Source organism: Centroberyx affinis, unplaced genomic scaffold (genome assembly GCF_046629955.1).
Source record: "Centroberyx affinis isolate AG114_WGS23_722 - 3 ecotype Tasmania unplaced genomic scaffold, CSIRO-AGI_Caff_v1 ptg000765l_1, whole genome shotgun sequence".
Lineage (NCBI taxonomy): Eukaryota > Metazoa > Chordata > Actinopteri > Beryciformes > Berycidae > Centroberyx > Centroberyx affinis.
Genome location: NW_027279375.1, coordinates 1 through 69,978, shown reverse-complemented (window position 1 = coordinate 69,978; position 69,978 = coordinate 1). Strand labels below are relative to the sequence as shown.

Below are 69,978 nucleotides of genomic sequence, written 5' to 3'. Positions count from 1 at the left end.
ACAGCAATCAACAATATTCTGCACTTCTACTGTTCTCTTTTTCATTATTCAATATTGTACCCATATAGAATGAAAACCTCAGCTTTTCATCAATAACGATATAGTGTATACTATAGTGTATACTCTTTCTGCTTGCCTCCTCTCAGGAGGTCAGAGGTCAGGGTTAGCTGAAGAACAGCAGTGTTAACCAAAGAACTGGTATGAATTCAGTGTCTTGCTCAAGGACACTCTAACAACATATGAAAGAATACCAGATACATTTATATCTCTATGTAAGTAAGTGACTTTTGGTAGAAACCAAGCTACATACATACACACAGTAGTACTTCTAGGCACTAGTATCTTTATATTTTGCAGTCCAATGCAATAATAATAGATAAGCTGCCACAGACTTAAAGATCTCTTTCATTGCACATGATTTCATTAATATTTCTTATCTAACAATTCATGTAAAACAGCATGTGTGTTTTCCTGCTGTTCTTGAGAGTGTCTGGCATATCCTTTATTTGTTCTTTACAACATTTATTGTGAATTACAGTCTTTGCCCAGTTGCCCAATGAAAATATCCATGTGTTTGTAGTTCAGACACACACACACACATACACACACACACACACACACACACACACACACACACACACACACACACGTCCTAAGAGACCATCCAGCCTCCCTGCAGACTCAGTCTATTTGCCTGGCAGACTTGTGACACAGTACCTTATCCAGGCCGAATTACACCACTGTGCAACATTATGCATTCAGTAACCTACTTAGACAACAGAGGAAGTCTCCAAACTGCACCAGGTGTCCAAGGGAATAACTTCCTTTAACTGAGGCTATTTCCTGTTGATGGATACGTTTTCAAAACCTTTTTTCTCTGCTGGAACATGTTCTGAAATGTTCTCCTCGGCCTGCTCACAGTGAAACCAAAATAGAGAACTCTTGCCTCTTGCATGATGCCACCCCCTCTCCTTCTCCTTCTCCCTCTAATCCTTTCCCAGACTCCAAGGCAAGAGTCCGAGCCATCATCCTGATTGGGCCTTGCTGCTACATCACCACACTGGCCACTCACCTGTCAGGGCTAATGAGGAGAGGAGCCATTCTGCGTGCGCCCGCAGCATACTGATGTACACACTCAGAGCGGCTCAGTGCAGCTCGCGGGGAAGAACAGACAGTCCGCCTTGTAGCATTTCGCCAGAGTCAAAGCTGATGATCAATAATGCCTGCATCCGACAGCATTAAGCCCCAGCGGGATATTGATTGGGACATTGCTGACTTGGGCCTCAGGAGTGCTGAGTAGCACTTTACGGCCACAAGGTGTCTCACCACTCCTCCTGTGGTGGCACCCGCCTGAATGGACACGGTGGTTGATGCTCAGCTCGCCTCTCAGCTCTACACACTGAATGCACAGATAGTTTAAGAGCTGGGAAGATATGCAGAGACGCTGATTCAATTTGGTGCCAAACACTGGGAGACACTGCTGCTTGCATCTGATCACAAAAGGTGTGCAACTCATTTGGCTGCTTGTCCCTCGAGCCACCAAAACAGCTCCTTGATTTTAACAGTCGAAAACACCATGTGAGTTGCCATGCCCCATGTGTATTAGCTGTTACAATGCAGAGGTCATGCTGCCCTCAGCCCCTCCCGTTACTGAAGCTGAAGAATACAGGTCAGGTGATATCTTTTTATCGAAAGCTGGCACAATCTCAACACAAGCTCATATTTTTCATGAGCTGCCTGTGCTGGGAAGTTACAACAATGAGCCACAAGCAGGGCCGAAAGTTCCTGCAAAGCACGCTGTAGAATAGGCAGCATAAACAGACATTTCCTCTGGACTCCTACTGTTCCAGCACCACAAGACTCTCTGTTAAACATGGGGCAATAAACAGTCAGAAATAAGCAAATGTTTGAAATATAATGTGCTCCAAAGATGTGGCACAAATATCCCCTAATGAAAAATCACTATAATATTCCTATAATATTCTTACATGGACTTAAACAGTGCCTGATGTACTCAATAATCAATTTATAGTGACCTTTATGGTATTTACATATATTATATCACTATAATATTCCTTAGTAGGGACTTCTAGTGTGTCTCTGGTAACAGTGAATCTATGGGTACCTTGTTATTCTTAATTGTATTTTTTTTTAACCTCTCATGGTATCACAATAATATCCCTATCATCATTCTAGGACTTACAGGAATGTGATGGTGATGCAGTGTTTCCTAAAACTTATTCTAAAATGTATTATAGGGTGTTGTTTTTTCGCAAGGGTTGGTTTTTTTTAAATATTTTATTTCTGCTTCATTTGGCTCTGACATGACCATTTTTTGCAAATCACGGTATAGGCCTATCTTATAGCCCTACCCAAATAGCCTAAAACCATCCTATCACACACACACCAATCCTCGGGCTGCATCAGCTCTCTCCGTGTTTTCCAGCCCGCCTCTGTCTCGTCCCACTCACACTCTCTGTCAGAGCGCGGCGTTGACAACCACTGGCCACTGATCAGCCCACTGTGTCGGGGTTTGTGTCTCCATGCAAGACTGCTGAACAAGAAGCTCTGACTCTCACATTTTCGTTTTATTTGCTAGGCAAGGCGCTAAAAGCAAACAGAAAGCACAAGAAGTGAACCTCTGAGTATTTTTTTTCCAGACTCATCACTGTTCAACCAACGCTCCCTGCACAATGTCTGGAGAGGACGCACCTGCCCAGCAGCAAAACGCCGTGGATCAGAAGCAGGAGACCAAACCCAGCGAGGAGCCCAAAACCGAGCCGCCCAAGTCGGAGTCCCCGCCCGCCGCCGCCGCCGAGGCAGCGGCTACCCCCGCGGCGGCTGCCACCGAGAAGGTCCCCGAGGAGGAGGCGTTCACCTACCGCTCTCTGGTCCTCACCGGCTACGGCGGCTATGATAAAGTCAAGCTGCAGGTGAAGAAGGGCAAGCCGGCGCTCAAAGCCGGGGAGGTGATGGTGCGGGTCAAAGCGTGCGGGCTGAACTTCGCCGACCTGCTAGCCCGGCAGGGGCTGTACGACCGGCTGCCGTCCCCGCCGGTCACCCCGGGGATGGAGTGCTCCGGGGTGGTGGAGGCTGTGGGGGAAGAGGTGACAGAGAGAAAAGTAAGCACATCCTCCCCTCCTCAGCTTTCTCCCTTATCATGTCTGTTCCCCTTTGCCACAAAAACCCACATTTTATGTGTTTTATTGTTCAAGTGTTTAATTGTTTCATATGAGCTTTGCTTCATTTTTTGGGGCTGAATTGCTACAGCTGGATATGGGCGTGTCAGTCTTTGCTCGCTGTATAGGCAATGAATAGCCTTAGTCGTGGTAGTGTTATACACTGGTTAATCTGTATTGAGTTTTGTGATTTAATGGACGTGTTACGCCGATGGGCTATCAAGTCTCACAATTAACCCCAGAATAACTAAAAACGAGCCATGCCTGTTCTTGTGGATTCAGACATTCATTCACTGGTGCGTAAAACAGAGACAGAGCACTTCTGTCCCGGAGTGGAAAACAACAAAGCCGGGTAGAATATACCCATTTTGTTTTTTATGTCTCTAGAGGAAGATTAAAGTGATTAAATAGCATTAGCTGATTCTAGTGAAGCCAGCGGCAGGCAGCGCCCCTCTAGTCTCCCCGACTTTTCAAAATGCGCTGCCTTTGCGCACGTCAACTCCAAGTTAGGAGTCCAGCTACCTGCTGAGTGGGGCGTTGCAGATGGATTCATGGTTAATGCGCAACATTCAAGTGTTAAATAAGACTATAGTGTAGCCTCGATAAACACATGCAAATCCGTGGGATGCTTCCCAGCTTTGCTGCACCTACGCTACTGCGCTTTGATGTGCGCCAAGGCGCGGAGTGCTGCGTCAAGCCAGCCGGAGAGAGCCGTGGTAGGACCGGAAATGAGGCTATTCTGCCTTCAAAATAAAAGCAAAATAAAATTTGCCACTTCGATTTACTGAAACAAACACACATAAAAGAATATGCACGATATGAGAACATACCAAAAATATGAAGTATGTGCAGTATGAAATAAGTGCAAATTGGAAAAGAGGAAATGCCAACATATAGCATATACAACAAAGGCCTACAATATGTGAAATTGCAGCATATGCAATGGATTTGCAAATTGTGCTCATATTCAAATTAACTTCAGTTGTGACACAGCTAACATGCAGTTGTGTTCACAAATAGTAGGCTAGACATTCTGCCAAGCTGCCTGCAACATGTTTATGTGATAGGCTATTGAGTTTTCCTTTGTGTGTTTTTCGGCAGCCCCATACATATATTGCATTCATATAGCCTAGGCCTATGGCTGTGAATGCAAAAGTAACAATTTCTATTTCATTTTCGATACATCTCTCCTGAGGTGTAGTCTTTACATTTACTTCGGGGGTTTTACTTTGAAGAGTATGACCGGCAACATCCGTTTGTATTCTGGCTAGCTTGACGCTGGTGGCGGGGAGCGGAGTCACCGACGCCTTTTGTTACCGGGAGCGACGCTGGCGCACAGACGCACCGAGCGGAAAGGGCGAGGCGCGACACAACAGACAGCATGGTGTGAGAAATGTGATCAGTCGCTCTCTTTGTCAACAGATATCGCTTCTGTTGTGTTCAGAAAATATTTGCTATCATCAATATGCCGCGATTAAAGCTCAAACCCGCACGTCCCCGCTGAAACAATTAAGACAAGTCAATTAGAAAATGAACAAAAACGAAAGCGCTCATTGTTTAAGAAAGCCTACAAGTCTTTAGATGGATTGATAAATTCTGTTATGATTTATTTTAGGAAGGATTAGCTCTCTCTTTCTTAGATAGCATGATGAGTCATGTGTGTCTACCGGTTGCATGGCATCACCACGGTAACGCCTTTATAAGGCAATTAGGCTTCTGACCTATACACATCACACATCAGACAAGGATGAATCACACAGCCGTTGTTGTAACATACCTATACCACATAATATAGCTATTTTCTCAACCCCGCCAGTGAAAATCTCCGGGTAATACCATGCTGATCCTTCAACTTGTGTGATGAGAGTGCAGAATCAATGCATCTGACTGGGAGTGGCCCATAGGCCGGTAGAGTGTAAATCCATTGGATGTGACAGAAAGGGGCATCTAGGCTGAGTAATAGGAATATTATTGGCCCCAGACAGTCCAATAGCCCCGAGACATCATAAAAGGGTACGACCCCGGTGTTATTAAATACTTTATGGCTACTTTTCACTGTGTCAGTAATGTCGATTGGATTTAAAGGTCATGCACACACGCACGCACACACACACACACACACACACACACACACACACACACACACACACACACATGCACCTTGTCATCACAAGGCCCTACACTTCCCTCATCTCCTCCCGGCCCCTAGCTTACAGAATTAAGAGGCAATCTTCCTAATGGATCGAGATCTTGGAGATCTCTCTGTTTTGGCAGCGAACTCAGAGGGAATGTGATGGCACAGTGTTTTTGGGAGGCTCACTACTCACTGCAGCTCTCTCTATCTCTATCTCTCTCTCTCTCTGACACACACACACACACACACACACACACACACACACACATACATACATACACACATCTAGGCCTACACAAACAGCACAAACACATCTGGGTGTGTCTGGAAGTTAAATTCGCATGGAGTGTACACAAAAGCTATGAACACATTAATCCCATTTAAATAATGCATCTGTAATTGAGTAAAGTGTGGTCGACAATTGTTTCATATTTCACATTTTACTATATTGAACCTCAGCTATTCAGATGTTATATTTATACAGCGTAATACTACAGTGACCTCACCCGAAATGACCTAAGGAGGAGTGCGGGGAAACGGTGTAAGCGAGAGAAGAGGGAAAAGAAATATCACAAATTACACCAAAGCTCCCTTGACACTAAACATCAGCAGTTTTTTCTCCAGACCTTTTTTCCCTTTTTTTTTTTTCTTCCTCTCTCTTGGTGAGTTTTGGTAGGATCTGACCCATATGTTCTCAATTACCTCCCTCCGGCCCACATTGTCAGTCTGGTATTTCCTCCATCCCTCCTTCCCTCGCTCTATCCTTCCCTCCTGCTATCCTACAATCGCTTGATCCTTCCCTCTGTCTATCTTGCTATCACTATGCCTCTGTCATTCTATCATTCCCTCCCTCTATCCTCCCCTGCCTCTATCCTGTCTCCTTTCTTCCCTTTATACCTGTGTACGCTTCCTGACATCTACCTCCCTCCCTTTCTCTTTCCTTCCCTCCCTTTATCCTTTATCCTTTTTATCATCCCCCTATCCTTCCTTTTCAGCATGGTCACAACATTAGTAGCATGCATTTATACACGGCCTGTTGACAGTTGGCCATAAACTACTGAGTAAGAGAAGAAAATCAGATCCTGAGAGATTTTCCAAAAACGTCTCTTGTTCTCCTTGAGCCTGTCCAGAGTGTTTTCACTCGATGAATCCTGGAAAATTTTTGAGATTGAAAGCATAGAGTTGCATCAGGGCCACAGTGAGAATAGAATAATGCCATTTTGTCAGCACGACATTGTGAGAGATTTGACAGCTACAACAACATCGCATTATTAGCGTTGCAGTCAAGTGCAAACAGCAGCATCTATAGCAAAGGCTCTGGCAGGCTTTATGTGAGCAGGGTGTGGCCTTTTATCCTCACATCACTCTGACAGTGTTGTTGAAGCAGAAGAACACCTACGCTGACACTGGAGAGATATTATGTTTCCTTTTAATTACATTTACAGGAGCCATGAGGGCCTGGTGGGTGTTAACTTTTAACCTTCCTCTTTCCCCTCGACCTGACTCTGAACGCTGTATCGGAAATTTCGCTGAGGTTTTTTTTTTCTTTTGGTTGAGAATTTAGTTTTTGCTGAGATCATCAAAGCCACACACAGCAGCTGACTTGAGGCCCGCATGCCCCAAAATTGAATCACCATCTGATTAAGTCCATTCATATACAGCTAACTGGAAGTGTCTTTGTTCAGCAGCAAGCAACCCCCACCCCCCCGCACTCCTGTCCCCGACTGTGACTACATTTGATGCAGTGGCATGAAGGCTGAGAAAGGAAATGCAAGAAATAAGAAGGGGTGGGTGGAGGGGAAAGAGGGGGTGGGGGGGGGTCACATTGTGAAGATGTTGTAACAGAATTGTCACAAGGCTTGTTCGTCTGGCCTTGAGTGTTTCGTATCTCGCCTGTGTGTGTGTGTGTGTGTGAGTGACAGTAACTCACATGCCTTACGTGGGCACAGGAGAATGAACTGCAGATGCATCTGAAAGCGATGCATGAGTCATGTGTGTGTGTTTCCTGTAAAGCCCAAACTCCCCCGCCTATCGATTTGTGCCACACTGTACCCCCAATTACACCAGTGAGGCTGATGAGTTTGAAAACTCAACAAGAGGAAAAGGAAGGCGAGAGAGAGAGATGGAGATGGCGATGGAGAGAGTGAGACGGCATGAATAACAAAGGGAAGGAGAGAGAAGTAGCCAGCAGTGAAAAGTGAAAGTATAGTTGGAAAATAAACCAAATGATTCAGTCTGAGAGAGAGAGAGGGAGGCAGAGAGAGATGTGGGTATGAAAGAGCGAAAAGAGAGAGAGAGAGGGAGATCTCTCTAATTGGAGTGGATAGACAGCGAGGCGCATGGCTCCCTCCAGACCATTAGAGAGGCCCGGGCGGAGCGGGTTTGTTCCCAGGAGGAGAGAGCTTGTCTTATGCTCAGCCATGGGGAAGAATCTGGCAGGGCCTCTGATGAGTGGAGAGGAGCCAGGGGAGAAGATGGGCCCCATTGTCCTGTCTCGCTGATGAGGAAGAGGGGATACGGGACACTCCTCACAGAGGGAGGGATGGAAGGGAAGAAAAGAGGAGGAGGGAGGGAGGGGGAGTATAGACAGAGTGAGACAGTAAGGGGGATAAAGAAAGAGAAAGGGATGAGCGTCAAAGGAGGCGGAGAGTCTCAGACGCAGACAGGATGAGACAGGGGCAATGGCGAAAGGGAAGGAAGACGCTCTGAAGGAGTTAGAGGAAAAGGAGACAGGAAGTGAAAGAGAAAGAAGGGAAGAGAAAAAAAAAGTGAGGAGAAGGGGAAAGGGAGGGGGGGCGAAGGGAGATCTGTGCCGAGAGTGGCGAACGAGGAGGAGGAAGAAAACAGGAAGAGAATTTTAAATGCTGCGGTCGTCTCTGTTTCCTGTGTCCCTCCAGTGGCTCTCTCCTGATTGGGTGAATCAGTGGATCCTGCTCTGATAAGGACACTTTGGACCCAAATGACAAGGTGGTGGTCCAGGGGGGGTAGAGGAGGAGCAGTACAGGCAAATTCCACAGCATGATGCATGGTCTTCTCTGCTGCTGAGACTTTTATTGACGTCACCGGTGGCAACTGTCTCCATAGTGTCTCTGAAAGCATGGGGCAATAACAGCTAAAATCCTAAACGATGATCTGATATGATGACATGCTATCGTATAAAGAGTAGATCTTTATTGCATGAATCCATCCCCTGGTCACGATGTCATATTTACAATATAGTCAAACCTCATTGAGCAACCTGAGTCCAAGATCATATATGTGAGCCAAAGATCATATATGTGTTGGAAGATGACTCACTGGTTTTGTGAAAGTGGGCGTTAACCCTTGGGCAGAGCATAGCCGTGATCTTATTTCCACCACTTTTGCCCACACATAACACCATTATCATAGATCTGGTACAGACCTGAGGCAGAATTGTTTTTCCTTAAAAATCAAATCATCACAGACATGTAAATTTTAGCTCTGAATGTGGTCCACATAAACCTGTTTTTAAAGGAAGATATCTGCATCTCACAACTGTGTCTCACAACTTTTCCATGAGTGCCAGTAGATTGAGAGCACATTCTGGTCTTCATGCTTTACAGTAACATTTTCAGTACCCGGAAATAGGGACAGAGTGAGAGTGCTTTGCTTGTCCCTCTTCTCAGCCGGTGTCTTCCTCTGCTCTCTTTCCCAGGTGGGAGATAAGGTGCTGGTGCTGAACCGCTGCGGTCTGTGGCAGGAGGTGGCGGCCGTGCCGGCGAGCCACACCTTCCTCATTCCGGACGGGATGAGCTTCGAGGAAGCAGCAGCTCTCCCCGTCAACTACGTCACCGCCTACATGATGCTGTTTGACTTCGGCAACCTGCGGCCCAACCAGAGCATCCTCATCCATGCTGCTGCAGGTAACGGAGCAGGGAGAGAATATAGGGTACAGGAATGGGTACACAACAGACAAACACCTTTCAGGACACTCTCACACACACACATACACACACACACACACACACACACACACACACAACCCCTCTGGTACGTCATTCATTCTTAGGCTGAGATCAAACTTAATGCATATCCCATGCATTAAGTTTGATCCCAGCCTAAGAATGAATCATCATCAATGAAGCATCACTCTCCAATGGAAGTTCATTCATTTCAAACAATGCAAGTTGGATTAATTATACTTATGGTTTGATAACGAATGCGTAAACTAAAGCAAATAATGTATTCCCCCGTTTTGTACTAGCTCTCTATTAATATTTGTCAGTGACCCACAGTTGCAATGTAAATTTATCTTGTAACGCTGCAACCAAAAGCCACGTTGAGTCAGTTTCATCTCGGTATGTTTGAGCCACGAGGTTTTTGCATTAAACTCACAGTTTGCAGCAGCATAAATACATTACGGATTAAGTGCGATACCCGCCTATAGCCTAGATCCATCGTGAATGATGTGTGATAATGAAAACGCATACATACATACAGCAGCTCAACACAAAGATGCAGAGTTGTGAATTATGGCCTTGAGGAAACGCCCTTGTCTGTTTACAGTACCAAGCATATTGTTCTGCAGCTCCTGTTTATGCATGCCTTTTTCTATATGAATTATGGCTGTTGGAGAAAACCCCACTGTTCATCTGCATGAGATACGGCTCTGCATTACGCCCCTCCAGACTTGTGGAGCACCTGGCACCTGGAGTGAGGGGTCAAAGTTCAGAGTGAGTGGGTGGGGGGGACAAGGGGGACTGAGGGAGCGAAAGCACCTGGGTTGGGGTGTGATGCGCCGAGCGTGAGAGTATTTGATTTTTGCTGTGTTTACGCGATGAGGCCAGCTGGAGAGAATGGGAGAGCGTTATCCAAAAGAAATTGTTCTCGTCCTCTCTTCCTGTCTGTCTACATCTCTCGCTCATGCTCGCTTTCTCAATCTTTCTGTTGCATATGCGTCGTTGCAGTGGGAGTCAGAAAGGAATCCCTCGCTGTTTGGGACAGTGTGTGGGTGTAGATGGCTAGGAGAAGTAAGCACATTCGAAACCTACATCTGCATTTTCTCTGGCAGACATACAAAATGACAATCACTCTCCCTGCTGAGCTCTGGGAGAACGCCAGCCCAGGTGTATTTAGCCCCTGGTATTAACACAATAGTAGGGATGGGACGATATATTGAAATATCGCAATACAAAAATGTGACAATACATCTCGTGGGGCAGAAAATTGAATCGCGATATTAGTTACATCTTATTATGTAGTGATCACAAATTAGTTGGCTTGCCCATCACAATTTCACAAGTTCTCCATCCAAATTATATGATTTGAACTTTGTAATGAGATTTTTTAAATTGTTGTTTACATTCTAGCAAGCCAATGCGATTGCTAGAAAGATTTGTGGCTCAGAAATAAACATAATTCTGCACAGTCAGACTTTGTTGTCATTGCACTTTTATGTATTACATCGTATTGTGGTTGTATTGAATCGTGAACCCCATATCGTTTATCGAATCGTATCATGAGATAAGCATATTGTCCCATCCCTACACAATAATAACGATGAGTGAATGAATCTGTGACAATATTGTGAAGGTGTGTAGTCTTCACAAATGGGCCCCTGACAGCTGACAGGCACATAGTCGAATCATAGAGGAATCTGTGCTCACCGTGTCATTCAGCTGATGTCATTCATCAACAGACACGTCCGTGTGAAACTCATAGTACCAGCAGTTTCTGTGCAGAGTGCTGGTGTGTGTTTGCTATAGGAGGACTTACTGTGGGAGTGTGGTGTACTACGCTCTTCCCTGCTGGTGTAGTCGAGGCGGCGTCTCTGGTTTCTCAGGGCGAGCTGCCAGTCTTGGCTCACCAGCTGTCTGGACATCAGGATTATGAAAGCACATTACTGAAGCTATGACAAAAACATTTGCTTAACAGCCTCTTTGCCTGCAATTACAACTCCTCCTTCATGCTTTGTTTTTATGAATTATTATGCTGCTCCTTACCACTCAGTCAGGATCCTAAGAAATTTAAAGCTTTATTGTTTATAGCAGTGTAATGGTGTGATGGTAGCGGGGACTTTAGTGACAGAGGTGTTACCAGTGTAGCAGATGTGCAGGTGCACACATCCTCCTCTATTGAGTCGCTAACAGCGGCTCCCTGAGTCATGTGGCCACATGGCTCACATGGTGCTGGGTGCTGGGTTGGAGGAAGGAGGGGAGGGGGTTGCCACCCATGAGTCTGTCAAAAATGTTCCTGTTGTTAGCCCCTGATTAGAGAGATCAAAGGTATCTGCTGTGACAGACCCAGAGAGAGAGAGAGAGAGAGAGAGAGAGAGAGAGAGAGAGAATCTGTCTGTCTGTCAACAGGAGTATAGATATTTTTTAACATATTTTAGTTATTATGAAGGATATTGCAGCCAGGGTAGGTTAAAATGTATCCCATTAAGTTACTAGTTGCCCCATGGTACAGAGTAGAAAAAGTGACAAATGACAAATTTAAGGACATTTATTTCAGGTTTGCATACAAACATATAATAAAGACGTGGAGCACCTGCCACTATTTAGATGTTTTTTTTCCTTTCACTGTAAAAGTATTTTCAGCGGTAATCAGTAGTACCAGAAGTACATTTTTCCACTAGTATCTGTAATCAGAATACATTATATCTTTACCTAATGTAACAGAATACAGTGACATTTTTTAAATTTAGATTATGTAACGCTATTAGAAGTATTCCGTTACCACCCAACCCTGTCTGCAGTCTGAGGTTATTTTGTTCTGGTAATTTTATGAACACAACATTTAACCACATATTTTGAGTGCTTTATTTCACCTCACAAGACTTGGCAACTGATGATTGCATATTAAGCAGTATATCTAACTAAACAGGGGTGGGCTGGTGTGCCAGACATGTGTCTGCACAGCACTGCATTCCTTCTAGATCAATGCAGCTTATATTGCGCAAAGACAAGACAGTCGGCTTTCCAATAAGATTTACTGGGCCTATTTGCACAGCTGAGAAATAACATTATTATGATTGTGGTATGAAGACAGACCCAGTGATTTTTCACTCTCCGTCACAGAGTAAAGCCCAGTAGATATGATTTAAATCGGTATCATTTTTATTGGAGGCCCATGGATCAATAGCTTCTTATCACAGCAGCCATGGATTCAGTGTTTGATGAGCAATTTTCCTCTTTTATTGTCATCAATCTGTTCATCAGTGTAACGTCCCGGTCAGTGTTTGAGTGGTTCATCTTATATTGGCCTGTCTCCTGGTTGAGCTGTGTTATTAAATAAGGGTATAAACCACTAATTCACGCAAATTCAGAAACATAATTAGTTTCCTTTCACTTACTGTTGGATTGCTTTGTCTCCAAAGCCTGTACAGCATGAAGTTAAACGAGCAATTTGTTCCAGTCTACAAAATGTATTATCATCCTCATCTACAACCATTTTTGAAATTTATGTCAAGATGCATAAAATGGTTCATAGTCTAGTGACCAAATTGCCCTTATTTTCTCTTCAAAGATGTTTCAGAATAAGCCAACTAGCAACAACAACTTCTGGGAGTCCTGGTGCCTCAGAGGATTGTGGCACAAACTCAGCGGGCGTCACTGTGGGTTCGAATTTGATTTACGACCCTGGTCAAATCATGAATCTCTCATTTGCCTATAAACCTTCACTATGTAAGAAAACAACAAGAACATGCCAAAATAAAAGTAACAACAGTGTAGCTTTTTAACTTCTTTAGTCAGGTTAGATAGTGATAATCAATCTGCTTGGTCTAGACTATCGTGGATCCATATGAACCTAAACAAATATGTCCCGCAGTGAGGACCTTGACACGGGGATTATGGGTGTCTGTCCCCTTCGCCTTTTGCCTTCCCATTGTTCCATTGCAGGTAATTCCACACCAACTCATCAAGAGCTCTCTATACAGAACATCATTTCCTCAAAAGCTGTTGACTTTTGCCCCTCAGGATCAGGTGACCAGTGCAGAATGCCTGACTGATGGTGCTCAGAGTTAGTCAGTCAGTCATGCCTCTGTGTGTGTGTGTGTGTGTGTGTGTGTGTGTGTGTGTGTGTGTGTGTGAGCCCTGGTGCTGCTGACTAGTCCTCAGCTGCCTCTCTCGTGGGTCCACTCCTGTCCTCTCTCTCTCCAAACAATAGCTTATTGTACTTCCTCCCATCGCGCCTCCCTTCTCCACCGGACCGCACATCTGCATCCTCCGTCCTACACCTCCCCCTCCGCCCCCCTCCGTAACCTCCGCTCCCTCCGAGGGCTCCGCGCGACCCCGCCACATCCGCGCTCCAGTCCTCGTCATCGGGGAACGCCGCGCAAAAAAACCCAAAAAAGTTTTCCCCCTTTGTTTCCCCCCCCCCAGAGGGCCCGGGGCGGGGGGAAGTTCAGCGACGTTTGGATGGATCTCGCGGGGCTTCCACAGCGGCCGGCCAACAGCCTTTCCTCTGACCTCTCCCTGAACTGGACCTGATGTTTATGAACCCTGGCCGGCCGCCCTGCCACCACACCCACACTACACATTCCTGCATACATATGGGGCTCTGTCGCATCCAGTGATGACGTCCACCTCTGTTTTATTTATGAGTTCTCGAGTGACTAGGCCAACGTAAGTGCCACACATTTTCACGTTCGCAGATGGGGAATGTGTAATATGAATTAGGCGGTGCTGCGGGAGCCAATGTCATCATTTCATCCTGATGCTTTTGCTTAAAGCCCTTAGTCCTCTCCTCTTAATTATTGCTTCTGGTCCTGTGTAGCTCATTGGGTACAGCATGGCACTGCCAGGGCCAGTGATTTGGGGCCCCTCATACTAAAAATCTACTGTAAGGTGCTTTGAAGAAAAGTGTCTTCTAAATGGCATATGCTATCAATCATCTCCTCTCATAAAGTTCCACAGCAGTGTGTTTGAGGTCTGTGTGTTAGATTCCACACATCCTCAGCCCTGTTTTAAGTTGGCCCTTATTAAGCCTTTTATGTTCCCCATCAGCCAATTATGGCGGCTTCTAGACTCTTGCAGCTGCTTCTTGCGAGTCTCCCTGCGCATGGGGTATAGAGTTACACGAGGTTACACCGAGGAGAATCGGGGAAATACTTCATGTGAGAGGCTGCCAGCTGCTGCATAAGGGTGCAATACAACCGTGAGAGTGGTGGGTGACAGCGGTCACGCTGTACAGGTTAAGGTCTTTGTTAAGATAATCCATTAACTGAGTGTGTGAAGGGATGCTGAAATTTCTGGCTCTGGATCTCTCTGTGTGCTCCGATCTTATGAAAGTATATTTCCCACCCAGAAATTGCTTTTGTGAGCGGATTATTGTAGATGCTAAAAGCAAATGAAACAGGTGGCTGGTTCCCTTGGGGTTAGTAACTGTGAGTCCCATCCATCCTGGTGTAGATCATGGCGGCTGTTATACCTGCTGGCAGGGCCTCAGGCATACGTGCCTTCAGGTCACAGTCGATTGCATACTGTGAATCTGAGATATGCACAGAACGCACAGATACACAACACACAGAAGGGGTTGGAAAATGAGGAATAAAGAAGGCTTTGGAAGTAGGATGATTGCGAGAAAATCGATCAAGAACATAAGCTAAGCACAGTTAAAGAAATAACAGAGATGTACTTGACAACTCTCACTTCTCTCCAGGACTGTTAGGCGTATTATTCTCATTCATAATTCAACAGATAACAAAGTCCCTTGCTATTTTAGCATTAGCTCAAGTGTAGTTACATCTCTCAGTTTTTTTTTTTTATAGATCCATTGTTCCAGGCAGCCATGATAAAAGTCTCTGCCTCGATAATGGTTTCCTTCTCTCTCCTCGCGGCCTGTCTGCTCGGGAGGTCTTACCCTAGTTTAGAGAATGCTAATTCAGTCTGACCACTAAGCAGGAGTCTGGGCTGTGTGGTTGAACCGTCTCTGTGTTCCCCGGGCCTGGCATCGCCGGCGGCAGATCAGCTGCACTGATAGGAGAGGGAAACCAGGGCAACCTCCAGCCTAGCCCACCAATCACATCGCTCACTCACACACTCGTCGCTGCAGCCGTTGACATACGAGCCCGGCGCCCGCCACCACATACATTCGCAGGTGTATATAAAACCTGTGTAAGGCCACCTGTGTGTGTGTGTGTGTGTGGTTGTGTGTGTGTGTGTGTGTGTGAGCCTGTGTTGCACAACAGTATGAATGTGCACAAGCTTGTGCTTCATTTAGCAGCTGGGTTTATGGTAGTAAAGGAAGAATGTGCTTGTTTGTATGTGCTTATCAGCTGAGTTTATGAGAAAACATATTGTCTTTTCGGGCTGTACATATAGTTACATAATGTGTGTGTGTGTGTGTGTGTGTGTGTGTGTGTGTGTTTCTGCGCGCTCTGCTGTTTGTGTATGTGTTTGTGTTAGCGAGCATTGTGACAATCCTTACTCAGGAAATCACAGAGACCGCCTTCACACACGGGCACAGGATGTTTTTTTAATTCACTCACCCAGTAACTAAAAATGGGCTTCCTCTATGCTGCGCGGAGAGACATTCACCATCGGAGAGCGCACATTAAACCACTCTTCGAGCCCACAGTGCACACACACACACACACTCACTCACACACGCGCATTCGCACAGACAGCCCAGAAAAACACCAGGTTACATAATACAGAGTAATACCTCAAAAGCAGACATTCACAAACAGCCGACCTCAACTGCTATCGCCGTTCCAGGCTTCGTATCTGAACACCGTCACAGATATGCCCCTTTGGAGAGAGCTGTAATAACATTTCTACATGCTCATTTATTTGGTTCAGCTTGTTGATGTTGTCGCGCAGCCATGGCCAGTTTGGGTAAAAAGAAATTCTTGGGCCCGTGTTTGTATTCCATTCTTTGTTAGCCACTGCCACCGCAGCCTAATGATAGGTTGAGAAAGAGGAGAGTCCTTGAGGAAATGTGGAAATAAGCACAGAAGGAATCAACTAGAAAACAGCGGAGCTCAGGAACAAGGGACCAATCATCTCTCTGGTGCTGACAGCCGCCATATGGCCACCAACACCTGAGATCACAGCCCGGCTCATGCAGTAGAAATGCTCTGATGTGAGATCACCATTCTGTATTTGGACAAGAAACCCTAAAAGCTGTCAATGAGGAAGTAGCGGAGCTCAGAGGAGACTCCACTCACAGGTGTGGTTCCTGTGTGTGTGTGTGCGTGTGTGTGTGTGTGTGTGCACTGAGAGATAGTGCGTGTTTATCAGTACGAGGCTGAAGTGGTCTCCTTCCTCTTTTTCGTCAATCTGAAAAACATTTCTGATGTCCCCACCCACCCCTGCTGTTGAACTCTGGGTGTGGAGCAATAACAGTGGCCTCAATGTCAGTCTGGATTCCACAGTGTTTTGGGGAAAATTCCTCTTCGCTCCTAACAGTCATGTTACGGAGGCCAAGCGCAATTTGTGCCAAAATGCGAGTATGCGAGGACTCAGGGAGAGACAGAGCCCACTGTGTATCCTGTTTCTCCCCACATGCCTGTCCCGAGAGAAACACTAAATAGATAGGTGGGTGCTTTTGACGTTCCTTAATTTCCCAGTGAAAACAATTCAATCGAATCTTTGGGAGAACAAATGGAATTAGCTGCAAGAATTTGCTTAAGCTGCCATCTTTCCCTGGGCAATGGGTTAGTGTTCGGGGATGAGCTTAAATCTCGCTGGGATGTGCAATAACAGGAGACATTCAACCAGAGGTATGACTCCAGGCCAAAGACAGAGATGTAAAGAGGGAAACTATAGAGAAACCGACTTAGGGAACCGAAGGAGCAATGGGAACTAAAGCAATGGGTTCATGATGGGTTAATATTTTAATCTCTCTACATATTTGTGAAGATTAGCAGATACCAGCAGCCATTCAGGACCGACTGCAGCCCCGCTACTCTCTCCTTTGTAATCTGTGTATGTATGTATGTGTATGTGAGTGTGTAAAGTCAGGTGGGGTGGGGTGTAGTAAGGGGTTCTTGGCAGAGCTATGCGGTCTTGTGATGGGAGATCAGTCTTAAGGCCAGCAGTCTGGAGTTTGTTCTCAGGGGATTCTGAAACAGGTTCCCTCTTCCTCCCCCTTCCTATAAAAGTGGAGGAGACGGACAGACTGGACACAGAATCTCTCCTATTGGAATTACAATGCAAACATCCCATTATCTACACACTCAAACACTGAGAAATAAAGATACCCAGTAGAATGAGGTGCATTTTTTTGTTTTATTGTCACCTATAGGATGATTTAAGGCATGATTGTAAAATAACTCGTCTCATAAAAAAAAAGATGGATAAAATACTTCAAGTGAATTTTAGTGAAGCTGTTTTCACTCTGCGTCATCGTATCCATAAGGCCGGGATAGAAGGGAAATCTCTTTGTTTATGATAGGAGCCTAAGTTAAATATTAATGTGCGAGTGCATTGCAGTAAGTATGCTTGATTAATTGGTGTGGCACTGGTTTGCATTATCCTGTTGGACACTCTTTGCACCTGTATGTTACGGTCTCCAGGAGGGTTGTTACCACGCGATAAAGCCGTTTAATAAAAACAGCTCTTCATTTGGGTTCCAGCTCTACTCAATTTCCCTGTTTTTGTCTATCTTCCCTTCTACATCACCTATGCAGTTGCTCATGTACTTGTGTAAAACTTGTGTCAAATGCAAATACACATAGCTATAAAATATGTATGCATGCAGGAGTATATATGGATATGCACACTTTCAATATAGAAACTTTTACATATTACACAAATAAAATATGTCTTGTAAGCCCATGTTGCTGGGGATAATAGGGTACATCACACTGAATTTAGTAGTCATTGCTCATCACATATCACAGTATAGCATAAAAGAACTCACTGCCTTTTAATTTGCCTATATGAGTAACTCCTTCTCAATGCAAACAACGGTTAATAATATCAATAAGGAGTGCTTCTTCACCTAAGAATGTGTGTTTCTCACTCCACTCCCCTCAACATACGCAAGCCTTCACACATACTCACAGATAGCTGTCTATCTGAAGCTTGGTGGCTACTGAGTGGAAGGTATGAGCCAGTGTGTCAGATATGAACTGGTGACGAGCTTATGATTGCCATCAAATGACTCCTATATACCCGAAGGAGGAGCAGTCAATGAAACAAAATGGCTCCCTTTGCTCAGTCATCGCCGGCAATTTGGCCGAGGTTTCCTTGGCAACACAAACTTGGTTTCTCTCTGAGGACAAGGAGAGATAGTGCTATTATAAAGCCCGCGCAACAACACTCCCATCCAACAGCAACAGCCTTGATCTTGTTTTCTCATCAAGTCTCCTCTCAGTGTCAGCAGGCTTGGTTATAGTAACGCAGAGACGTCTATTTGTCTCACATGGACTCAAGTTCTCAAGATGACAGCCGAAAATCAGAGATGCTTTTCAGGTCCTCACACTAAAAAGTAAGGGGTTTTGAGAGGGTTTGTTTTCAAATGATATGGTTTTCTTGGAACTTTTTTCATCTGGAGAATCCTTTTTGTAACAAAGAGCTCAGAGGTTTTTTTTGAGAATAAAACGCCTTTTTTCATTCTCACTCTCTGAAAGACTCCCGGTCAGAGAGATTAATAAAGAGGTTAATTTGAATTGAACTGAATCTGTTCATTGGACCTCAGTTCATTTCTCGTCCTATTTCGGTGATCCAAAATTATTCTGACTTAAGATAGCGCAGCGTCTGAGATTAATTGCCAGAATCCTTTGTAGGAAATTGTGCCACTCGATGGGATCACTGGTTCAGAAGAACTCTTATGCTGAGGTGACGGGACCAGAGGTGCAAACTTCAGTGCAGAGATCCATCATTGACATTCGGTGCACAGTGCTCTCCATTGAAACGTGATTTACCATAATAAAGTTAAATGCATGATGTTGATCATCCAAAAAGAAATTAGCTTATCAAATCCAAATCATGGAATTAGCATTACAATACTAATTCCACCTCTCTTGTTCTACTAACATTCATAAGAAAATTGCCGCTGTAAGATTTGGCAAATTCATCACCAAGATGATCACAACTGCTCAAAACCGGAGCAGAGCAATAATTAAAGGTATTGGAATGCAACTTGCAACTTGTATTTTTCATCATTCGTTTTCCTTGTGCACAAAGGTTTCGAGGTTGGACCAAGCACCTTATCCTTAGGTTATCCCCCAAGTTAAAGAAGCCATCAGGGAGCTAATGTGAGCTTCTGGATTTACAGTTTGTGTTCTCAGTTTAGAAGTGTGAAGGGAGACAAGACAGCCGGTTTTACTTGGTAACCAGAAATGCACTAGATTGAAAAATATCTCCTCCTTGGTTACTTTTGTTCAAGTCTACTCAAGTGTGCATGTGCCTAGTCAAGTGTGTGCGTGTGCGTGAGTGTGTGTGTGTCTGTAAGTGTGTGTGTGTGTGAGTGTGTGCCTGTCTGCCTGCCTGCCTGCCTGAATGACTGTCTGACTGACTGACTGGCTATGTGTGTATTTGCAGGCATGAATGTGGGGGAGTAGGAGCTTGTGTGTGTTTCCACAACCAAGCCAGCAGATCACAATTTCATCCAAAGCTGTCAATAGCTGCAGTCCAGCAGCTCAACTATGCCATTAAGAATGGATCTTATTTAAATGCACATGCTGTGTTTGTGTTGCTTTATTCACTCTGGCATCAGATAAGATGTGCTCTTTACTTGGTCAGGCATGAATGACCTTTATGGACGCCTTTCAGTTCAAGTCCTCAAGTCAGCCTCCATTTCAAACAAGCCCCTGCTTATCAGTAACCTATTACTACTTGCTGTGGCTGCCTTAGCAAACATTGGCGGAGACATTTGCCACAACTATGTACACACATGTCCGAATACAGTGAATACAAACACAGACACCCAAAACACCTAGTGAGGCACACAGTCTCACTGCACTTTGTCTTCAAAGGTTATCTTGGACATGCAGCACACTTCAGTTCAGCTGGCACAGTTATAAGGAGCTGTGTTTATGTAATTACGACAGACTGTCATCCATCTCTCATTTCCTCACAAAACAGATACCTTAGCTACACAAAATGTTTCGTGTGGAATTTTAGGCAGGTTGTCTTGAATAAGGGAAAAAAAATAGCAGTGTCATTTGAGGTACAATGGCTACTTTCTCCAGAGTTGGATGTCTGTGTGTGTGCATCTGTGTGTGGGTGTCTATTCTCCCCAGGCCAGCTGAAGTAATGTGATTGTATTTAATGCTCTCCTTACTTACCCCTGAGCCAAACACAGCCATGCTGTTATTGACTGGCCTGTTTGGGACAATAAATAATGCAAATCACATTTCGCTGCCGTAGAACAGACGTGTGGAATGGGATTTTCAGGTGCCTTCAGCGACTGTTCCTTTCAGCTGAGATTCATTTAGGTCCTGGTGTCTCCCTGAATGATCATCTCTGTGATGAACAATTCTCAAGCTGGAATACTTCTCCCTAGTCTTTTGGGGTGGCTGCTGCATTTCAACAGTGTGCACCCATCAGGCTTGCTCTGAAATCCATATCTTTCCACATAATTATGCCTATATTTTAACCGTGCCCCTCTTCCTGCAGGTGGTGTGGGCATTGCAGCCACCCAGCTGTGCCAGACAGTGAAGGATGTGACTGTGTTCGGTACGGCGTCAGCCAGCAAGCACGAGGCCATCAGCCAGGGCGGAGTCACGCATCCCATCGACTACCGCACCAAGGACTATGTCGAGGAAGTCCGCAAGATCAGTCCTAAAGGTGAGAAACTTTGGCCATCTGCACCGGGATAAGTACTGGATGTTGAGTTCATGTGTGCAGGGGTAAGGCATGTTAGGTGCTTCATAAGAGGCACAACTGTAAAATAAATGACCCAATGTAAACCTAGTCTATAAGTTCAGGGCTTAATATGCACACACTACTGCACTGAGATTGTTTCATAATGCGAATAGTCCAGATCAATGTATTCTCACTGGCACAAAGCAATACTGTGTGATTGCAGTATTTGTGGAGCGGTGTTGCACAAACAAATTGCAGACGGCGAGCTGATGTATATTTTCATACACTTTCTACTTTCCTCTGACGCAATTGTCAGCATAGCTGGCTGTCATGTATTCCAGACTGACACCATGTAGGGAGATAGTCATTTTCCCTGCCAAACAAACTCATTTTTCTAAGCAGTGACTCTGTTTGGATCCTCGTCGCCCCAAGGTTTTATGTAGATGCAGCCCTGGCCTTGCTAACGGGGGCACAAAACATGCTGCTTTTCACCAAAATAAAACAGAGAGAGAGAGATATGGACAGAGACAGATAGAAAGAGAGAGAGAACCGACACTTTCGACAGAACCTATCTAATTAGCAGCCTGGATCAATGCACAGCCCCGCTCACTATCTTTTCCTGTGTCTCTGTCTGTCAATTCATCTGCGCTGTGGTCAAGGCAGATTCCTGCTGTGAGCCTCCCAGAATCAATAGAACCAGGGGTTAACGGAGCAAGGAGGGGTAGCACGATTTAAGGAGTCCCCTCGGGCACAAAGGAACATCATTAAGACTGAGCCTACATGGCCAGACATTAATGAGCCACCGAGAAACCCTCAGAGTTAGGTTGCTACGGCTTACCATCTGTTCAGGGATCGGTTTGTTGTTTCCTCCAAAAACTTTCTCTATCTAGGATGGAATGGACGATGACGGAGAAACAATTTTATCCCTCTTGACTTATCAGTGACAAGAACGGAAAAAATGAAGCAAGTAGAATCCCAACCCACTCCCCTCCTCTCCTCGTTTGGCATGCGTACAGCATGGGCTCCTCCACGTAAACATGGCACAACTTGGCCCACTCCCTGGACTCCTAGTGAACTCTGGGATGCGGAGGGGGACTTGGCAGGCTGCACTCGCTGAATTAACGATAACTGTTCTCTTCTTCTTTCTTCTGCTGCAGGGCTGGACATCGTACTGGACCCTCTCGGAGGATCGGACACCCATAAGGCCTACAACCTGCTGAAGCCTATGGGCAAGCTTATCACCTATGGTAAGAAAAAGAAGGCTTTGGTTTCCTTTACCTGGCGGTGACAGGCAGCATCAGCGGTTTGTCAGTATCTAGTTTGTGCCAAAACTGTTTTTGAAACCCAAAACTGAGAATTGAGAGATACTAAAAGCAATGCACGACATAAAATAGCCACGGGTTCCCATACTCGCTACAGCTGCTGCTTCCCGGTGGGCAGTGTGGCCTCTCTGCAGAGGTCCATGTCCTCAGTGTGCTGTGTGTCATCCGTGGGAAGGCCTTTACGCTCTCTCTGTGGCGATGCCAATCTGGAACCAGCATGCATGCAACAGTGGGCGGGGTCGGCATCCGTGGAGAACAGGGCCTTGCCTTTGCATGTTGCACAAAAACCCCACTACCCAGCATGGTGCCCCCCGCCCTCGCCCATTCACCCTCTCGCCCCTACAGTACCTCCCCCTCCTCCTGCAACCCCCCCCCCCCCCCCTCCTTCTCCCCTTGTCCCTCCATGCCGGCTGCTTCTCTTCCAGCTTATCAGAAGTATGCAATGGCGGAACAATGGGCGTCCTATCCACACGAAAACCTGGAATGTGTCTGAATGTAGACTGGGTCCCTCTCCAGCTCCCTCTCCTCTCTCAGAGCATGCTTTGTGTTTCCCTGTCCCTCTGCACGACGAGAGAGAGAGAGAGAGAGCACAGGGGGCTATGAGAACATAGAAAGAGGGGTGAGAGTTGAAGTGCAAAAGAGGTTTTTTGGGGTAGAGGGGCGTGGGCGAATGCAACTATAAAGGGAAAGTGAGGCAGTTTGAAGACATAAAACCCAGCCCTAAAGAGAAGCGACATACCTGATAGGACCTATTGTTGAATTGGATATGTGTAGCCAAAGATGGAAGAGATCGGTTATAGAGACAAGATGCAGCAAGGGAGGCAGTGGAAAAAGGATCAGCTGAAGGCGGAGTGGACAAGACCAGAGCAGAAGAGGAGAAGGGAGAAAGAGAGAGTTGGGGCAGATAATGTGACAGTAAATTAAGCAGACTTCTAAACAATGCTTCATCAGTGAATCAATTATACACAGAGACACATACTGACCCTCAGCTGAGAATACACAGACCCCTCTTCTCTATTTCACACACTCACACATACACACATGCAGACTCTCTCTCCCAGGCAACAGAGATGATGTTGAACATTTTAGGTGACATCCTTCCTCACACCGTTTAACCCCTTCTCTCCGCTGTCCCTCTCTGTCAGGTGCAGCTAACATGCTGGCGGGGCAGAAGAAGAACCTGCTAGCTGTGGCTAAGAACTGGTACCACCAGTTCTCCATCCACACACTCAGCCTGATCCAGGGCAACAAGTCGGTGTGTGGCTTCCACCTGGGCTACCTGGACGGGGAGACGGAGCTCATCAGCCAGGCCATGAGCACCATCCTGGATCTGTACAGGCAGGGCAAGATCAAGCCCCGCATCGACTCCACTTGGCACCTCGAGCAGGTGTGTGTCTACCTATGGCTCCCTTTACACCTGGAGTTAACATGCGTGTTGTATCCGGATTGTGTCTAGGTCTGATGCAGCAGGATTATTCTGTATTCTCTGCTGTACACATTGGAATCACACGTCACTTCCTCTTGTAATATTTCCGTCCTTTAAAGATGATTTTTCTGGGCTTTTTGCCTTTATTATGATAGTTTTTACTAAAAGAGATAGACAGGAAAGACTAGAAGAGAGAGGGAGAGGAATGACATGCGACAAAGGTCCTGGGCTTGATTCAAACCCAGACGCAGTTACATGGTACGTGCCTTAGACCACTAAGCCACCAGAACGCCACTATTTCCATCCTTTAAAATTGACAGTAAACACCTCGTCTCGCTTGTTCTCCATCCACAAATACACTGACAGTCCATTTTTGTATGTTTGAGGCTGTTTTTGTATGTTACTATCCGAGCTGCCTGCCACCTGTTTGCTTGGCGTGTGTGTCCTGGTTGGATAGGTTTATTTCCATTTACATACTGTAGTTCCTATGAGTGGAGACGAATTGCATTTACACTAGGCTGTTAATGTGGCCAGCTGTGTCCCTGAACACCTTGGTTTAGACGATTCAGTGCATTTACACAGGATTTCATGCGTTTTTTTGTGCTCTCCACTTACAATCCGATCACCCAGAACGCATGTTAATGCCAGGTGTAAAGGAGGACTATATGTGTGTGTGTGTGTGTGTGTGTGTGTGTGTGCGTGTGTGCGGTGTGTGTGCAGGAGCTGGGTGTGGCTCCCCAAGACAAGACTCAGATTCAACAGGCAGTGTTTGTCCAAAAGAAGGACTGTGTCTCTTCACGATAACTCACTTAGCCAGACAGAGTCAGATTGTTAGGGACAAAATTAACACTACTGACAGATATGAATAGAGAGAGTGTGAAAAACAGCGAGAGAAAGAGGGAGTCAGAGAGCCGGTGGGAAGAGGCTGACATCTTCTGTTGTCCGAGCCAGAGAGCTGGTCAGTATTTTGGCCAGAGAGAAACACCCGCTGTCTTTCTCCGCCATCTGACGCTCTTTCTCTGCCTCTCCATCTGTCTGGTCGTTATATCAGACTCTTTCTCTCTGTCTTTAGGTTATTGACTCTCTCTCCCTCTCTCTTTCTCTCTCCCTCGCTGTATTCTCTCCTTCTCCCTCCCCTCCCTCCTCACAGTGTATCTTTTTTGCTTTTTCTCTCTTGTTGCTATGGTGACATCCTTTAGTCGGTGTGTGCGTCTGTCTTAGGGAGGGGCCCTGATGTATGAGCAAGAGAGAGATGGAGGGAGTGTGGAAAAAACAGAGGGATTAAGAGACGGTATATCTGTAGTGTCGCTCGGAGCGATTTAGTCTGTAAAGTTTTGGGGGAAAGATATAGAGTAAAAATGTTGAGGCGTATTCGGCTGCAGTCACTGATGTCGCTGCTTGTAGAAAGGCGGATCGTTATTAATGTATTCTCACAGACAAATAAGATGTTGGGCCTTAGATAATCAGATAGTTGATTGATTATTGCGAGCTGGATGCAAGCGCCGCACCCTGACCCCATCTATCACAGCCGCCCCTCCGATGTCACTTGTCATGTCTGCTCCAATAATCAATAAACATGCTTTTGGAAATGAGTGCGATCGCTCCGGCTGTGCTATCTCTTGGCTCACTGTAGAGCATCTGCATCTGCATGTGCACTGATACCCAAGAGGAGAACAGCGGAAGCAGAGAGCGGCTGGGCCGGAGTAGATGTCTGTAACCGTAGGGAGTCGGAGAGAGCGAAGGGTAGAAGTGGGCGGAGCGATCGAAAGAGCCTCAAATCGCTCTCACTGCGACTTTCATTCACATTCAAGATGTTTTTAATCATTCCCGGATTCACCCCTCCCTCTCGGTCTTCGGTCAGACGCTCTCCTCATCCGAAGGACACCAGTTGCTCCCTCCATCCCTCCTCCCCCTTCTCCCCCCTCCCCCCTCCCCCTCGAACTCCCACACTCCCCCTCTTCCCGTGTGTCCGCATGTGGCTCAGTCGTCAGGGCCAGGCTTCAGCCAGGCTTTACGTTGCTAGGAGATGGCCCTCTGTTGCCGTGGCATTAGTCGTTAGGTGGTCTGCCTGCCTCGCATGGATAGGGGGGATCGGAGGAAGGAGGGGAGGAGGCAGGGAGGGAGGGGAGGGAGGAAGTGATGGAGACAGAAACAGACACTGGGCAGACCCTGGTGGTCAGGAGGAGGGTGGGGCCGGTCTGGCTGGGATCCTCCCCTCTGTCGCTGTGATGGACAGTGGGTCGATCTGTCATTAACAAAAAAAATATCATTAATTTATTCTCTAGTGCCCCTCTCCCACCTAAAGAGCTACAGGCCCTTTTGGGGGCATTTCTAGCAGCCAGAAAGAGCCCTGCTCTGATTGGCTACAACAGGGTCCGCCCCCAAAGGTAAGATGATTGGTCACCTCCGGAAAAGTCAGCTTCCTACGTAACACAACCCAACCATGTTTTAGTGGCGGTGATACTTTCTCTAAAGACAGCTTTGGCAAAACGACAAATAGTACAATTTTCATCAAAGAGTGTAAAACCCATAAAAAACATTATTACCCAAACAGATTACCCATTTCTAAAGACACAACCCCTTTAAACCATTAAGGCCTGTCACTGTCCTGGGAACTCACCTCTGACAGAACAAGCACCTTGGGGCCAGTCAATATTGGTAACGTGACATGACACTATCAACCAACAGTGTTTCCTTTGGATTCATTTAGCTGCAGTAGCCTCTCCACCGCTGGGAAAATGTTAACACAATAAAAATTCATCATCTGGCCTTCTTGCTCAGCCTAACCAAAGAAAACATTAAAAACCGATTAAGATTGCAGTTACAACTACATTGTCCATAAATCATGATATGAATATCCAAATAATAAACCGCACCTTCTGGAATTGATCCTGGAACGGGACCAGGAGCAAACCGAGGTCCCAGAACCAAAAATTCTCCCCCGCATCTCCAAAATTGTCTACAGGAAACACGGAGGTGGCGAGTCTGCCTCACGACCCCGCTCCTCCATATTGTCCTAATCTTAAAATACACAATGATGAGCTCAGTTTAAAAATGAGATGAGATATTTTCAAAGGGAAACAGATTCATGATTTAGCAGCGTTTCAATATTTGATGATGCCATGTAAGAATGAGGATTTGTTTTGCATTTCTCAGTTTTCTTGAGACGCTCTCATTGTCTGCTTCAGTCTCTTTCTTGCCCATTTATAATAAACATATATTTTTATATTCCACTATTGAAAGTATCTGTTTGCGTTATGTTTGATCTCCCCATTTGCTCTATTTGTATCCTTAAATCCTGTCTTTTTGTCTTTGCTGTATGTGAATGTTTGCCCTCGGGGATCATTAAAGTTTAATCCAAACAAATCTAATCTCTTATATACTATAGATTAAAGTAATATCTTGGGAGTGGAAGCATGAACAATTTATGTTTCTGGTGCCTGGTATTATCTTCAAAAGGAAACAAAACTGGAGGAACAGAGTCAAGGAATGCAAGAGTGTATTTATTGCTGTGGATATGTGTTGGTGGAAGACAAACTGGCTACAACGGTGCTCCCTGAATAGATATTTCTCAATGACAGGTGTATTTAAACTCTTCCTCTGCCCTCTCTCTCCAACTTCCACCCTTTCATCTCGCCTTACGTAACTGACTTCTCTCCCTCCGTCTCCGCTGCAGGTGGGCGACGCCATGAGGAAGATGCAGGAGAGGAACAACATCGGCAAAGTGATCCTCACCACGGAACCCATGCCGGAGGAGGAGAAGAAAGAGGAGCCCAAGAAGGAGGACAAGAAAGAGGAGAAGAAGAAGGACGACAAGAAGAAGGACGACAAGAAGAAGGAGGACGCCAAGAAGGAGGAGAAGAAAGACGACAAGAAGAAAGAGGAGCCCAAGAAGGAGGAGAAGAAAGAGGAGGAGAAGAAAGAGGAGCCCAAGAAGGAGGAGAAGTGAGAGGGAGGGAGCGGATCGTCAAGCAGACCAGCAGGGAGTTTATGTCCTGGGAGCAGGGGGTAGTGGTGTGGGATGGGGGGGGTGTGAGGGGGGTGTGAATGGCTTTAGGTGGATGGAGATGGATGGGGTGGGGGGGGCAGACAGGAGGAGGGGGGGTTGAGTGGGGGGAAGGAGGGTGAGCGAGGGTGGGAAGGAGGGAGTTAGTGGGGTAGGATACAGAATTATCACACAGCAGTCAATCTTTCATCTCTTCCACCCCTCCCTCCTCACCCCTCCCCACCACCACCACCACCCCACCACCCCTCTCCGTCCACTATTGGCAGTCAATACTCAGGCCTGGCTCCGCCCACTACTCCCCCTCTCCTCCCCGTTTCGTCCCACCCTTGTCTTTATTTCTAAAAAAACGAAATAAAAAATAAATTCCAAGTCATACTCTGATCCCCCAGTAAGCTCCGCTCACTCAGCTCCCTGCCTCGCCTTCGACGCATAGCCGACGCTCCGAAGGTTTTCGCTCATCGAGAATCGCACAGAGACAGGGAGCCGCGGAGGATCATGGGTAAGGTTCCAGGCCCGGGGCAGATTGCCGTTTCCTTGACAACCGTAACCCCCCACTCCCACTCCCACTCTGGCCCCACCCTCGACCCCCACGCCCTCTCTCTCTCTCTATCTATCTCAACTCCCACTGTGCTAAATTGTTCTGCTATGACTTCCACCTTCCAACCCCCCCCCCCCACCCTCCACCCCCCCTTTCACTGTACTGAGTCCCCCCTCCCAAACCCCCTCCACCCCCCACCCTCCCCCCAACACGGTCCAGACCCACAGACAGGCATAAAGACGGGCAGATAGACGGAGAACCACACCCACACATTGCTCTCTCAGTGTCCAATGCTCAGTTATGTCACTGAGGATGAGTCAGAGTTGCCTGTGATTGGCTGTTGCCCCCCCTCCACACACACACACACACACACACACACACACACACCCCAGCCCCCCCCCTAGAGATATTTGCATCATGGCTGCGAAGATGTTCGACTGTTCAGACAATGGCATTCAATTATTTTATCATATGGCCTTGGATCGGACAGAGATTTCAAACATATCTCTGAATAAAAAGTAAAAAAAAAAATTCCAGAGCTTGATCTGTGCCAGGGAAACAAGCTCCGTAATGCAAGTGTTTCCACCAGATTTTCAATGAAGTTACTATAGCACATGGTCGCCGATGGTTTTGCACTAGCATGAATATAAAACCCCCTCATAATGAGCCTTTCAGTTCAGTATTGAATAGGGAGGCAGAAATCATCGCTCAGCTTCGTCCTCCTTAGTTACAGATTTTTCTAGCTGACCAACTGTTGGCAAGAAGTGTGCAGTGCCAATTAAGGGAGAATTTGTTTCTGTTCAAACAAGCCACATACACACACACACACACATACATACGCGTACACACACACACACTGAATGTGATGAAAGAGGCACTGTCACGCCGAGACACTAAAGCGTCTGAAATGAGCAAGTTGAGAAGGTGAATACCAGTCCTCTTCCTCGGGATCAGGCTCTCTTCCTCCCTGATCCTCCTCAAGGCATTCCATGGCATTCTGCTCCTTTCACAGCGACCGCTCGCCCGCCGTTCACCCTGACCTGGGAGACCAGAATTCAATTCAAGCTGGCGTCCATACTCAGCCTCCCCTCCTTCTCTACTGCTCTACCATCTCTCTCTCTCTCTCTCTTTCCCTCTCTATGGTCGGCATAGCAACAGGCGTCAGGCTCGTCAGAGATGGCACTGTGGTCTGTTTCTCCCACTCTCTCTCCCTCTCTCTCTCTCTCTCTCTATCGTCTGCCTCCCTAACTCTCTATTTGCCAACAGTTGGTGCTGTCGACCAGTATTGATACAGCTGCAAAATGTATTATGAATTCCAGATATCGGCGATACGCCTAGGTGGAGCAGTTTTAGAGGATAAGATAGTAGTATTAGTATTGCCCTGCCAAAACATTTCTCTTCATGTCATCCTGAAATTTGAATCCGATACCGGCTATTTGTGTGTGGTACTCAGCGGTACAGTTGACATTTACACCGGCTAAAAGAGTGCACTGCTCCCCCTAATGGCCAATAACCTGCAGTATGAATTCTGTCTGACTGCTGTCAAGTCAGAGGTCTATTAAGTATAATCCTCCGGTTTACGTCACACGTCTTCCCACAAATCCCCTTGGGCGGACTGCAAATCTCTCACGTAGGAGGATACCGACTTTTAACACTTCTGCCGCTTATCTACCTGCCCGCCTGCCTGTCTGTCCGTGAGTCCGGCCCGTTCCGTTCCGTACCGAGACTCAGATGGTGACTAGTGACTTTGTAAAAAAAAAATACACAAAAAAAAAAAAGTTGTTGTGTTAGCATGAGTGGCCTCCCTCATGTGTTGTGTGTGGTGTGTCATTGTGTGTGAAGACGTGTGTGTCCTCAGGTCGTTTGTCAGGTTTAAAAAAAAAAAAAAAAGCCCCCTTTCCCTTACCCTGCTACATCCCCCCCCCCCCCCCCCCCCCCCTCACACTACTCTGCTACAATACTATGTAGTTCCAACCCTCTCCCCCCTCTCCCTCTCTCTCTCTCTCTCTCGCCCCTTTGTCTGATAAGAGGCCTGTGTTATGAGGACAGTTGGTATTGGTATTTTGCACTCTGCTCGCTGATCTTAATGCACTTACAAGCGTGGCAGTCCCACTCCGGTCCCACTGCGCTTCCATGCTGCTCCACGTTTTTCCCATCACACACACACACACATTCCCACCATGTATCTGCTGAAGATCACTGAAAGCACAGGTGACACACACACACACACACACACACACACAAACGTGCAAAGGTCCCCCTCAGCTTCTGCTCGCCAACTTCTCCTGGGTGGCAGCTAAAAAGGAATCAAAGCCTCCATCCGTCCTGGAAGTGTGAGAGGTAAAACGTGGAGCGGAGCGGGGCGGGGTGAACCGGGCCGGGGTGCGGCTGCCATGCTGGTGTGGGGAGTGACTGTGTCCTGTCAGCCTCTGGTTAGTGTCCTGTTCTAATCTGCTGGGCTCCCTTCGTGAACCTGTGGACGGTGCTTCTGTTCCGAGTGCCATGTGAGAAACAAATGCTTCAGTAAAAGGATGTTTTACTTAAATATGTTATCTTATTTTATTTTACCTTTATATTTTTTTTTGTTTTGTTTTTGTTTGTTTGTTTTGTTATCCAAGGGTTTAAAGTTCAAAGTTCATACTCTTACGTGGGGACCTGCTAAACTGCATTCCTTTTTTTTTTTTTTTTTTTTTTTTTTTTTTTTTAAATGTGACGAGTCTTTCTGTTGGTCCGAACCATTTGTGCCAAATTGTATGTATTCCTCTGTCAATGCTTTGAATATTAACAGTGCATAAAAAAAAGAAAAATGTGAAGAAAATGAAGAAAAAAATAATGAAAGAAAATTCTGTTTCTGGATACGTTTTCCTCGACCTTGTAGAAAAACAAAAATACAAAAAAGTTGTCACAGTGTGTAAGATTTGTATCCCAAATGCTCACGGGTGCTGACAGAATTTTTGCTGCAGTTTACAAAAGGTTTAACAATTTGTAGTTCTCAATCGGTTGCAGTCTTGCTCAAGCGAAGGCCTGCACTGTGCCTCTGTCCGTGCACACAGCTTACCTCATCCCGAGGCACCTCCCTCCACATCCATGTCCTTCTCACTGTGCTTTACTCGCCCTCAGCTGTAGGCTACATCATGTCAACCACAACAGACTGATTTCTCCTACGTGTTTACAACCACAACGTCAGTATCACAGTGAAAAGGAAGTGGACAAGGTGCGTGAAAGGTTTCAAAAACATCACCAAAAGACACATAGATGCATAGAATTCTGAAATATTCCTCCACACTCCAAAGCTCCACACTCAAAAAGTAGGGTTTTATTTTCACATACTTTTTCCACATACTCTGGATTTCACTTTCTTTCAGCTTCAGTTTCCAAATGGTTTGTGTAGCAAGTGAGGGAGCAGATGTTTTCTCACAGCTGTGTAGGGATGTCATTGCTGCAACACAGCTGCACAGAAACCCAGCTTATTGGCTGATCCTTGCTCAGTCCTGGCCTGACCCAGACGCAACATTTCCGCTTTACAGCTGATCTCGGTTCACTCAAGGCTTATTCCAGTCGTTCTACTTTTCCTGCGTTGCATCCCCAGAGCCTCTTGGACGCTGCAGTGGTCGCAGTCCATTATCGGCCTGCCAAAACTCCGCTCCATATCTCCCCTTCTTTCTCCATACACATTCATTACTGAATAAAACATTACTTTGACATCTGGAATTTGAAATTGCATGCATTCATCGGCATGTGGAAAACAGATTTTTTTTTTCCCCCAACATTTTCCCCTCGGTACTTTTGAACTAAGATGCCTTTGAGATGAACTCAGTCAGTGTGGTGGGTGTTTCATGTCTAGGGTTGGGGTACAAGTGAGTAGCTCGAGTGGATCTGCTGGCTAAACCCAGGCTCCGCCCCTTCCTTCCCTGGCCTGCTGCCTGACAGCTTTTCCACCATGGTGAAGCTGCGATGTATGTCATCTTGAAATGCTTTCCCAGTCATTCCAGACATTTTTATGCAAGAGCACTTATCAACTCAGAGATGCACAGGGAATAAAAGAAGTGTTTCAAAGTAGAAAATGAGTAAATTGGTAATGTTCCGAATGCTTGCAGTTATAGATTTGATATTACCAATAAACAGTCTTAGTTCTTGGTCTGAACAATGCGCTAAGACAATGAGCTTAGTATTTCCAATAGCTAGTTTTCTGTCTGTCTTGGCTTGTATTGCCAAAGTCCCTCGCAGGCAACCACCATCCAGCTTTGAAATTAATTTATTTCACTTTATATGGTTTCTCACAGGTCATTCCAAACAGCAGTTTCCCTTATGTAAGAAACCACTTAATTTTGCATCCATTAACAAACACAAGATCATTCTGTGCTTCACTCAAATTCACCGCAGAAACTGTCGCACCCATTTCTCCTTCACACTATCAGTGTTTGATGTAAGCTATAGTATTTCAAGTCAAAATGAGAGGGCACTGACGGAGGGTTATTGCCACATCAAGAGCCGCTGTCCTCACTCATCCACTACAAGAACACAAACACACCCCCCTCCCTCAAAGAAAACAACCACATCTGGCTGCAGCTGCCTGTTCCTTAGCAATCACTTTAAAACTTATGCAATGCAGCAACATCACCGCAACATTGCAGAGATGCTAAGAGGGCCGCTCGCCTGGGCTTGTTCATGTACAGTACTAGGATCCATGTTTAGATGACCAGAAAAATAAGGCATGTGTAGTAGTATGTATAGCTCAGCGTCTCTTTCATGTTAGTTTAGCAGTCGTGTAGTGGTGTGGTGCGAGGGGGGGGATGTCCTTCCAGCTGCAGCCAAACCACTGCCCCCCCCCCCCAAATATCCTTACCCTCAGCACTGGCACCGTCAGGCTCAGCTGGTACATACATGATACACATTAACCGATCTCTGGGAATGCTTCAGAAAAAACAAAAAACATTTCACATCCATCCTGCTATACACCTGCTGTTAGAGTTCAGTCACTACTGGTAATTTTCTACAAGGCATACCCCAACAGGTTGATTTGTAAGCTAGTTCTCCTCCTCGACCCTCTCCTTCCCCCGTGTTGTTTTTCCCAGTTGCAAAACACTCTTCTTGTCTCCACTTTGTTTTTTAAACCCTTTGAATTGATGCTGCTTCTGTGCTTGACTCTGGGTTTACTGCGTGGTGCCATGTTGTCCACATGGCCTCTAGAGCTTGTAACGCTTCAGTGTGTAATGTTACCATATGCCTTACATGTTTTCCAGGACTAATAAAAAAAGCATAACAAAAAAAAGTCAGAGGAGATGTTCTTTTTTTATTTCTGTAGCCGTTCTGACCTCAGAGAAAACACATGAATAGAACAGAATAGAACAGAATAGAATCTTTCTTACAAAAATAATCAATTTTTACTTCCCCCATATCCTACAAATATTTTCCCATTTTTTTCTACAGTAGATCATCCTCAAAACAAGACAGGAGAGTACAAAATATACATGTATAAAATACTGTACCATATAAAAGACACTTTTACACAACGGAGCTCACATAAAGTGGAACGCTAATTATGTTCAGGAATGTAATGAGCAATAATGAAGACTATGGTGGCTGATCAAACAATGTTAGCTTCAGATTACATTTGTCACAGATACATTTGTCACTTCTAGGCAAACTTGGAAAGTCAGAAATCAAACAGTGCAAATCATTTTAAAGGACGCAAGTGCAAGGAAAGTTATAAAATAAAAATTTAAAAAAAAGGTGCAAAGGCAATCCTAACTCTTACTCTTTCAGAACTGTACATTTCAGTGTTTTACATACATAACATCATCAGCCATCATGAACCGGCTAAAACAGAGCAAAACACCTCTGGTCCTTTAATCAACATACAAATACAGTGCAAATGACGTTGCCATATCGCTGCTGTTGTGTGAAAACCTCATAACTCCAATTTTCCATTGGATTAACTCAAAAATGCATGGTGGTCATTCTGAAAACAAGGTGTTTTTTCCTGGTTCCTGAAAAGTTGACGTTTGGGAGATACAAGGTTTTCACCTCATGATAATGATATATACAGATGAGTAAAAGATATAAAACGCTGTTTTTTTTATTTTAAGACTTGGCTGGTGCCTCCTCAATCCCATGGGAGGCCAAGACCGCAGACAAGCGAATCAAGTAGCCGGAATCTGGGTAACCGTTCCTGAGAGAGACAAAAAGAAGACTGTTCAGCTCAAGATACATGGACTAGTGTCTCTGACCTTTAATTCTGCAGCTCCGTTAGACATGCCCAGTGGCCTCGCTCACCCTGATCTGCCGCCCTGTAGGCTGGTCTTGTGTGGGATGCAGTCCCAGGTGACCCTCGCCCCTGCGTCTTTACCGGTCACAGTGAAGGTGAGTCCCAGCCTGAAGGCTTTCTCCAGCCTGGGCAGCAGCTTCTTCGTCTTCTCACAGAGAGGAAGGAAGGCATCAAACACTCCTCCTCGAAATGGCAACCCAGGAGAAGGGTGACCCTCCTGGTACGATAGAAAGCAAAGAACACAGTCTTTAACGTTGTCTCTAGGTAATGCCATGCAATTAAAAGATAATTTTACATGAGCTGGCTTTAATAGCACAGCCCGTCATCAATCTACATGATTGCGGTGTAATTGAATACATTGGTTATCAGTGAGATTTAAAGCCCCTCACCCCTTGGATGCCATCAGGGATACAGTAAGTGATCTTGACGGTGGAGTCCTTGCTGTGACCCAGCAGGCTGATGGGCAGCTCAGAATAGTTCATGTTGCCCTGGATGCCCTGGGGCATCGACTCGGTCTTAGGACAAACCCTGCAGTGGACGTGCACTCTGGCCAGGCACTTTGAGCACAAGGTCACCCCACACTCCATCCTCCTCACCGACGCCCCGCTCTCCCCACACACACAGATGCCTCCCAGGCCTCTTTCAATTGACCTGGACCCCCCTGGGTTGTCCTGGATCTCCGGTCCTCCTTGCTGCCTATCGTCCCTCTGGGTCACCCTGGAATGTATGTTGCTCTCTTTTTGGAGAGTGGCCATGTCTTGATCGGTATGCACTGCTGCCGACCCGATACCATTCACACGTCTCACACTTCTGTCGCTTCCTTTAGCAGAGTGGCTGATAGATGCGTCAGTCTTCTGTCCGTCTACCTGCACTGTGCCTGGCCTTCTCACTTTCTCCTTCATGACAGGGTCTTTCCTCGCTAATGGCTGGTTAGCAGATCCATTCACAAGCTCTGCCTCAATGTTCCTCAGTGTCTCACTAGAGTCACCACTCTGGATTGATTTCCTTTCCTGGCCACTACCAGTCTCGTCATCTCCGCCTGTTCGTTCCTCTAGCTCCTGTGGAGGGTTACTGTTATGGTGCAGCGTGGTATTTTGGCCCTCGTTCCCCTGTAAAGGCATGGACTGATTCCACGTGGAGGTAGAGGGGCCGGAGAAGTCCTGTTGTCCAGGAATCTGGACCAGTGCTCCAGAAAACACCTCTGTCAGTGCAGCACCCACCTGAGAACACAACTGTTTTGGGCCAAGAAGAAATAAACTCTCCTTCATTATCTGGATGGAAACTTTCTTGAACCGGCTCCGCACCTCAGCACAGCACACTTCTAAAGTTTCATCTGCTGGGTCAGCCACACCCAGCTCTGACAAACGCAGCTCCTGCACACAAAAATCTGTGGCAACCATGTCAACCAGCTTCTGTAAACCTAGCTGACAAGAGGTGACTGCGGACAAGTCCAGCCCTGTTAAGATGACAGTCAGATCCCGACTAGCTTCTAAGTGGCTCTCTTTCATCTGCAGATCAGAGGTCAAGTCTTCCAGCCGAGTTCTGAAGGCCTGTTTTATGTACTGCCACATCACGATGGACACTTTAGTCTCTGCACTATAGACTTCCCGCTTTTCCCTCCCCATTCGGAAGCTAGATGACCTGCCCCTGACTCTGGATGTGGACGTCCCAGAGTCCTCTTGTACCTTTTGACCCAAAACCTGAGCCTTAGGCCGGGATGAACCTGAGAAACTACTGGATCGCCTCAAGCTGGACCCAGACCCAGCAGGTGGGAACGCAGTGCTCCCTGACAGATCGGTCGGAGTTGTGCTGAGGGAGGCTGTTGTAAACTTATGCCGAGTACCCACTAATTCTGAGCTCACAGAGGTTTTAAACAAAATGTCATCTCCAGTGTTTTGAGCTACTGCTCTGGAGAGTCTCCCACCGGCAAACCCTGCTGTTTCGGACAGTACGTCATGCCCCAACATGGGGCCGAGGCCCGTTCTTCTACTGGGAGATGAGACCCCTGGTAAGGTGAAGTCGCCTGATCGAGTCCCTAACCCGCCCAACCCTGAGTCTTTAAACCGAGCAGCTAGTTTATACCTTCTGGCTGCATCAGCTCTCCTCTCCTCCTCGTCTAACCTCAGCATCTTATCTGTCCCTGCTGTGGGGGACCTGGCAAGGGCGACTCTCTCCTCCTCAGCTGGATTTAATAAATCTGAGTCAAATGAAGGGGATCTAAGAAGACTGGCCACATCCTCTCCATTACCACTCACTCTACCGCGGCCCAGGAGAAGAAACTGCTTGGCCTCAGACACGTCACTACTGCTCCCAATGATGTAGACGTTTCGGTCATCTTCACTCAGAAGGAGTTTGGGAAGTCTGACACCCAAGTTCTCCATGGCCCTTGGCAGGCCTCCTCTGGGGGTGAGGATACTCTTGGATAGCTGAGCTCGACGGATCCTGGCCTCATTCTCCTGGTAAAGCCTACTTATTTCCCCCCTTGCCGACCTCAGGCGCTCCTGCTCACGACCAACCTCCCCCACCCCTGCTGCGCTCTGCAGAAACAGCGTGGTCACGCCCTGAGCTGTCAAATCCACCACATCAACACCATACTGCCTGAGGATATGCTGGTACTCCTCCCCAACGTGTTTCTGTAAATACTGGAACATGTCTGCATCCATAATGAGTGAGAAGTCCTCCTCGGCCGTGGTGGGATCCCCAGGATGCTGCAGAGCCAAAGCCTCACCCTTCGTCTGGCCTGTGTCTTCCCAACCGTGACCCTCGGGTGTCAGGTCTCCATGCGGGCTCGAGCTGCAGTCACCAGAAGGCCTGGCAGTGTGACCTTGCTCTGTATGTTCTCTCTGCCCATTAGGTCTCCTGCCCTGGTCTACTGAGCCCTGGGTGTGAGGCCTCTGCACTGTATGGGCGGCCCTGGAGCCGCTGGAGGCAGGGTGACTCGTGTCTTTGTGTTCTGCTGATCCCGGACCTCCGGGATGCCCGAGCAGCTGTGCCAAGGCAGCCTGGACGTGGGAGTAGGGGCCCCTCAGCGTGCACAGTTCCTCAGGAGTATTATAGTTTATCTGAACATCAGGGTGGCTCTTATGAAGGCTTGTCACTGCCGCTCGTCCAAGAGGAAGCTGGCTGTAGTCAACAGTTACTGACATGCTCAAGATAACCTATAATGAGGGAAGAGGAGAGAAATAAAACATTCAGTGATTTGATATTCAGTACTCCAACAACAATTTCTGTCATTTTTTCACAATATTTTGGTTATCTATACCTTATCTGGTTCCAGACTTTTGCGATGCTCAGTTAAGGTTAGTTCATACTTCTTCCCATCCACTCTCAGGGTGTGTCGGCCATGTTGAATAACTCTCTGTGCCACTGTGTGAATGGGGTCACCAGAGGGAAATCAATCTCAGTCTGTGAAGCATCCTGACTAAGCGCTTTTACTAGCCTCTCCATTGACATGCATGCCAACTTTCCAGCTCCCCACTGAGCAAAAGACATGATTTCAACGTCGCCTAGACGGCTATGGGCCATTTAGACGTGTTTTAAACGTCTAATCAACGTAAGATTGTTCAGTGGGTCAGTGCAAATCACTGGTGACAGGCAATATAGCACAATACCTTACATATACTACTTTGCAAATGATAGCAACAACATTTTGGGGTCTTGGAAATAAATCAAGATGTGTTCTGGGCCTCGTTATAAGAGAATGTTACTAATTGCACAGGCATTATTTTACAAAAAGTGTTTGAATCACAAGTGTGTCTTCTCAACAACATGTCTCATGTATAAAATCAATTGATTAAGTATTCAGAAAACTCCCCCTCCCTGTATAAGTAATGCACAGACACACGCACACCCTGATCTTACTGACCTCCACTGTCCTCAAAGGTGACGAGGGCAGAGCCGGGCGTTGTCTTGACGATGGTGACAGAGGCTATCTCCCCTCCCCCATGCCGGGCCCTGAGGAAGTGGATATATAGCTTGTCTGTCAGCCTGTCATCCTCAATGTCTGTGGGCAGGCCGCTCACCCTCACTGTCCGGCCCTGCTCTGCCATCTGCTGGGAGAAACACAATCACCGCTGTGAAGGAGTGCTGGAGAAAATCAGAGTGGCTGCAAGACTTTCACTGACAGCAGCACGGAAATGTCTGGATTCTGCGGTGACAGCAACATGATGACGATTACAAGCCAAAACACAGCACTTCTTAATGCAACTGTTTGTTTACACACACATACATTCAACAGGCCTATCAGGTCAATCAAATATGAAGGGTTATGCACATATTTTATAACATAACACCCTCTGTTGGGGGTTGCTAGGACACTACATCAACATACTCAAAAAACTTCCATGTCAGCTGCCATCACGAATGAGCCTACTGTATTATTTTTTAAAGAATTGCAAGCCTAAACATGGAGAATAAATTTATATCTTACTTTTATTAAGGTGTCTTCTCCAACTCCTCTCTACCTGCTTCTTAAAATAAGGCTAAATCATAGTCATGATTGTGTTGAGATATTTGCTGTGATTGTGTATTTTCATAGTAAAACCCGTTGCCCCCTCTTGTAGTGCAAATCACCCAGTGTTGATGTAAATATGTATTTTCATGTACAGAAATAGATTAGCGCGTTAACGCCCCTTCCTCCTATCCTGCGACTGGTTGAAAAAGCCTAATCTGAAAAACAAAAAATACAGAATTTATATAATAGTTACACGATGGGTTTCTCGTGCATATTTGGCATTTGTAATTGTACTCATCCACCAGTTACTCAGTGGTGACATTTCTGGACTAATGCATCCGTCCTAAATGTACGCAAAATGTGAAAGTTTACTCATGCAGGATGTCAATAACAGCAAAAATGAAAGCCACATCGCAGTGTGGAGCTTCAAGGAAGTGCAAAATCAGACCCATCTAAACTGCCAATCTGCCTATCGCACTATCGCCGGATCTGGGCTGGTTTCTAAGCGCGAAAGGAATTAACAATTAACGTTATCTCAACGGTATCGTCTTTTTTACATATATTTATTTATTTTCTGATAATCTTACCGTGCAAATCTTTAACTGCCCTTTCTTTCAAAGACCGTCGCACTCGAAACACAAGACATGGAAGAAAAGTGAAACTACAAAATGATTGTGTGGTTTGCAGTTTGCGCGCCAGGGGGCGACCGAGTGCTGTGATACTGCGCGCGCGTGTGTGTGTGTGTGTGTGTGTGTGTCCCTTAATTGGCTTTGTAAAGTCCCTTGCGTTGTATGGATAAGGTAATCAAGACGATAAACATGGCGGCACCAAAATGCTAAAAGTTAAACCACCCCGCAGCCTCTAATCAAATGAAGTGCTTGATTAGAAATGCCTACTTGTGAACGGAGTTTCGCCGTCAGAGTAGAGTAGATCTCTTGAGAAAAACTGATCTCTTTAATCACAAAGTTCGTGCATTTCCTCAACAGAGTGGCTCCTTTAACTACAATTACCAGAATGATCGCTGATATTTCTCGCTCACCAATGGATGCCAGGCATAATCCCGAGGCGACCATCCGCTGTCCAATCGGAGAGGACGTTGTTACCAGCGATACGCATGCGCTCTAGACGAGATATTTCATGTGTTCTGGTCCCTACGTCGTGTCCGGTGGAGGTCACAGACATCTGACTGAGGTGAGTTCTGTTAAAAGGTGTGCTCGTAGTATCACTGAATATATTTAATAACCGTAATTTGGTAAAATAACATGTCATTACTCGAGGCAGATTAATTTAATGAATGTGTTATTCATTACGTATTAACTGTTGGATAACGCTAACACGAGCGACCAATTTGCAAGTCGCATTTGCGTGAGCAGCGTAAGGTACATGCATGCATGCACCAGCTTACTAGTTGAACCTAGATGACATGAGCTATCCTGTAGTTTTAGAATATCTGAAATGGTTTAAATATCGTTTACATGTCGTTAAGCCTAGGCCTTAGAACCTGGTTTGGCCAGCTCAGCTTAGTAGCTAGCTAGCTTACACCTAGCCGGCGAGCTAACGTTAGCTAGCATCCTCAGCCTTGGCATTACTCAGCCCAAGGCCAAAGCCAAACTGTTACATGACAGATAAACTGTAACCTTGCGTGTATGTGTAGGCAATGAACGCCACACAAGCTCAGTTCAGCAAGAGCAAATGGTCAGGAGTTTATTTTAAGAGAGTAGTGATGTATAATCAAGCTTTCAACCTCTTGCATCATTTTCAGTGTCACTGGATTGCTATCATGGCCAAACTGTTTGAGTCCATTGGGAAGTTGGGTCTGGCCCTAGCCGTTGGTGGAGGTGTTGTGAACTCTGCCCTTTTCAATGGTGAGTGCCTATCATTTCTGAGACTTGCATTACACTCTTAAAGGATACTTCTGGTTATTTTGCTAGATTTTTCCAATTGACTGATAAATTTGACCAATTACCTCAGTGTAGAGCTTAGTGTACCTCTGAATTTGCAGGGAGTGCTGCTCTAGTCTAACAGGGTCAAGGGAAACAAACAGTTGAGCTCAAAAGCACCACAACATGTCATTTCCACACTGCAGTGAGACCTGCTTAAATCAGATTTTCTTTACTATCCACTATCAATGGGCTGAAACATGAGTATATTGAGGAACTAGATTTGTTGTTAGCAAGTACAACATTAAAGTACTCTGATGTCACGTCCATGTCACATCCGATTTAACCATAAATACAAATTGCGAACTGAGATAAACAATTCATGTCAACCTCCTAGTGTTAATTATAAGTAGGATATGTGGGATTTTTTTGCAGCTCTGATATCTCCCACTTGGCGTTGTGAATTTAACAAGGGTGGAAACATAAGTAGTAAACATAGCACTGCCACACTGATGTTGGCAGTCCAAGGTAATAAAAATAAAAATCATCAGCTATATTCACACTAATACAGTCAACTCCACTTACGAAAAGCGAGCAATATTTGCTGCTGATTGTTTGTGATTGATTCTAGATTCATAAATAAAAATTATTTTTGACGTGGGCATCTAAGCAATGCTGAAAAGTGTCAGATATTATATTATATTATAACTTACATGTTGTGGTAATTGTTCAGTCACAGCAATTTAAAGACGTGTAACTGCAGTTTGAGTGTTGTGCTGAAAGGAGTTTTAATTGCTTTTTGGGTTTGACCGATTGAGTTTCCCTTGGCCCTGTGAGATTGTATTGGAAAGCAGCGCTCCCTGTAAACTGAGCAGTACGTCAGTGTCTACAGTGAAGAAATCGATCAGAATTGATTGGCATGATGGCAAAAACTAGGAAAATGAGGCCCACCTGAAGACATTTTAAGCCAGGGTACTGGTTAAAAGATGTATGACAGTTGTAGCTTTAAACCATAAAAGGAAGCTGTATGCTGTATACTCTGACCTTTTGACAGAGAGTCTAACTATCCTTTCTGCCACAGTTGACGCAGGGCATCGGGCGGTGATATTTGACCGATTCCGAGGAGTGCAAGACGCCGTCGTTGGTGAGGGCACCCACTTCCTCATTCCCTGGGTCCAGAAGCCTATCATCTTTGACTGCCGTTCCCGTCCACGCAATGTGCCTGTCATCACAGGCAGCAAAGGTACATCAATGAACAATAGCTGTCCTGTCTTCTTTGTTTTGCTCATACACATACGGTCTCTCCCACAAACCTTTTTCATTAAACTCCCCCTTCTGTGATTTCCCTTAGATGCACATGGGCTAAATGGGTTCTTCTAGGCTACAACTAAACTGCAACTGCTTGCTGTGTTACCAGTGTCTTTAAGCAAATGCACGAAAGTTGTCATGATTAAGATCCCAACTTAACAACATAAGGGATGTCCACAAACAATCTTGAAATGACAGTTTGGATGGAAATCTATGAGTTGTGTGCATCCCACTTTTGTGTGTTAATTTCTGCCACAGCCCCAACTCTCTGTTTATCTATCAATTTTGCACTTGCACAGTCTGAGCTCTTTATCTTTGAACCATCTACCCTACAGATCTGCAGAATGTAAACATCACACTGCGTATCCTCTTCCGGCCGGTGACCGGCCAGCTCCCCCGCATCTTCACCAGTATCGGAGAGGACTACGATGAGAGGGTTCTGCCATCTATCACCACAGAGGTCCTGAAGGCTGTAGTGGTGCGTATCAGACAAGAAGAGGGATTATACATAAACAGGCCGAACCAGTTTTGTTTAGTGAGCTGTATAAACTATTCCTGATTGTGTGTGTCACAGGCTAGGTTTGATGCCGGTGAGCTCATCACCCAGAGAGAGCTGGTGTCTCGGCAGGTCAGTGAGGACCTGACAGAAAGAGCCTCCACCTTCGGCCTCATCTTGGATGACGTTTCACTGGTATGACTGCGCTGGTAAAATTGCCTTTATGCTGTCTGTATTATCTTTTCTATGGGGTTTTAACGAGGAAACCTTTTATCGTGTTTTTCCAATAGACACACTTGACTTTTGGCAAGGAATTCACAGAAGCTGTTGAGATGAAGCAGGTGGCCCAGCAGGAGGCTGAGAGGGCCCGTTTTGTGGTAGAAAAGGTAATGTTTGTGTTTGACACAGAAGTAGCCACCAGTTGTTATCTCCATAACAGTTGTGCAGTTGTAAAGACGGTATACAGACCCTGGGGGGGAAATGTTGGGAGGTTGTAACACAGTTATTGTGAATGAAAGTAGCTCACCAGGTCTTTTTTCGTCCTTCCAGGCGGAGCAGCAGAAGCAGGCAGCCATCATCTCAGCAGAGGGAGACTCTCAGGCCGCCTTGCTCATCGCCAACTCCCTGATGGAGGCTGGAGACGGTCTGGTAGAGCTGCGTAAGCTGGAGGCAGCGGAGGACATCGCTTTCCAGCTATCCCGCTCCCGCAATGTCACTTACCTGCCCTCAGGCCAGGGCACATTGCTCCAGTTGCCCCAGTGATGGCATCACATGCCCCTATCCACCCCTTCTCTTTGTCACCAGCCACGACATGGGCTATAGAAGGGGTGGCTAGGATTCAATAAGGATTCTTCCAGCTTCATTCCTCCCACTCTTTCTCCAACCAACTATGGACTAGGCACTGCTGATAACGGCAGCATGGGAGAGGGAGTGAGAGGAGGTCCATGATGGATAAGGCTATAGAGTCCTGTCCTGTTTGTGTGGAGGAGTGGAGGGAGTTAATTGCACCATCTATGGTAACCTACATATAGTACTTTGTGTTGAAACAGAATTGGCAATGCAGTAAATTCTCTTAAGATTCGTCTTTGCTGCATTGTTGCAGTTTCAAAGCACTGCATGTGATTAAGTGGAAAGGAAAAAAGATAGTGATTCTGTATCTAGGGAAGCAGATTTTGGGTTCCACAAAAAATAACATGATAAATCATTGATGTAATGACAGATGCCATTAGACAGTTATTGTTTTGCTGGACAGAGTTTCATCCAGTTGTGTAAGTATATTCAAATCTCTATGAACAATGGATATAGCTGGCTCTCCTTTGCATTCAGATATAATTGGCTAGAGGTGGTTTATTAATTTGACTGAAGTTCTCTTGCTAGATGGAGGGTTTAACTCTCTTGGAATATATCTGGTTTCTAGCAAAGGATCATCATCAGTAACATGCCCCCGTTATCAAGTGGAATAAAACGTGCCTGTCAGATAGTAGAGGAAGGTCCTTCAGTCTTGACAGTTGTCGCTGTGTCTTTACTTTGTGAGGAGGATATGTAAGCCCTGTGTTACAAAATGGCTCAATTTAACAATAACAATAAAATTGTCTTTCTACATCCCAGTGATTACGCTTGTTCTCTAAGGCCTTTGAAGTGGATGTATTTTCTGCTGTGCGTCATCATAGTCAATTGTTACCACAGGAGGGTGCTCTATAACTGTCATTGACTTTTTGATACAAAATTAGTAGTGAAGCAATCGGTTCCACTGTTCATTGTTTCATCCATAACAATTACGCCATGATGTTGTTACAAAATGGATGAAGTAGGTGATCTCTCGCTGATGTTTTATCAATGACTGATGATTCATTGGAAGTTATTCCTATGTTTTGTTGTGAGAAGGTTATGGTGGTATGAAAAAGTGGTAAACTGTGCAACTGATAAGAAGTGTTTCTTTTACATCTATATTGTGTCTCATTGTATTGAGTCAAGTTGAATATCATGTAGTTGAAGACAATCTGAGTGTGCTCTTGCAGAGTCTAAAGTTCTTTAAAATTTTCACATTCTACCACGAAGGGTTAAATCTCAGCTACACAACATGTGAAGTTTCTGGACAAATTTGTGAAAAGTGTTCCTTTATAGATTCTTGTTAGACGACATTTTGAATACTACAGCATTTCACAATTCAAATGTTTTCTGTTAGGAAAATGTAGTATTCCTGAAAAATACAATTGGCTCCCTTTGCTGGGAGCTACAAAAACAAATTTGCAGTAGGAAGTATAATGAGTTATGCTCCAAAAACAGGTCTCAACCATTTGAAAAAAATCTGCATTCTTACAAGATTAAATGATGAGGGGTCACTATATGAAATCTAATATTTTATCACAGGAAATGCAAAAACATCAGGCCCACTTGTTGCAATTTGCTTCACTATCTTTATTTATGTTTGTCATTTTCAGACAACCAAGTTTCAGAGTAATGAGCTTTTCTCCACTATATAGCTGTGGTTTCCAAAGTAGGGTATGGGACCTCCAGAGGTTCTCGAATGGGTTCCTTGGGATCTCCAGAAAAATAACAAATAGTTTAATTTCACTATTGTTTCACACTCTGGATATTAGCAGAATGAGAGTTTGCATAAGGATGGCTTTTCTCATCAGAGCTTTAAACTCTCTCCACTGGTTATCACTCCACCTACAGTAAAAACAAAAAAGACAGAGTCCATTGGGTCAAAATCGTATAAAGGAAAACGTACTAATATAAAAAGTTTATAGCATTTTTAAAACGGTTTTCAAAGTGCTTTACCAACTAAAACAAAACATGAAACTCATAAAGGATATAATAAAACATGAAGGCACCAAGACAATAGGATAAGAATAGAGAGTAAGAATAAAAGATGATTTCATTACACTTGGAGCATTTTCCTTTGAGGGGATAGAAATGCTCCTCGGGGTCTCTTCATTATTATTTCATCAATCAATGATTTCAGCTCAACGCGTGCACGCGCACCGTGCCCTGTCTGGTTTGAAGGGGAGACGTAAAGAATCCAGACACGCTGCCGCGCGCCTGCCCAGACAGCGGCCTGAATGCTTGGGATGAGCGCGGGACGGCGGTGTACGCGCGAGACCTTGGCCGGGCCACGTAGCGGTGCTGAGGACGCCGGTACGCAGATATCTCCGTAGCCCACAACGTACTTCAGCAAAAGATCTCCCAAATTTTACACAAATAAACTACTGCCCGTGCTAAATGCACATCCGCGAATGCAGGGAGAGGGAGAGCGAGAGAACTGCGCGTGCAACACTGAATCTGTGCAACTCTGATTGCACGAACGCAAGAGGGAGGGCGCTCTCGACGGAGGTAAGACAGAAAACCGACACAAAATCTTGCTATATAACTTATTTTATACATTTACAAATATGACAATCATGGACGCTGCTAGGAAAAGCAAACCTATGTCACTGGTAGCCGGTGGCCGTAGCTACGGTGTGAACTGCCCGTGAGCGCAGCTAGCATTGACTTTCTGACAGTGTCGAGTTCAGGGGGTTTGTCAGCACAGCAGTCTGGTTTTTGTTAGGAAAGCGGCGCTTTTCATCTTGCACGACAAGCTAGCTAACGTTACATTGCTAACGAAGCTTGACATCGGATTATCATTTATGTTCACGTGCATCAAATAATTGTCACTAATTCACGTGGAAGTGCATCATCGGTGTTGAGTGTAACGTTAATGCTAAATATCTGACGTTAATGCTAGCTATTAGCTAACTAGCCTAATCTGGGCGGTTTTGGGTTAAAAAAAAGTGAAAGTCCTTTAGCTGTCGTTAGCTAATGCAAGTCAGCAAACACTAGCCTTTTGGTGGTATGGTGCAAGGTAACATAATTGTTTTTCAGGCTGTGTAACGTTAACGTTAATTGTACTACAATCTCTCATGGCTGCACCTCAGCTAATGTAGCCAAGTTAGCTTGTCATGTGTAAGCAGGTTACTACCTATCGAATATTGCTAGCTAGCTAACTAGCCTAAGTTGGCCAGGCCTGCCTAGTGTTACTGTTCTTCAGTCTACAATGTTGCCTTTTCTGGTTTAACCCTTTCTTTACTTCACACACACTACAGCGTTACTACTAAGTCTTGTAGCTGAAGCGGCTGCCCTCTACTAATTGTAGCCATATTAACGTTTTGTAACTGCCACATCATATCTGAAAATATCACTTCAACTGTTGTGTAGTTTTGCATTCGCATTTGGTAACCTTGTCTGTCAGATACTGAGCCTTGCAGGAGCCGGTCTTTCCTAGTCAAAATTACACAGCCTGTTTTCCTTCCTTTTGCAAGATCTGTACAGGGGAAACTTTGATATTTGTTTATATTCCTTTTTAAATAATCATGTTTCAGTATTTGTGTACAAACAAAAGCAGCTTTTAAAACATCAGTGACATGTGGACTGCTACCCTTGTTATCTTTCCCTTTTAGTATGGAGATATCCCTGGTAGTGGAAAATCGGATGACTCTATTAACTGTCAGTATTCACAGTCCATCTCTCTCTCTCTCTCTCTCTCTCTCCCTCCCTCCCTCCCTCCCTCCCTCTCTCTCTCTCCCTCTCTCTCTCTCTCTGTAGTGAATTGAATAAACATATTTGTTTTGGAAGAGTGTAGAATTGAGATCATACTCTCTCCATTTCCATGTGATGCCTCAGACTATCTGTACTGGACCTAAAAGACGAGGCACTGCTCCGTGACCTGACTAGAGGCTTGAGGGCCAAATACCTACAGACGTATAGAGCACGCCTGCAGTGCACCACACAGTGAGCTGGTTAAGGTCTTATGAGTTTGGACGGAGTCAGGAATGTGAACCCTCACACGTTTCTCTCGAAGCTGTGAAAGGGAAAGCTCATTAAAGTCTAGACTGAGGAGGGAGCATGGATTTGAGGAGCACTGCTGCATAATAAAAGGTAAACATGATGCATTTGACTGCCTCAAAGGTCTCATCTGCTTTACTGTGACGGTGTAGCTAAGCACTTGACTTTTTAATGCCATTGGTTTTGGGGTTGATGTGTAGTTTCTCTGTCGGTAAAGCTCTCATCCTGTGTCATTCAAATCTAAGCCCGAGTAGCATCTATCCGGTGTATGACATCCAGGCTTTGTGTGATGTCTTATAGTAAATGAGAGTGGTTTGGCTCCTCGTTATCTCTGTGAAGTGTGATTGAAGAAAGTCAGGGTTTGGTTATTGTGGAATAAACTTTGATTTCTTGGCCAGATAGTTGCCGAGCATTAGTAATGCTCTGGATTATTGAAATGGACTGTCAGAGGGAAACTTCATTGATATACTGGTAGTGTTGTCTTCCCCCCCCCCCCTTTTTTTTTTTTTTGCCAGGGAGCAAAGTTCGTCTTTGAAAGCTGTCCAAACTGAAAAAGGCAGTCACAAACGATCATCATTCCACTAGGTTTGACCTCAAGATCTGACAAGGTGATTGTGCAGGCTAATTACCACTGATATTGAGAAGTCTGCTCTCTACTTGTTTCCCACATCAAAGGACTGCGTTATTTCACTGTGAGTGAAACTTCGAAATGACTCATCATTGATAACGATAAGCGGGTGGAAGGATTTTACTAAACATGGGTTACATAACCGTGCTGTGTGTTTGCGTGTATGCATGCACTTGTATTTTTTGACAGTTTTCAGTGCTTGGCAGTGAATTTCACTCTAGCTCAGTTTAATATTGTGAACAGCAATACAAAGTTACTTAATGCTGAGTTTAGATGCATAAGTTCATGTCCTGTAATATTTGTTTATAGCCATCTATGTCCTGACCCAGCATTTGCTTGAAGGTTTAACCCATCAGAACCAGCTGATGGCATGAGCAGTTGGGTTCAGGCAATGGTTCCTCATGTGATTTATATTCTTCTGTCATCCAGACGCAGGATAATCTATTAGACTTTGTGTCTAAGGCAGCCATGTGAGTTGAGTTGCTCTGTCAGTGCAGAGCTCGCCCTCCCCCCGTGGTCTTAATGCTCTCAGAGCTGCTGTCCAATTCTCAGAAAGGATCAGAGTCAGCATGCACAGGAAGACAGGTGTGTGCCTGCATGTGCGTAACATCGAATTGTATATAAATGGCTTACCCCGCTGCATACAAAATTGATACAACATGATTCATGCGTGTTTGCCTGTTCTGTTAGCTTAGCACATACAGTATGTCTTTGCCATTTAGTTCTGCTAACACCTTCCTCCATTCTTGCATGCTGCTTATTACCCATCTAGCAAGATAAGGGAATAGGAGGAATAACAGAGTCAGTTAGTACTCACTGAGAAAGATTTAGATAAACTTGTCATGCATATTATTATTGTGATGAGATGAAAGTTGGTTTGGTATCTGAGCATCTTGTTGGCTTTGTAAGCTAAAGCACATACCATGTATTCATAACACTGTGTGTTTGAATCCGGCTCTCATCTAGGGCTTCACACTTCACAATCTTATCACAATTTTATGTTTCCACAATTTGGCTAATAATCATGTAATTAGGCGATATTGAAGTGTTTATGTTTTAAATTCCCTTGAAAGTCCTGGTGTGGTATATCAAACCCTTCCATCACGTGACCAATCACAACCTTTGAATGTGCAACGTGCAGCCATGTGGCCGAAACAAAAGTTTAGTTGGAGAAGCAGGCAGAGAAACCGTACATAGACCATCTTTGAAAAAACAGTGACGAGCAAGGTGGAAAAGACTGGATCAGCCCGACGTTTGAAAGGAAAATCCTGAAAACATAGTTTTAGTTCCTAAAAGGGATCATCATCTGTCATTTTGAGATACTTTGGTCTTAAACCAGATGACGACCAGATGACAGCAAAGAAGTATAGATTCTGTGCAAAGTTTGCCTTCAGATTGTAGCTGCACCCTTTGTAAATAAGGACCACAATAAGAGTAAGACAGTAAGGGGGAAAACAAGACTTTCTAGCTGCTGCTACTTTGAACAGTTGTGCACTTAAAAAGGTGAAAAAGTGAAGATATGTTAAGTTGCAAAAGTGCAATAAAATAACAAATAATCATGATTATCATGATTACATTATTTAGAAAAGTAATTGGATTATCATTTTTGCTATAATCGTGCATCCCTACCCTCACCATATGCCACGTCATCCTCTCTCTTGCTCTCTGTCTCACAAATCTTCCATGTTTATCTCTACTGTAAATTAAAACAAAAATGTCGTAACTAAAATAGTCTTAATGGTGAGAAAAAAAGACAATGAAATCACCTCATATCCTATTTGTGCTCTGTTCTTAGACACTGGAGAATAGTTTGACACGAAGCAAAGGCTTGTGACTTTACAAGACAGGAGAGGATGTTTATTGTTTTTGAGAAAGGAAATGTGTTGTTGTGCTGCTCAGGGAGGTTTGTAGTGAAGAAACCCGCCCTGATGCACACTCCCTTATGCCTAAAAGTGTCTAAGGTCATTTCAGGTCAGCCAACTGTCACCTAGGGACACCCGTCATGCAGATGTACGCAGGCGGCAGGATCTAAATTGTGCACATGCAATAGCCACAAAAGCAAGGAATCCATAAGAATAAATAGATTTCCTCTTCTGATACGAACTTGTGCTCCTTGCACTTGTATATGCATCATATTACTGTGGGCTCCTAACTGCTCAGTGCTCACTCATTATTGAAAAGTTGAAATACAGTTTCCTGTGGTTGTATTTGCAATACGAGCTCCTAAACTGCGGTTACATTACGCTCTCTAACAGTCAAAGGGAGGTGTGTTCGTGTCGGTGTGTGAGACATAGGCTAGGCTACATCTAGGCAGCCTTAGTGTTTAATCAGTGCATCAAAGGTGCCTTGACATCAGTAATTCAGGTTAGTGTGGATTGGTGTTCCTGCTAAAGTAAATTTGAGTTCATTTTTTATTATTTGTACCATGTATTACACTTGTTGGTTACTATGGTTTAATGAACATTTGATTGGTTATTTTGTTTTATTTAATTTATTATTACCCGTTTAAAGTTTTGAGATAGTAGGTAATTGCATCTGAGTTTGTATATAGGCCCATGACATGCTGTGATATCAAGTTGGCAAAAAAACAGGAGGCTCATGTAGATACTTTTCTTTTGAACACCGTCAGGAATATATTATATATCTTTTCTATGTATACAACTTTTCTTTGGGGATTAAGTAGTGTCTTAAGTAGTGTCCTTTCACAAATCTTCTAAACGTGCTCTTAGTTGATGAGCAGGGTGATGGTGTGTTAATCTAGCAACTGAACAATCTCTGCATTAGATTTTAGAGTGAGGTGTTTAGAAATTATTAATCAATTAATTCGCTTTAGTCATTTATCAAGTGAAATAACAAACATTTGCTGGTTACAGCTTCACAAATGCTAAGATTTGCTTTCTTTTCTCTGTTTCATATCATTATAAAATTAATACTTTTTTGGCTGCTGGTCAGACTAAGTAAGCAATTTTAAGACATTACTTTTGGCTCTGGTAACTTGTGATGGGCATCATTATTTTTGACATTCTATTTACTAAATGATAAATATAAAAAAATTATTGATAGATTAATGGATAATGAAAATAATTGTTAGTTGCAGCCCTAGAGGTGTTATAGTTGTGCCCTAGAGAAATTTAGGATATTTGATTTTTGAAGTTTAATCTACTCTCATTCAGTTGTGAAGGTTGTGGTTGTGACTCTTACAAACGGTACTGAAACATTTGTGGGCAAGTGTGGCGCTCAGTTTTGGTTTTCATGCTATTACAGCGTAGTTTCAGTTCAGACAGCTCTATGATAGAGAGGAAAACCACTTTTTCTAATCTCACCTCTCTGTCTCCCTCTTCTCTCTCTGTTCTTTTTCACAGGTAGCAAATTGTAAATGGCTCTTCAAGCAAGACACAGAAGTCTTTACTGCAGTTCCATATATGGCATTCAGCTCATCTTCACCTGCTCTGCAGTTTAAAGACACTGGCACCCTGCAGGGCAGAAGCCTTGAAGGAAACTGAGTCTGGCAGCCTGCCTTCACCTTAAGTAATCACTAAAGGGGAGATCTAGCTTCAAATGTTCAGCATCAGAGAACATTTGATTTTAAAGTCTGATTGTTAAGCTTATGGAACAAAACTTGGAACAGATTGTATGTCTTTCCAACTGCCTTTCCTACCTTGGACAACATGGATGCCCTCTTTGAATCGGGTTGAAGATCTCTCACCTTATCCCCTCCTTCCTATCTCTTCAGTAGAAGGAGGGGTGGGGGATTGGTGTGGCTCCCCCTGCCCCTCCTTGTAGAGTAGGCTAGTCTAACTAGGCGCCATAGCATTAACTCTTTCCCACTGCCTACTGCTCCCACCACCTCCATCCTTCCATTCCCCCTCCCTCTTCATGAAATCCTGCCAGAGCCTCAAGGAAGAGGTGTCCGTCCCTAGCCTTGGCGGGATGTCCCAGGAGGAAGGACGCAGGGCGCAGGTGTCCCAATCCTACTTTCACTCCCCTAACCCAGATCTTGACCTGACGGGCAAGCTGTATAAGCGGGAGGTCGGTGGCAAGCCTTACTCTGTGCTGGTAGACAATAAAATGGCGGCCAAGACGTCCATGGGAGACCAGAACCTTGGTCAGTTGCCCACTCAGCATGTGACCCCACAGCAGCATCAGCAATACTACAGAGAGGGAGGAGCAGGGCAGGAGGTGGGGGCGCAGGGGTCCCAGGCCGGCAACGGGGGTACCTCTGAGGACACTGAAGACGACGATGAAGACGAGGAAGAAGAGGGTGAGGATGAGGATGGCGAGGAGGAGGAGGGCTTCAAGCGTGAGCAGATCATCGTTGAGGTCAACCTGAACAATCAGACACTTCATGTATCCAAGGGGGACAACAAGACCGGTCCCACAGTGGATGACTCGGAGAGAGACGAGGAGGAGGAGGAAGACGAGGAGGAGGAGGAGGAAGAGGAGGAGGAAGACAGCCCTGATGAAGAGGAGGAGGAAGAGGAGGAGGAAGAAGAGATCGAAAGTCGAAGAACGAGGTCTAAGAGGGCGCGTCGCGGGGCCAGCAGCGCGGCAGCTCCCAGCCAGCCGCGGAGGAAGAGCCTCCGAACCGCCTTGAGCGCCGCCTCTGCCGGAATGACCACCAGGGGGCGACGGAAGCACATGGAGCCGCCCAAGAGGAAGCGCAGGTCAGCCAGGGCGGCCCCCTCGTCTGCCGGCTCCACCGCCACGGCCGCGGGAGGGAAAGCGGAGGGAGAGGAGAAGGAGATGCTGGCGTGTGAAAAGTGCCCCCGAGTGTTCAACACGCGCTGGTACCTGGAGAAGCACATGAATGTCACACACAGACGCATGCAGATCTGCGACAAGTGTGGCAAAAAGTTTGTCCTGGAGAGTGAGCTGGCCTTACACCAGCAGACTGACTGTGAGAAGAACATCCAGGTAAAACCCACCTCACTATGCTCCAATCATGTCTCTGTAATTACTGCAGCAAAGTTTCATTCCACCCTGAATAATGGAGCAGTCTGTTTCCAGGGTTTCCCATAAATTGATTATAATTGGGTGGTCGCCCAGGTAAATTAGCAGCTGCCCAAGTCAGTTTTTGTTGTAGATTTGTTTTGGTTGCTGTGATGCACGGAGCTGGTGTTCAAACCAGCCGTTTCTTGTCAATGTCATTTTCACAAAACAGATTTAATGCTGTTAAAGCAGTGGTTCTCAAACTTTTTCATGTCAAGGACCCCTAAACTGACACAAATTAGACCACGGACCCCTATTTGATAAGATTTTGTCCCAGGGTCCCCTATCTGATAAGATTTTTGCTTTTAGATGTTTTATTACAGAAAGTGTATGAAACCCATGACCAAAATAGTCATACATTCTGTCATTGTGTTACTTATGGATGGAATTATAGTGAAAATATATTATTCCCCTTTTTGCTGGGGACCCCCTGGAAGGACTAAAGGACCCCTGGGAGTCCCCGGACCCCACTTTGAGAACCACTGTGTTAAGGCGCTGAAAGTGTGTGCTATGACCAAAATACGTTGTGCCTGTCTTCTCCCGTGAAAACATGTAACTCCAACTTTGGTGATTTTCATGTTTTCACTTGTTGAAGGATTACATGTTCCTCAGAGGGTTGAGGAACCAAAAGAAAATCCACAGGATAAAGTCAAAAATGCATTGTGATCAAGCTAAAACAAGGCTGTTTTTCTTAGTTCCTGAAAAGTTTCCATTTTGAAATGATACAGGGTTTTCACCTGACAGCGACACTATGATGCAGCACATGGTATTGGTCAAACAGTCAGTGCTCCATAGTCTGTGCCGACACAAACTGAATAGAGGCAAAGTTTGAAACATAGCCTTATGATGGACTTGAAAGGCAACCCGTTTGTACTGAACAAGCTAAATGAAATGCCAATAAAAATGCAGCCAGTATAAAACCAATTTAATCACGAATGGAAAAAAGTCCATCATTATTTCAATAGATTGAACAGAGGAATAAAGAACATTTCTGACACAGCCTTCCCAGTTTTCAGCTTCAATTTTGCTCTCTCTTTGACCTGTCAGATAACATCCTCCCGCTTCTTGAGTGACAACTGAGAAGTGGTTCCAATTTGGTTTCAGTTTCGTAGAACTGCGGAATTTGGTTTTAAAAAAACCAAACCTTTTTGTCAATCCTTTACCTACAGTAAGAGCACAATTCAAATGTGCTTGTCATATGGCTGCTTTGAACAGCATAATTTAACTCTGATTATATTGCTGAGCTTGAGTTGCATCATCAGTTACTTTGTGAGGCAAGTGAAGTTGTCACCTCGCTCGTAGCTGCTCAAACCAGAATGAAACCATGACTGACTGTGACAAGCTCTCTAAAGACTAGCTTAGCTTTATGGGGGTGGAAATTGACAATTCTTAATGCAGAACCTGTTAAAGCAATTTCCCTGCCCAGGAGGCAACTTGAACACAATGGAATTGTGTAGGGCTGCAACTAACGATTATTTTCATTGTCGATTAATCTGTCGATTATTTTCTCGATTAATCGATTAGTTGTTTGGTCTATAAAATGTCAGAAAATGGTGAAAAATGTCGATCAGTGTTTCCCAAAGCCCAAGATGACGTCCTCAAATGTCTTGTTTTGTCCACAACCCAAAGATATTCAGTTTACTGTCATAGAGGAGTAAAGAAACCAGAAAATATTCACATTTAAGAAGCTGGAAAAAGAGAATTTTTCACTTATTTTTCTTAAAAAATTACTCAAACCGATTAATCGATTATCAAAATAGTTGGCGATTAATTTAATAGTTGACAACTAATCGATTAATCGATTAATCGTTGCAGCTCTAGAATTGTGTTCATTGTGGTTATTGACATGCAGAAGGCTCCCGGTCCCACCAGTGAGCGGACTGTGTGCGGACAATGTATGGACTTAATTTAAATACTAAAGCATCACAAATTGTTCATTGTTGTTCACTTTATTTGGCAAATAGCTGTTATGATAAAAGATTGCTGAGAAGAGAGTGGGCTCAATTGTTATAGGTCTAAATTTAATCGACAGCCTAGTTATTAAAGTAATAAAAATGTATCACGTTTTCTATACACATTTTACTACTTACAAAAATGACCATTGAGAATCGATCAGGAATCGCATCAATAATCAGAATTGTAATTGCTGAAATCCAAACAATTTCCAACCCCTGCTTCATTGTTTTTTTTCTTTTTCTTTTTCTTTCCATTGGCAAGTAAGCAGGTCAAAACTTCACATTTAGACTTGATAGGAGATTTTGATATTAATTTAACAGTGCCCCTTTTGGTTTATCAGACGGTTGAAGCATCCATCCCACGAGAAGGAATGTATAAAACAGCATTGTAGAGGGTCCAAACATCTGTGTTTGCTTTTTCGAGCTCTGAAAGGCTGGATGTGAGATGCAGTTTGGGATGTGTAGGGCGGATTGAAGTAGATCAAACCAGGAAGCCGCTGTGTTAAAGCATTGACGCTTGTCAAAGGAGATCCAGAGGGGTTTCAGTAAATTAAATCCATCAAGGCTTTTGGCCAGCAGAGGGAGCTGGAGTATAAGAAAGCAACTGTGGCAGCTGAGAACTGTCTCGAGGCCATCTGTACATGAAGAAGAATTAACTGTGTCTGAGTTGTCTTGAATTTAAATGTGAAGTTTTGCTGCTCACAATATTTACCAACTAAGATCATGTGTTTTTTACTGTGTTATTTGTGCTTTTCTTTGTGTGCTCTTCAGTGTGTCTCCTGCAATAAGTCTTTCAAGAAGCTGTGGTCGCTGCATGAGCACATTAAGATTGTGCACGGCTATGCAGAAAAGAAGTTCTCATGTGAAATCTGTGAGAAGAAGTTCTACACTATGGCTCATGTCCGTAAGCACATGGTTGGTAAGTGGAGGCCAGTTTTTATCCTGCTCTTCTTGCACTGTGTTGTCCCCATAATGTCCCGCGCTGGGGATGGGAGTCACCACGGAGCTTCAGTTCAATAATGTTACCATACATGGGACACAACTAGGGTTGCAAAGGGGTGGAAAATTTCCGGTAAATTTCCAGAAAGTTTCCGGTTAATTTCCATGGGAAGTTAAGCTGGGGAATTTTGGAAATATTCCAAATTGGAAACTTTCCATGGGAATGATGGGAATTTATGGGAATTTATGGGAATTAATGGGAATTTATGGGAATTAACTGGGAATTGAGGGTAATTTAATGGAAAGGTATCATATCCAAGCATAAATATTTGTTTTGTTATAAGCAGACATCCATCCAAAATAATACAATTAAAACAGATTTATTTGTAAGTAGAACTTTATCAAGTGTTAAATATTTTATTGAACAATCAATTATTTCATTGAAGAACAAAAACATGAATGTTGAGTTAAATATTACTCATCCCCCCGACCCAACCCATTCAAAAATTAATAAAAATGCACAGGAATGCACAGTGCATGTAGGGGGCGTGGTCTCAACAGCCCTGCAGTAAGCAGTGTGCTATGTGTGCATGTGATTGAGGAATAGCATAGATATTCAACTGTACTTGCATGATATCTGGTTGTTTTAGTCAGGATTATGCTAAAATATATTTTCCCCAACTATATTTAAGTTCCCTATTAAGAGCATACCTTCAATTTTGTAAATTCCTGGTTTATTCCCGTTTATTCCCATAAATTCCCATTAATTCCCATAAATTCCCGTTAATTCCCATGGAAAGTTTCCAACTTTGAAAATTCCCGGAATTTTGCAACCCTAGACACAACATAATTAATATTCTATATTACAGATATTTTGATGTTGTATTTTGTCTCACTGCACTTCGCCCCTTATTAGTAGTATTCCATACACTGTTGTGATTTGACACTGATATATTGCAATTTTTTTTCCATTTTCCTTTTAAAGGTGCTATTTGTGGCAATTTTAGAATTACTGTAAACTATAATCAGTAGCCTCTATCTCACGGCAGTGGTATTGTTAGTGCTAGTGTTTCTTAAAGTTAAGACATTTCCAATAAACCCTGTTGCTTCCTGTCATCAAGACAATGTCGCAAACTAGTTGCTCCTTTTGCGCTTTTGTCTTGTTTTGTCCATAAAGCAATCCAGCAGACTACAGTGGCACACAATGTAAAATGCAATGTGGAGGCTTGCAGAGACTGTCAATTTTAGTCTTCTTTGTTTATGGTAATTATACTAATGTCTCAAAATTTATTTGGTAATGATTTATTGATGTTAAAATGCAACACGTACAAAATTGAAATAACCCTAAGTGCAATAAAATGTCAAACCTAATTACATGTACCAGTAAACAGCCATTAATCCATTATTAGATGAAATTCAATTATTTTCTGACTTGATTTTCAATTTCAAGAACCTCATTTGATGGAGCATCACCATGCGGTCTACAGCTTTAAAAAGTTAAAACACCAATGCCTGGTGCCATTACATCAGCATAGTATCTCAGGTTGCATAGTATTGCCATGTACTGTATAGGTTTATTTTCCTCTTACACAACTATCCTATGTGAGCCTAAACCTTGAGGTTACCTGATCAGGTGTATCCAGTTGTCTAAGTATTTTTTTCCCCTCTGTCTCCCCCGCCCCCCCCCCCCCCCCAGCTCACACTAAGGACATGCCATTTACATGTGAGACATGTGGGAAGTCGTTTAAACGCAGCATGTCTTTAAAGGTTCACTCCCTCCAGCACTCTGGAGAGAAGCCCTTCCGTTGTGAGGTGAGACACACACACACACACACACATTGTCTCTGTCTCTCGTTCTCTCTCTCTCTCTTTCACACACGGCTGCTGTTGAAATATGAGTTGCCATGTGAAAGGTCATTTACATAACATACAGTACATAAGAGTGAATGTTTTTTCCATGACCGTCCCAAACCAGTAACTATGCATTTTCCAAGCATCCTAAATTCCACAGTTCAGTGTTGAGGTTTTCTGCAGTCCATAGGTTAATATCCATTCCTGCTCTACACACCCATTGATCTACCAAACCATACCTTTATGCAAACTTAGGCAAATTACAAATACCCCAGAACCTGTATAATGTTGCCGAACTGGAGTGATGTTATGCGCTAGATGCCGTTTCTCTCACACACACATCTAAATGCCTTCCTCACATTTGCTTGTTTACCAGTGGATCCTTGTAATGTATTTGTTTGGACTGAACTCAGTACTCAAACAGTGACTGGCTGGTGGTTGAGTGGAGTGACTTTATGGTTTTGAATGAATTTGCCCTTGTATTGCCTCAGTCTTGCAGAAGGAGCCTCGAGGTAGTGTCAGTTTGAGTAGAGGAACACTTGTACCATGCGGTTTTCTGACTGCCCCAAAATAGTCAGTAATATTCAATTGATGTCTTTCATAGGTGCGCTGTCCCCCTGTATTATGCACATTCATTGGACTGTTATGTCGTCGGAGTAAATGTCTGCTCCCATGTCAAACATTAGCACACCACGAATACACACGGTCCGCCAGTTAACTGGAACCTGGGATAAATGTAGAATGAAATGTCCCATTGTTTTTCTGGCTTGCGGATGCATTTCCGAGATTTCCAAGCTTATTTCTGCTCAACATTGGTAGTAATGGTTGATTATCTTATTCTTGTCCAGACTCTTTAATTCAGAGGAAGCAGTTGACAGATGGGGTGTTGTACTCCCACCCATTTTATGGCCAACCACATGAATGGACAGCAGGCAGGGAACATGTGTGGTTGGGTGGAGCTGCTCCATGATATGTTTTAAGACATCCTACACTCTAACATGTGATTACATGCTTATTAAAGGGGTATCCAGTAGTATAGGCTGACCTCAGTGGTCTTCCTCTGTAGTGCTAGAGACAGATTTTTCCTACATTTATCTAACTAGGTGGTGTCGTTGATATTAAAAATCTCACTTCAAGAGAGACCTGGCCAAGAAAGCAGTGTCATGACAAACATAGTTACATGACAGCAGTGTACGTACACACAAATGTAATTCAAAACACATAATTGGCAAGCTCAAATGTGCAATTTGCTCAAAAGGCAATAGCCCAAGAACAGTACAGCAAGATCAAGTGCCAAACCTTAATCCTGAGTCAACCTCTCAATCCTTCACGATCATAATAAACCTGTCAAGAGAGATATTTCAGTTTTCAATAATTTTGCAACAAGTTCCAAGTACAGGAGGCAGAGTACATGAAAGATCTTTTGCCTAATTCAAAGTGTCTGTGTGTGTGTTTGCTTGTGTGTGTTTGTGTGTGTACACATACGTGTGCACAGACCAGGTGTGTGCATGTTATCTGAATACCTCTTTTGCCTCTGCTGTAGAACTGTGACGAGCGGTTCCAGTACAAGTATCAGCTGCGCTCCCACATGAGTATTCACATCGGACACAAGCAGTTCATGTGCCAATGGTGTGGCAAAGACTTCAACATGAAACAGTACTTCGATGAGCACATGAAAACACACACAGGTGAGAAATGACAAGTCTGGCTTTTTGATTGCTCTCATCCTCTGCTAAACTGACAGGGACACATTTTTAGAAGGCCTTTGGGCTGTTGCAATTTGTTTAATGTCGTTAAACTGTCAAATGTAATATTCTTCATCTGCCTGTCGCAAAACCAAATTCAGCAAATGTATTAGAATGCTGAAATGTTTTGAGGCGAAAGCTTCGCCAAACAACCTTGTTCCCTCAGTCAGCCAGTCTCCATACGCTCCCTAAAAAAGGAAAGACATGGGATGTAGCCAAGATGAACGGAATAGTGGTAGGAGCACAGAGACTTCGCCCAGTCTTCATAATGAGAGGGAGGTACAGCATCAAAGAGGAGCCTTGCATATATTGTGGCTTATAATGACTACCCAGACACATGCTGTATTACATCCCTCTGATTTTCTTTCCCCGCTGCATTGCTATTTCCAAGACTAAACTGAGCGACGCAGCCTGTACGTCCTTCAGTGTTTTTCTGCAGCCATTCCTGCCGTGGGTGGACACGCTGCTCTCCGTTGGCCCTGACGGTTCTATTTGTGAGGTGTAATTACGCTACCCTCTCCTCTCCCTGCCGCTAGCGACCAATTTAGTCTCCAGCAGTAGGAGACACACCCAATGATGCCCTGTAATAGGCAGCACAAATGTCCCCCCCCACACACACACACACAAACTCCCAAAGTTTGGTCAACTTTTCGGCGCTTTTTCATGAATTCTTCTGCGTATGTAACACACTTACAGAAGACTACCACATTAACTGTCACCTCTTGATATTCACTGACAGTTTAGAGGAGCTTCACACATAACACGCAGCCCAGAATAAGGCATATAGAGAGCCCTTCAGCAGCCTGTTAATAGATGGCTGTGTGGGTGGTAGCAGGCACATTCAATGGCTCCATGGAGGAAGGTTAATGAGAGTAGCATTCCAACGGAGCTGCTGTTGTTCACTTTCACATCTCCTCTCCTCAAAGTGTGAATTGTAATAGCTTCCCGCAGAGTGGGTGGGTTGACAGCAAAGACCCTCAATTCAAGATGGTAACTTATTAGCATTTTTAAAAGAGAGCCGTTGCTCTCTCAAGAGAGAAATGGTTAAGTGGAGAGAAAAAAAGTTAACTTCCTCCTGTGTTTTTGGAGAGCTTTAATCTGTGGGTTATTTTAAGATTTGCCAGGTGGTACAGTTTGAATCATTAGATTCGACTACCAAGGAGTTGATCGTGATGCATTATATTGTTTTGTTTCCCTTAATAACTAGGATATTTTTGTTAATTGGTGCAGTCCCTCCCTGTCTCCCTCTCTCATCTGTTTCCATCTCCTGAATCCATGCAGGAGAGAAGCCTTTCATTTGTGAGATCTGTGGGAAGAGCTTCACCAGCCGGCCCAACATGAAGCGGCACCGTCGCACCCACACCGGCGAGAAGCCGTACCCCTGCGAGGTGTGCGGCCAGCGCTTCCGCTTCTCCAACATGCTCAAGGCACACAAAGAGAAGTGCTTCCGGGTCACCAGCCCTGTGGTCCTGCAGACCAGTGGCCCGCCCGTGCCTCTCCGGATCTTTGCCAACACCCTCTCCTCCTCCTCCGGCCCCGGCCCCTCAGCCGCCGCCCCGGCCACCACCTCAGCACCCCTGGGCCTCAGCCCGTCAGGAGGGCCCATGCCTCCTCGAGGCCCCGTGGGACACACGTTCTCCCACCTACAGCTGCACTCAACCCCCTCTCACCATCATCCCCACCCCTCCGCAGCCCAGCAACACCTCCCGAACGCACCCCAGCACGCCCCGCCTCACCCCCACCACCACCTGGCCGTGCCCCCTGTCTCCCACCTGCCCCCTCCCCCCGCCCTCTTCAAGAGTGAGCCCCTCAACCACTGTGGGCACGAAGACAGCAGTTACCTACACCACATGGCCCCCCCTGACAAGGGTCCTGGAGCCCCCCAGCACCACTGAACTGCGCTCCAGGCCTGCCTCACACCAAACCACACCTCCTTCCTCCTCTTCTCATACCTGGTCCTGCCTCAGTCTCTTACCTGCAAGGCCTCAAATGTATGGGGCTCCTCTAAAACAGATACGGACATGTCAAGCTAAGCATACACACTTGTGTATGTGTAAAAGATTCAGACTGACACCCTCAGTACACACATTAGCTAAGACACTTACTTAGAAACCCCCAGGCAACTGACAAAGATTTTACAACCTCTTGATGAAATTTTTTGTTTTCTTTGAACATATTCTTAGGAAATCTGCAGAAAAGAAATTTGTAGAGTTCGTTTCACAATTGGTAGGAATGTTGTATGTGAGATCTCTATCTGTACATTCATGGGTGTTTGTGTAAAGTATATCCTCTTCATCATTCAAGGCTGCTGATGGAAGTCTACGTATGTATTACCTGGGCTTAGTGGATCATCAAAGATCCATTTCATCAAACTTTCCTCTTTATGTCAAGTTGACTTATAGTTGCACATTGGTCAGGGCTTTTGCTTTGTGTGCAAGTCCTCCCAGTTGTACTGCAGAGCCTTGGGCCTCACAGATTATATATGATGAATGTTGTAACTGGCTCTACCTGAGCCTCTCTCTGTCCTTTGGCCCAGGCTGGAGCTTTCAGTCCTCACAAGGTCAACAGCAGTAGTGCGAGACGCAGTGCCATAGGTCACAGCACGAAGGGAGGAAGGAATGTTTTTTTAAAAGGACACCTAAAAAGGTTTTGTAAATGGTTAGTTGGATCTAGACCTAGTCAGAGATTCATATGATGGTTTAATGGTGCTTTCCATTCCAGTACTTAATATAGTTCTTAATTTCGCTTTTCCGTTTGAGTTTCACAGTGTAATATTACAAAGTAATTGTGTATTGTATCATACACAAGTGTAACATGTCCAGCCAGCCTGATTTTTATTCTATGGATTTGAGGTTATAAGGTTTGACTAGATATTTTGTGAACGAAAAAAATGCAAGTTGAGCAGGACATGCCCCGGGCACACACACCCTCACACTTACTCAAGCACACACACACAGATACAGACTGTGTGGTCACTGATCTATTTAGTTTGATCAATGTGACCTCAGCTCTCAGTACTGTTAGTCAACAGATACTTTTAGATAACAGGTGACTGTCAAATACTGCCACTGTGAGGGGCCAGACACATGGCCCCATCTGCATTTCTCTTGCCCCCCTTAACCCCCACCCCACCTCCCTCCGCTGCTGTCAAAATGATACGGGTTACCATGTTAAAGGTCATTTTACATAACATACAGTATACAGGCTTGGGACCTTTTCATCACAGTTCTTAACAGATAATTATGCATATTCCGATCAGCCTATATTCCACAGTTTGGTGTGGGGCTTTTTTGTAATCTAAAGGTTTGTTTTTGTTTTCCTCATACGTTACACACCCACTGACACACTTTGATCCACAGAGGCAAACACATGTCAAAATCTGTTGAATGTTGCCTACCCAGAATGATGACGCAACCTGGAGGCTGTCAGTCACTCGTATGTTTTGATGTGCTCAGATCATTTGTTCTGCTCAGTTTAAACTAATGAATGGTTCTCTAGTGTAGATATACTGTTGCTAGCACATCATAGGAAATGTGGATAAAAGGCAATGGTTATACAATTTCTAATACTTGCAATTCTTGTATAGATAAGCATACATGTAATCAAGTCATCGCAAGAAATTACATTTATTAATGTAATGTCTGATTGTCTGAATGTTATTTGTTAAAACGGAGCAGGAAAGGCTGGCAAGTATTTGGAATGATTTTTGGTTGCTTGATGGGAGCAGGTTGTTGCCCCCTCACCCAGTCTCAGACTGTTCAGATTAGTGTTTAGGAACAACATTGAGCTTTGTTCATGTGTGAGTGTGAGAGTTTGTGAGTGTGAGTGAGCGCGCGCATGTGTCTCTACCAGTCTGTCTGTGTGGTTGTCCCCCGGTGCTCTTGTACCAAAAGCTGCTTTTACATGGTCTGCCCCAATATTTGTGTATTTGGGGATACCTGAGATGGACGATAGCAGTAAATTTAGCACGACCCTCTTATCTACCGCATTGACGGTATTTGGTCCTGGAGTGTTTAAGCTCAGTAGCCTAGCTGTCCCTCCTTCTTTGAGACCTACAACTATCCTGCCATTTCTGTGGGTCTTAATACCCCCTGCGTTTGCTTATCAACCTGTCCCCTTGGGTTCACTACTGTGCTTCAACATTTTGCAGTATGGATCTTTATTTTGTTTGTTTGTTTTTTTTGTCTTTTTTTTTTATTTTTTTTTATTAAAGCCTTTTCATTTGTGTGTATCCTCTGCACTTTACTGCTGCGTGGGTGAGGCGCAGGGAAGGGAGGGACTGACAATGCATTGTGGAAGAGTGTGAAGATTTGGCTGCATGGGAGAGGATGGCGGTGATGACTTTGGTGAGCGGATGTGGTTAGGCAAGGAAAAGGAGGAGAATCCCGAGTGGAGGCGGGTAGTGTGGAAGGGACCATAGCAAGCGAAGGACATTTCTTTTAGTCTGTGCATAATATTGTTTTATTTTCTACTTTTTAAAAGAAATATACTTTTGCTCCGATATGGACCCCCCCCCCCCCCCCTCCCCTCCCCTCAAAGTGTGAATGTTCCTCCTGCTTTGGTGATTTTACACTAGCCCCTCCAAGCTTCATCTGAAATACATCCTTTTCGTTTTGTGTTCTCACCGAGTTTCTTCTCTGCCGTGTCCCTGTTGTTTCTTTCAGTTTGCTGTATGATTCTCCTCCTCTTTTCTTTGTTGTATAGAATGCACTTTCTACTAAAATTCTTGGCTAGTTAAGAAAAAAAATAACATTGTATATTCTTTAAAGATGTTTTAAAAAAAATCAATATACTTTTTCCCCTTTCTATTTTTAACCACTTAATGTAGCATTGCGTATTTTATTATTGTATCTGGTACAAAATGTGCAGCTTTATAATGTCCTGGGTTGTCTTTGTTTTGTTTTTTTGTAAGTTTTCTGGAGGTTGAGGAGACGTGGAAATGTTGGGCCTTTTTTGATAATGTACATTTAACTGACTCTGCTAACTTTGAGAAGTAAAAACAAGTAGCCATGATTATCACATATTTGTGTGCCTTTTTTTTATCTTCAAATGTACTGCTGTTGTTTACTGTGAACAGTGGCAAACTAAAGCTGAACGAGGGCATTGGATCAAACACGGAAAGCAGTGAAATGTGGAATTGTGAACTGTTTTGTGAAAGTGGGTCAAAGGGTTCGACTCGACAGTTACAGTAGCCACCAAGTTACGCTTCGTTTTCTGACAAACTGCATTCCAGATGTAATTCCAGCTGGCTGTTGTAATGACACAGATTTACTTTATTTGGTGGAGGGCCATTAGTTTACTTTGTAGGTTCAGTGGGTTCTTCCTTTGATACAGCCTCGAGCCTTGGCAGGGTCAGGTCTTGGCATAATTCCCCAGACAAAGACCTTGTGTTTGGTTACGCATGATACTCAGGACTCAGCTGCTCTGACCTCTTTATTTTTTTTTCTCAGCCTTTTATTGACTGCAGGGAAGTTTTAGGTCCTCTTCTTCTTGACCACTTCCTATTCTGTTGACATCACTCCCCCACCCCAAACCCACGTGGTACTTTTTCAATTCTTCTTTCTATAGCGTTTACGGTTTATCCGTGTAGTTGAACTCTGGTGATCTGTGAGAACCTTCCAGTCAGTCTAAGTGTGTTTCTTTTCACAGGGCGGTGACCTTAAACATCACTGGCCTTTATCAGGGATTCTCCAGTTGTTTATTGTTTATTTGGATAAATTAGGTCAAGTACACCTCCAGTCTTTTTATAATGCTTCTTGGGTAAATTCTACAGATGAGCAGTTGTGTTGAGGTCGAGGTTTGAGACGTTGAAATATCTTCATTTTAGCATCTTTTTTTTTTTTTTTTTTTGCTTTTTATTGACTGTTTTATATCACACCTACGAGCCGATAGTTTCCATAATTTACCCTTTCAGACTCTTTGCAAACAACATATGGTTCGAGTGTCCGTGGCTCCGATTTAACACATTAAGAGAGTACGCCTCTTGTAAGAGCGTGCAAAGACATTTGCTGTTGCTAGAATACCTCCTAAATTGCTGTGTGCTCAACATCACCATAGGCAGGTAATGGTTCAAGCGGAGCACCAGTGAGTCACATAATCCTATGTAGGGTGGCAGAGCGGGCCGATTGGTAGAGGAAAGTGTGAGTGACTCACTGCTGGTGAGTGGGTGGTCAGGTACCGAGGCTCACTTCACGAGCGGAGGAGAGGAGATAATAACACACCGTCTGTACATCTACATTCCCATTTGGGTTTGAAAATAGTCAGCCGCCCCAGCTGTTAGTCATTACGCCTTATGGTGGAGAGGCAGGAGGAGGGGAGGGAGGCTGCGTCTGTCAGCGGGCAGATAAGGAGAGGAGGGGAGCGCGCCGTGTTTTCAGGCGTGTTTTCACCAATCTAAAAAGTTGCTGTGCGGGTTCATTTATCACAAATGTTTTCGCAAAGGTTTTGTCTACTGTGTGGCGGAGAAACAAGCAACCAGCATCAACTCCCTGCAATGCAAATGTTTTGCTGTGGTTTAGTCGAGGGGAAACGGCACCATGTTTCAGATTTTAAATAATGGAATGTGTGACACTGTATTTATCCCTGTTGTGAAAGTGTCTTTTCCCCATTTCAAAAAGGAGGTCAGAGTTCAGCATGCCTGGAGCTGGTATGGATACAATGTCTTGCTCAAAAACACTTCAGCAGGGGAAGGGGATGAGGGGTCATCCAGTTTTGGGACAGTTCCTCTAAGCACTAGGCCGTCCTGCTGCACTTCAGTGCCTGAGAAGAGTAATGAAAATTCACAGCCACACTCGGCTCAAACAGTGCCTGCAAATAATTGTCGCTGTGTGTTTAACCTGCTTGAAGTAGCAGCTGGATTGAGTCTATAATTCAATACAAACAGGTAAATCAAGATTATTCAAATGTTTTCCAGTGACTGTCTCAACTTCTAGGCATCAGGCAGCAAAGTAGGCTAAAGGCACAGCACATGTAGATATTATTTGACCCAGATCTGTTCAGGAGAAAACATGAACAACGTCACACCCAGAAGCGAGACAAGAGTTCATCCCACCCCACAATCAGTGTCACAGCTTTGTACAGCTCCACTGGAAATGGGTGGCTGCTGACTGGGACAGTGTTGTGAGCACAATATGTTTGCAGCCTGTCTCTGGTCTTCAGCTGTGGTACTTCAGTGGTATCAAGCTTATTAGCTGTAGAAGTGAAGCCAAGGCAAATATTGAGACAGTCGCCTGACTTGTCTGCTGGCTGATACATTAGGCCTATATTCAGGAAGGCAACTGTATACTTTCCCCTTATCCATCTGCTCTCTTTTCTTTATTTCTTTTTTTTTATTTCTTTATTTTTTTTATTTCTTTCCCTCTTCCCTTCCTCCCCCCTTCCTTCCTTTCTTCCTTTTCCACTCTGCTGAGATGACATGCTCAATGCTTCCTCCCCTCCTTCCCTCCTTCCTGGAGAGACCGTGAACGCGCTCGGTACTATTAAATGGGCGGGCTCTGAGGCGCGGTAACGTCCCCGGCAGCACCGGCGGTTTTGACGATCACATAAAACTACGCGTCCCACCGGAGAACCGGGACAATCTCTCTTCTCTTTGAGACCCGAGCGGAGCTGACCGGGAACAGCTTGTGGACATTGTGCGACGGATCCAGTGCCGGTGATATATTTTGCTCTTTTGTCGCCTGAGTCAGTAAAAAATATCCAACTTTGATCCATTGAGAAAGCTATAGGCGCACTGCATTATTGTTGTTGTGTGTCTACGGTCTGGACCAAGACCAGCTGGCAGACTGACAAATTATTTTCAGGCAGGTTTACCTGATCTCATTGTTGGACATTTCTTTGAAAATTGCCCTTCCGAAAAATAACCTATTGCTTGATTGCTATGGGTTCTGTGGTAGGCTACTAATTAGTGACCTATATTGTCCTTATTGTACTTTATGGTATTTTAAAAAAATCTCCGATAGTATCTTTGTAATATTATGATATTATCCCTATATGGACATATAGTGTGTCTGTGCTACTAAATAGCGAGTTTATAATGATTTGATCATACTTAAGATAAGAGAAGATATCACTTTATTAATCCCCTTGGGGAAATTGCCACAGCAGCAACTGGCAGAACAGTACCAGCGAAAAATAAGTACAGAAGATAATACAGAGAAGAGGTAATAAGATAAAAATAAATAAATAAATAAATAAAGGTAATGTACATAATGTACAGTGCAAAATGCAAATAAATGCAAACAATAATAATAAATGCGCATCCATATATATATATATATGTACTGTATATATACATAATTAGTGTTCATTTTTTATCTCCTATGGTTATAATATTCGTATTCCTATAAAATCCTATGGGGGCTTATAGTGTGACTCAGTAGTGGTGGCGACTCAGTAGTGGTGGCAGCACTGTAATATACCTGTAATATTCCTATATTGTGGGATTACTGTAGTGCTAATATAGGAGTAGCTATACAGCAGTGGATTGATTGATGATTTTTCTGGAGCTAACTGCTACTCTGCAACGTAATTTTCACGTGAAAGCACAATGTTGTCACACGTTTCTGTATTGACTAAATCGTTTTTCCCCCCATGCTCTTTAGGCTGCATTACAGCTTGAAGCCTGATTGGGATCTGGGTAATGTGCTGCCTGAGACCAGAGATCCACTGCTGACACACCGACTATTAAAGGTATAGTGTTACAGAGCGGAATATGCTGTAGGCATCCTCTATAAACCTGCTATGCCTGTTTTATAGGCTATATAGGGTTTAATCAGTTCATGTCATTTGTGGTTGATTGCTTGCTTGCTTGCTTGACCTTTGAATTAGAGGTCACAGGAGCCACTGTGTTTATTCATCACGTCTGGATTACCAACAGGCCATGGAGGGCACATGGGGGGGGGGGGGCATAGAGCATGGTTGCCTTGGGGCTGTAAACGGGATAATCCTGTTAATGTTATAATCACATTTCACAATAGTTTTATAGTTTTCACCCCTAGTTGTTGGGGTATGTTGATGTGGCTCAGCACCCCCACCCCACCCCACCCCACCCGCCTGCTGGATGCTGCTCTTGATTCCTCCAGGTTGAAAAAGGCTGCAGGCTGTTATTCGCTACCTTTTATTTATAGGTCTTTCCCATGCCCTCTTCGTATTCTGATAATATCCAAATTATTTCAGTAGTTTTGTCTATTTCTCATGTTAAATCCTTCCCTATGATTCTGTCTCCATCACTCCCCCCTCCCTGTCTATTTATACACTAATGTTTCCCAGAAGGCCAACCTTGGTAGCCTCCACCTTGCGTGGGATGCTGGAGAGCGGGGGAGCAGGAGTGGAGTGTTTTGATGCCACTTGGCAACAGTAACAGGTGTGGCACAGTCAGTCATGGGGGACTCTATCTTCAACTGCTGTTATGTCCCACCCCATCCCCCAGGCGAGGAGGAACCCCCGCGATCCAGACGTTCAGAAAACATGGCCTCCCACTCGGCCCAGATCTCCTCCGACAAGCGCTTCCTCATCTTCTTCGACTTTGACGAGACCATCGTGGACGAGACCAGCGACGACATGGTGGTGCAGACCGCCCCGGGGCAGCACCTGCCGGGCTGGCTGAAGGACACCTACCAGCCCGGCCGCTACAACGAGTACATGCAGCGCGTGCTGGCCTACCTGGCGGAGCAGGGCGTGACCGAGAGCGACATCCGCGCCGTGATGGAGAAGATCCCCGCCACGCCGGGCATGCCGACCCTCTTCCAGTTCCTCCGCACGCGCCCGCCGCAGGACTTTGAGATCGTGCTGTTGTCCGACGCCAACTCCTTCTTCATCGAGTCGTGGCTCCGCCGGGCGGGGGCTCGCCAGCTGTTCCACAGGGTCTTCACCAACCCGGCCACCTTCAACAAGGACGGGCGGCTGGTGCTGCGCCCCTTCCACTCCCACGACTGCCAGCGGTGCCCCGAGAACATGTGCAAGCAGGCGGTGGTGCGGGACTACGTGACCCGCAGGACGCAGGAGCGCGGCCGGCCGTACCAGAGGGTCTTCTACGTGGGCGACGGTGCCAACGACTTCTGCCCGGCGCTGGCCCTGGGGCCCCGGGACGTGGCCTTCCCGCGGCGGGACTTCCCCATGCACCGGCTGATCACGGAGACCCACGAGGCCATGCCGGGGGAGTTCAAGGCTGTCACGGTGCCGTGGGTCAGCGCGGAGGAGGTGGTGCAGCGACTCAGGAAGCTGGTGGCAGAGTAGAAGTGAAGGTGGAGGAAACACACAGAGGAGAGAGATATATAGGGGATAAAGGGGCCAGATTTAGTAATGTAGACCTACA

General features: G+C 45.0%; 5 protein-coding genes across 7 annotated transcripts; 4 read left to right on the top strand and 1 right to left on the bottom strand.

Moving 5' to 3' along the window:
- The first annotated feature begins 2,535 nt into the window (after positions 1-2,535).
- Positions 2,536-27,762, top strand: vat1 (vesicle amine transport 1). Its single transcript, XM_071520071.1, has 6 exons — positions 2,536-3,122; positions 8,990-9,197; positions 20,847-21,017; positions 22,193-22,282; positions 23,503-23,744; positions 27,460-27,762. Exons 1-6 carry the CDS (start codon positions 2,694-2,696, stop codon positions 27,730-27,732), a joined length of 1,413 nt encoding a protein of 470 aa, XP_071376172.1. The 5' UTR covers positions 2,536-2,693; the 3' UTR covers positions 27,733-27,762.
- Positions 27,763-33,618: 5,856 nt separating this feature from the next.
- On the bottom strand, positions 33,619-39,721 carry LOC139644630 (uncharacterized). Of its 2 annotated transcripts, none has more exons than XM_071520066.1 (6): positions 39,636-39,721; positions 38,461-38,644; positions 37,858-37,961; positions 34,985-37,753; positions 34,604-34,812; positions 33,619-34,499 (listed from the first exon to the last, which is right to left on the bottom strand). In XM_071520066.1, exons 2-6 carry the CDS (start codon positions 38,642-38,644, stop codon positions 34,412-34,414), a joined length of 3,354 nt encoding a protein of 1,117 aa, XP_071376167.1. In that variant the 5' UTR covers positions 39,636-39,721; the 3' UTR covers positions 33,619-34,411. The 2 variants fall into 2 exon arrangements, with proteins under 2 accessions (XP_071376167.1, XP_071376168.1); XM_071520067.1 differs by having other exon boundaries at positions 38,461-38,647; positions 39,636-39,703.
- A 419-nt stretch (positions 39,722-40,140) lies between these two features.
- On the top strand, positions 40,141-44,746 carry phb (prohibitin). The gene is made up of 7 exons (XM_071520073.1): positions 40,141-40,239; positions 40,811-40,913; positions 42,010-42,171; positions 42,572-42,714; positions 42,811-42,927; positions 43,023-43,118; positions 43,282-44,746. Exons 1-7 carry the CDS (start codon positions 40,186-40,188, stop codon positions 43,492-43,494), a joined length of 888 nt encoding a protein of 295 aa, XP_071376174.1. The 5' UTR covers positions 40,141-40,185; the 3' UTR covers positions 43,495-44,746.
- Positions 44,747-45,901: 1,155 nt separating this feature from the next.
- Positions 45,902-64,673, top strand: znf652 (zinc finger protein 652). The gene is made up of 6 exons (XM_071520070.1): positions 45,902-46,068; positions 51,550-53,101; positions 55,903-56,050; positions 57,767-57,882; positions 59,465-59,609; positions 60,948-64,673. The coding sequence occupies exons 2-6, from the start codon at positions 52,064-52,066 to the stop codon at positions 61,559-61,561; spliced, it is 2,061 nt and encodes a 686-aa protein (XP_071376171.1). The 5' UTR covers positions 45,902-46,068; positions 51,550-52,063; the 3' UTR covers positions 61,562-64,673.
- Positions 64,674-67,174: 2,501 nt separating this feature from the next.
- Positions 67,175-69,967, top strand: phospho1 (phosphoethanolamine/phosphocholine phosphatase 1). Of its 2 annotated transcripts, none has more exons than XM_071520075.1 (3): positions 67,175-67,317; positions 68,267-68,354; positions 69,094-69,967. In XM_071520075.1, exon 3 carries the CDS (start codon positions 69,132-69,134, stop codon positions 69,897-69,899), a length of 768 nt encoding a protein of 255 aa, XP_071376176.1. In that variant the 5' UTR covers positions 67,175-67,317; positions 68,267-68,354; positions 69,094-69,131; the 3' UTR covers positions 69,900-69,967. The 2 variants fall into 2 exon arrangements, with proteins under 2 accessions (XP_071376176.1, XP_071376175.1); XM_071520074.1 differs by having other exon boundaries at positions 68,934-69,967.
- The last annotated feature ends 11 nt before the right edge of the window (positions 69,968-69,978 follow it).

What these genes read in the sequence shown, in the direction of transcription:
- znf652 (XM_071520070.1), top strand. Translation starts at nt 52,064, where the DNA reads ATGAAATCCTGCCAGAGCCTCAAGGAAGAGGTGTCCGTCCCTAGCCTT. An exon ending in ACTGTGAGAAGAACATCCAG is followed by an intron (nt 53,102 to 55,902) that starts GTAAAACCCACC and finishes TGTGCTCTTCAG; the next exon opens with TGTGTCTCCTGCAATAAGTC. An exon ending in GCACATGAAAACACACACAG is followed by an intron (nt 59,610 to 60,947) that starts GTGAGAAATGAC and finishes GAATCCATGCAG; the next exon opens with GAGAGAAGCCTTTCATTTGT.
- phb (XM_071520073.1), top strand. Translation starts at nt 40,186, where the DNA reads ATGTGTTCTGGTCCCTACGTCGTGTCCGGTGGAGGTCACAGACATCTG. An exon ending in GTCACAGACATCTGACTGAG is followed by an intron (nt 40,240 to 40,810) that starts GTGAGTTCTGTT and finishes CATCATTTTCAG; the next exon opens with TGTCACTGGATTGCTATCAT. An exon ending in GAACTCTGCCCTTTTCAATG is followed by an intron (nt 40,914 to 42,009) that starts GTGAGTGCCTAT and finishes TTTCTGCCACAG; the next exon opens with TTGACGCAGGGCATCGGGCG.
- phospho1 (XM_071520074.1), top strand. Translation starts at nt 69,045, where the DNA reads ATGGGGGACTCTATCTTCAACTGCTGTTATGTCCCACCCCATCCCCCA.
- vat1 (XM_071520071.1), top strand. Translation starts at nt 2,694, where the DNA reads ATGTCTGGAGAGGACGCACCTGCCCAGCAGCAAAACGCCGTGGATCAG. An exon ending in CCTCATCCATGCTGCTGCAG is followed by an intron (nt 9,198 to 20,846) that starts GTAACGGAGCAG and finishes CTCTTCCTGCAG; the next exon opens with GTGGTGTGGGCATTGCAGCC. An exon ending in CCGCAAGATCAGTCCTAAAG is followed by an intron (nt 21,018 to 22,192) that starts GTGAGAAACTTT and finishes CTTCTGCTGCAG; the next exon opens with GGCTGGACATCGTACTGGAC.
- LOC139644630 (XM_071520066.1), bottom strand. Translation starts at nt 38,644, where the DNA reads ATGGCAGAGCAGGGCCGGACAGTGAGGGTGAGCGGCCTGCCCACAGAC. An exon ending in CACCTTTGAGGACAGTGGAG is followed by an intron (nt 37,962 to 38,460) that starts GTCAGTAAGATC and finishes CCATTCACACAG; the next exon opens with TGGCACAGAGAGTTATTCAA. An exon ending in AAAGTCTGGAACCAGATAAG is followed by an intron (nt 37,754 to 37,857) that starts GTATAGATAACC and finishes CCCTCATTATAG; the next exon opens with GTTATCTTGAGCATGTCAGT.